The sequence below is a fragment of the Salmo salar genome, chromosome 19, assembly GCF_965601325.2.
Source record: "Salmo salar chromosome 19, fSalSal1, whole genome shotgun sequence".
Lineage (NCBI taxonomy): Eukaryota > Metazoa > Chordata > Actinopteri > Salmoniformes > Salmonidae > Salmo > Salmo salar.
In genome coordinates, this window is record NC_138309.1 from 3700537 (window position 1) to 3772625 (window position 72089).

General features: G+C 44.0%; 1 protein-coding gene across 2 annotated transcripts; it reads left to right on the top strand.

The window, feature by feature from the left end:
• The first annotated feature begins 903 nt into the window (after nt 1-903).
• On the top strand, nt 904-49438 carry LOC106578304 (leucine zipper putative tumor suppressor 2 homolog). 2 transcript variants are annotated; one of them, XM_014156986.3, is made up of 6 exons: nt 904-1263; nt 32920-33040; nt 42001-42552; nt 42728-43315; nt 43540-43809; nt 47080-49438. In XM_014156986.3, exons 3-6 carry the CDS (start codon nt 42034-42036, stop codon nt 47818-47820), a joined length of 2118 nt encoding a protein of 705 aa, XP_014012461.2. In that variant the 5' UTR covers nt 904-1263; nt 32920-33040; nt 42001-42033; the 3' UTR covers nt 47821-49438. The 2 variants fall into 2 exon arrangements, with proteins under 2 accessions (XP_014012461.2, XP_014012462.2); XM_014156987.3 differs by lacking the exons at nt 904-1263; nt 32920-33040 and adding an exon at nt 36041-37742.
• The last annotated feature ends 22651 nt before the right edge of the window (nt 49439-72089 follow it).

The window sequence follows — 72089 nt, forward strand, 5'->3', positions numbered from 1 at the left end:
ACAGCTAGGCAAGCTGTCTTGCAATGATAAACATCTTGAGCATGCACCCCTGGCTAAAGGAAAGTGAGAGCAGTGGAAAGACAAAAAGTCCCATTGCTCATACTGCGAGAGAGAGAGAACATTCAGTGGTTTGCAGAGCCTCGTTGTTAATACACTTGCATCCAATTTACACAATTATCAGTGACTGTAACAAAAAGGCTCCTCAAATTGTCCTGTGGTCAAATAAGTAGGCCTATGGTTGAATTTCCCCTCATTCCTTGTATGACTGATTTATTTAGAATTATCTGTATTGCTGCCTGGAACTCTACCCCAGGGCACAAAACAGCCTATTGGTAAATCCAATTACTGTGAGAATGGTTTTCAACTCTGTTAAAATAAAAGCAAGCTTGAAAAATCTGGCATGCTCATAAAGTGTGTGCACAGTTGTGTGTGTGCAGGGAGCTTTGTCACTAGGCAGTGTCTTAGGATAATGTCATTTGGACCCGGTAATGGGTCATGCTGAGTTCAACAATAAAAACATTAGTATGTGGAAGAAAAATAACATTCTACTACCATATATATGTGGGCTTGTTTCATTTCAGTGAGTAAAAGCTGGTCTATGACGATAGAGGCGAGTCAGGTACGACCTGGTTTTACATATTCAGAATAGAGGGGAAGCTGTTGCACTAGAACAGGTAGGGAAACTGTGTTGCTTATCTTCAGGACAAACAATTTTATAACAAAGTCACCTGTTCATTTACTTGTGACTTAAAGTAGTCTATGACAGTCAGAGTGACATGCTATATGTGTAAAATCTTACATTGAAGGTCACTATTGGTGGTTGTGAGGAGCTGTTATCGTCAGGAAATCATAATTTCCACTTCCATTTGCACATTCAGCATCACAAAAACAGCGGTCATAGACAAGGCAAGAGACCCATTCTTCAACTCATTGGTCATCACATTACTTGAGCCAGTGGTGGTGCAGCTATTGGGGGCTGGGCTCAGTAAGACAGACTCAACGGGCATTTTTCTGCAAGCGTTCAGCACAAATTCAGCAGTCGGAACAGTGAGCTCGAGCGCTCACATCAACAACACGCGACATCGCGTTCGTTACAAAGAGGAAGAGACGGAAATGTTAGGCACGAAAAAACTTTTCCAGCTACAAACGATAAATTAAAAGAACAGTACAAGAGGACAGAACACCCACGTCAAACAGTTATTTTATAAAGAATTTACCAAACGATCAATCTCATACTGAACTTATGCAGCGAGGCTTTTCATGGTAAGTTTTTTTTAATGCTGCAATATGTAACGTTTTGGGCGACCTGACAAAATTCACATGAACGTGATATATAGATCTGTCATTCTCATTGATAGCAAGTCTAAGAAGCGGTAGATGTGTTCGATGTGCGTTATTTCTATGCTTCATGTGTTTAAGATTCGTTTTTGCTTTCTTTCGTTTTTGTACACCAGCTCCAAACAGCTGAAAATACAATATTTTTGGTTATGGAAAATATATTTCACAGTGGTTTAGATGGTACAGTGATTCTCTGCACTATAATTGCTTGTTTGGTCACATAAACTGAAATTAGGCGAACTATTAACATTTTTGTAATCAGGAAATTGTGCAATGATTTCTGAAAAGGGCATCTTTAACTTATACAACGTTGCAGCCTGTGTTATTATAATATGTTGTGTAAATGTACTTTTATAATAGTTTTGTTCACAAGATACTGAGCGTCCCATATAGGAATAGTAGAAATGTTGAAAGAAGGCAGGGTAGCCTTTTGACACAGGTGTAGGCTGTCATACTTTCTGTGAAAACTGTCAATTTCTACATGACTTCTTTAAAAACATAACTAAACTTCTCTGATAAACATATCTTTATAGTGTCAGGCATGTAACATGCATGTCATGGCATGTTTAACTGACCTTTGTCTTTATCCTGATAGGTCAATAATGCAGAGTAAGTTGTCAATAACTGGCTCAGGATGGGAATGCATAATGGCAATATTAAGTCGTTTTCATCTTACCATCCAAACGCATTGTATGCAGCCGGCAATACATTTGTGTCCCTCGTGAACCGTTAGCTAAACATTCTCTATTCAGCCTGCATAGGCTTTGATTTCCTCCATAACTTTATTTAAAGGCAAGAAAGTTGAAAAAGACTGGGAAAAGACTGAAACACAATTTTCCACCACCATGCTAGAATGGCTAAACGCTAATCCCAAATTGTGTGTATCGCGTTCAGCCAATCAGGTTGAAACTATCAGACCAGGGGTTCCGTATTATTTTATGCCTGCTGTGCAGCGGTAGGTTAGGGGTGAAAAAGCAGACTGCTGCAACACACCATTCGGGATTAGCATTTAGCGACTCTAGTATGGTGGTGGAAAATTGTGTTTCATAAGGAAAGTATGCATATTTTCCCATTTTTCTCTTACAGAAGACGTTGAATATAGCGATTCTCCTTTATGCCCGGGAAGAAGCCATTCAACTTTTCAACCTTAATAATGTCAAAATACTGTACAGTGCATTCGGAAAGTATTCAGACCCCTTGGCTTTTTCCACATTTTGCTACATTTTGCCCCCCCCCCCCATCAATCTACACACAACCACAATTTGGAATTGATGACCAAAATATTGTTGGTTAGAGCAACAGGTGGATAGGGGTTTTTGGGCCTGTGTTCGGCTGAGTCCATGTTTGTTGAGTGCTTGCTTGTGTAATTTGTTAAAAAGGCATATCCTCTTGTCTGTTTGTATGTGTGACTGCTGCCTGTCCTCTGAAATGAATCCTCTGTAAACAAAGACAGAGCACTTTGCTAGCTAGGGAAATGGTGCCTTCGGAAAGTATTCACACCCCTTGACTTTTGCCACATTTTGTTATTAACAGCCTGAATTTAGATTACATTTAGATTTTGTCACTGATCTACACACAATATCCCATAATGTCAAAGTGGAATTCTATTTTTAGATTCTATTTTTAGTCAGTAAGTATTTAACCCCTTTATAGCAAGCCAAAATAACTTCAGGAGTAAACATTTGCTGAACAAGTCAGATAATAAGTGGCATGGACTAACTTTGTGTGCAATAAGGGTGTTTAACATGATTTTTTTTAATGACTACCCCATATCTGTACACCGCACATACAATTATCTGTAAGGTCCCTCAGTTGAGCAGTGAATTTCAAGCACAGATTCAACGACAAAGACTAGGGAGGTTTTTCCAATGCCTCGTAAAGAAGGGCACCAATTGGTAGATGGAAAAAAATGTAAAATAAAAGCTGACATTGAATATTTTTGAGCATATTGAAGTTATTAATTAGACTTTAGATGGTGTATCAATACACGCAGTCACTACAAAGATACAGGCGTCCTTCATAACTCAGTTGACAGAGAGGAAGGAAACCGCTCAGGGATTTCACTATGAAGCCAATGGTGATTTTTAAACCAGTTAGAGTTAAATGGCTGTGATAGCAGAACTGAGGATGGATCAACAACATTGTAGTTACTCCACAATGCTAACCTAAATGACAGAGGGTAAAGAAGGAAGGCTGTACAGAATACAAATATTCTAAAACATTCATCCTGTTTGCTATAAGGCACTAAAGTAATACTGCAAAGAAATGAACATTTTGTCCTCAATACAAAGCATTATGTTTGGGGAAAATCCAACAAATCACTGAGTACCACTCTTAATATTTTCAAGCATGGTGGTGGCTGCATCATGTTATGAGTATTTGTCATCGGCAAGAACTTGGAGTTTTTTTAGGATGAAAAGGAATACAACTAAGCACAGGCACTGTATTAGAGGAAAACCTGGTTCAGTCTGCTTTCCAATAGACTTTCCAACAGACAATAACCTAAACCTCAAGGCCAAATATGCTCAAAAGTTACTTACAAGACAACATTGAATGTTCCTGAGTGGCCTAGTTACAGTTTTGACTAAAATTGGCTTGAAAATCTAGGCAAGACTTGAAAATGGCTGTCTAGCAATGATCAACAACCAACTTGGCAGAGCTTGAAGAATTTAAAAAAGAATAATGGGCAAATATTGCACAATACGAATATTGCCAGCTGCATACTATGCGTTTGGATGGTAAGATGAAGGTTTGCAAATCTCTTAAACTTACCCAGAAAGACCTACAGCTGTAATTGTTGCCAAAGGTGATTCTAACATGTATTGACTCAGGGGGTTTAATACTTATCTCATCAAAATATATTAGTGTTTTATTTTCCATTAATACAATAACAAATAATACAAATCTTCCACTTTGCATTAGAGTATTTTATGTAGATCGTTGACAAAAAATGACAAATCCATTTTAATCCCACTTTGTAACACAACAAAATGTGGAAAAAGTCAAGGGGTCTGAATACTTTCTGATGGCACTGTATGTTGTTAACATTTGAATTCAAGTCAAGTGCTTACTTTAGCAAACAGACTGGGGGAGAATGGGGACGCAAACAGTTGCAGAGCCACGGGTTATTTGCATAGCAGACTTCTTTAGAGACATTGTAGGCAGATACAGTGCCTCCTCCAGGTCTTTACCAAGACTGCAACCTCAGCCTTGGGACACTTCAGGTGTTGGTAAATTTCTACATACAACCTTTGGGATATGCAATGATTCATCTGAAATTGTTCCCTTTGCTACAGTGAGAGACACTGGCCTTGTTTAAAATATTTGACCAAGGAAGTTGACTGAGAACATGTTCTCATTTACAGCAACAACCTGGGGAATAGTTACAGGGGATGAATGAGCCAATTGGAAGCTGGGGATGATCAGATGGTATGAGAACCAGATTTGGAATTTAGCCAGGACACCGGGGTTAACACCCCTACAATAAGTACCATGGGATCTTTAGTGAACACAGAGAGTCAGGACACCCGTTTTACTTCCCATCCAATAGACGGCACCCTACATAGGGCAATGTCCCCAGATCACTGCCCTGGGATCTTATTTATTTATTTATTTTTTAGACCAGAGGAAAGAGTGCCTCCTACTGGCCCTCCAACACCACTTTCAGCAGAATCTGGTCTTCCATCCAGGGACCAACCCGGACCAACCCTGCTTAGCTTCAGAGGCAAGCCAGCAGGGGGATGCAGGGTGGTATGCTGCTGATAGTGGCCTCCCAGCACCTCCCTTCCCACTCCCCCTCTTGCATTTTATTGCTCAGCACAACAATGTACTGCTGTTGGTGCATTTTCATGGATGTGCAGTATCAGTATTTGTTATACATAAGGCAGCAGAGAGCAGGCTTTAGATGTGCTTCACTGAGGCAATCATCACGCAAAAGAGGCTGCATCTCTTTAATGAAGCGAAAAATATAATACCTAATCTGGGCTCGAGGACCAAAGGGAATTTAAGACCGGATCTGAAAGAAATAATGTCATTTTTCTTCTGTTCAATGATCAAGTTCATTTTTGAAACCTGTTATACTGCACTGTATGTTTGGAATAGGGACCAGCACTTCAAGTAGTGAAAAAGGGTGTGGTAGAGGGCATTGTCAATAATTCAAAGTAGTGTTTGTTTGTGAGCATTTCGCTGTGTCATGGAGGAATTCCCCTTGTGGGACAGAAGATGCTTGGGGAATATGAGGAAGAGGGTTTGTGTTGTTTATTTTAACCAGGGCCTTATCCCCTTCCCTGTTCAGTGGATGAACTGCTGTGTAAGGGATACATTGTTTTTGCCCTTGAAAGATATTTGAAACTGAAGGTGAAGTCCCTCTAGATAAGAATACATTTTACATTTTACATTTTAGTCATTTAGCAGACGCTCTTATCCAGAGCGACTTACAAATTGGTGCATTCACCTATAATATCCAGTGGAACAACCACTTTACAATAGTGCATCTAAATCTTTTAAGGGGGGGGTTAGAAGGATTACTTTATCCTATCCCAGGTATTCCTTGAAGAGGTGGGGTTTCAGGTGTCTCCGGAAGGTGGTGATTGACTCCGCTGTCCTGGCGTCGTGAGGGAGCTTGTTCCACCATTGGGGTGCCAGAGCAGCGAACAGTTTTGACTGGGCTGAGCGGGAACTGTGCTTCCTCAGAGGTAGGGAGGCGAGCAGGCCAGAGGTGGATGAACGGAGTGCCCTTGTTTGGGTGTAGGGCCTGATCAGAGCCTGAAGGTACGGAGGTGCCGTTCCCCTCACAGCTCCGTAGGCAAGCAGCATGGTCTTGTAGCGGATGCGAGCTTCGACTGGAAGCCAGTGGAGAGAGCGGAGGAGCGGGGTGACGTGAGAGAACTTGGGAAGGTTGAACACCAGACGGGCTGCGGCGTTCTGGATGAGTTGTAGGGGTTTAATGGCACAGGCAGGGAGCCCAGCCAACAGCGAGTTGCAGTAATCCAGACGGGAGATGACAAGTGCCTGGATTAGGACCTGCGCCGCTTCCTGTGTGAGGCAGGGTCGTACTCTGCGAATGTTGTAGAGCATGAACCTACAGGATCGGGTCACCGCCTTGATGTTGGTGGAGAACGACAGGGTGTTGTCCAGGGTCACGCCAAGGCTCTTAGCACTCTGGGAGGAGGACACAAGGGAGTTGTCAACCGTGATGGCGAGATCATGGAACGGGCAGTCCTTCCCCGGGAGGAAGAGCAGCTCCGTCTTGCCGAGGTTCAGCTTGAGGTGGTGATCCGTCATCCACACTGATATGTCTGCCAGACATGCAGAGATGCGATTCGCCACCTGGTTGTCAGAAGGGGGAAAGGAGAAGATTAATTGTGTGTCATCTGCATAGCAATGATATGAGAGACCATGTGAGGATATGACAGAGCCAAGTGACTTGGTGTATAGCGAGAATAGGAGTGGGCCAAGAACAGAGCCCTGGGGGACACCAGTGGTGAGAGCACGTGGTGCGGAGACAGATTCTCGCCACGCCACCTGGTAGGAGCGACCTGTCAGGTAGGACGCAATCCAAGCGTGCGCGGTGCCGGAGATGCCCAGCTCGGAGAGGGTGGAGAGGAGGATCTGATGGTTCACGGTATCAAAGGCAGCAGATAGGTCTAGAAGGATGAGAGCAGAGGAGAGAGAGTTAGCTTTAGCAGTGCGGAGAGCCTCCGTGACACAGAGAAGAGCAGTCTCAGTTGAATGCCCAGTCTTGAAACCTGACTGATTAGGATCAAGAAGGTCATTCTGAGAGAGATAGCAAGAGAGCTGGCCAAGCACGGCGCGTTCAAGAGTTTTGGAGAGAAAGGAAAGAAGGGATACTGGCCTGTAGTTGTTGACATCGGAGGGATCGAGTGTAGGTTTTTTCAGAAGGGGTGCAACTCTCGCTCTCTTGAAGACGGAAGGGACGTAGCCAGCGGTCAAGGATGCGTTGATGAGCGAGGTGAGGTAGGGGAGAAGGTCTCCGGAAATGGTCTGGAGAAGAGAGGAGGGGATAGGGTCAAGTGGGCAGGTTGTTGGGCGGCCGGCCGTCACAAGACGCGAGATTTCATCTGGAGAGAGAGGGGAGAAAGAGGTCAAAGCACAGGGTAGGGCAGTGTGAGCAGGACCAGCAGTGTCGTTTGACTTAGCAAACGAGGATCGGATGTCGTCAACCTTCTTTTCAAAATGGTTGACGAAGTCATCCGCAGAGAGGGAGGAGGGGGGGGGGGGGAGGGGGAGGAGGATTCAGGAGGGAGGAGAAGGTAGCAAAGAGCTTCCTAGGGTTAGAGGCAGATGCTTGGAGTTTAGAGTGGTAGAAAGTGGCTTTAGCAGCAGAGACAGAAGAGGAAAATGTAGAGAGGAGGGAGTGAAAGGATGCCAGGTCCGCAGGGAGGCGAGTTTTCCTCCATTTCCGCTCGGCTGCCCGGAGCCCTGTTCTGTGAGCTCGCAGTGAGTCGTCGAGCCACGGAGCAGGAGGGGAGGACCGAGCCGGCCTGGAGGATAGGGGACAGAGGAAATCAAAGGATGCAGAGAGGGAGGAGAGGAGGGTTGAGGAGGCAGAATCAGGAGATAGGTTGGAGAAGGTTTGAGCAGAGGGAAGAGATGATAGGATGGAAGAGGAGAGAGTAGCGGGAGAGAGAGAGCGAAGGTTGGGACGGCGCAATACCATCCGAGTAGGGGGAGAGTGAGAAGTGTTGGATGAGAGCGAGAGGGAAAAGGATACAAGGTAGTGGTCGGAGACTTGGAGGGGAGTTGCAATGAGATTAGTGGAAGAACAGCATCTAGTAAAGATGAGGTCAAGCGTATTGCCTGCCTTGTGAGTAGGGGGGGAAGGTGAGAGGGTGAGGTCGAAAGAGGAGAGGAGTGGAAAGAAGGAGGCAGAGAGGAATGAGTCGAAGGTAGACGTGGGGAGGTTAAAGTCACCCAGAACTGTGAGAGGTGAGCCATCCTCAGGAAAGGAACTTATCAAGGCGTCAAGCTCATTGATGAACTCTCCAAGGGAACCTGGAGGGCGATAAATGATAAGGATGTTAAGCTTGAAAGGGCTGGTAACTGTGACAGCATGGAATTCAAATGAGGAGATAGACAGATGGGTCAGGGAAGAAAGAGAGAATGTCCACTTGGGAGAGATGAGGATTCCAGTGCCACCACCCCGCTGGCTCGATGCTCTAGGGGTATGCGAGAACACGTAGTCAGACGAGGAGAGAGCAGTAGGAGTAGCAGTGTTATCTTTGGTGATCCATGTTTCCGTCAGCGCCAGGAAGTCTAGGGACTGGAGGGTAGCATAGGCTGAGATGAACTCAGCCTTGTTGGCCGCAGACCGGCAGTTCCAGAGGCTGCCGGAGACCTGGAACTCCACGTGGGTCGTGCGCGCTGGGACCACCAGGTTAGAGTGGCAGCGGCCACGCGGTGTGGAGCGTTTGTATGGCCTGTGCAGAGGAGAGAGAACAGGGATAGGCAGACACATAGTAGACAAGCTACAGAAGAGGCTACGCTAATGCAAATGAGATTGGAGTGACAAGTGGACTACACGTCTCGAATGTTCAGGAAGTTAAGCTTACGTTGCAAAAATGTTATTGACTAAAATGATACAGTACTGCTGGCTGGTGGAGTAGGCTAGCTAGCAGTGGCTGCGTTGTTGACTTTGAACGTGTAGCTGGCTAGGTAACCTCGGTAGTTTCAGTACTACACCTTGTCATGATACAAAGCAACTTTGTAGCTAGCTAGCTAACATAACACTAATCAAGACGTTCCTTGTAGTGTATTTAGTTTCAACAATGCTGCTCGTCGGTAATAGTTGGCTAGGTTAGGAAAAATGGCGTCGCGGGGGACGGAAATAGCTGGATAGCTAACCTCGATTGCTGGCTAGCTAACAATTATCAATTAACAATTATCAAGCTATGACAAAGACAACTAGGTAGCTAGCTAGGTAACACTGCACTAGTCAAATCGTTCCGTTGTGAAGTATTAGTAACTACAGCGCTGCTAGTCGGTAACGGATGGCTAGCTGGCAGTGGGTTAATGATGACTAGGTGTGTTGAGTAAGTCTGGCGCCGCGTCGCGGCTGGCTAGCACACCTCAATAATACTCAAACTCAAACTACACAATTATCTTAGATACAGAGACAGCACAGACAACTATGTAGCTGGCTAACTAACACTAACACCACACTAATCAAGTCGTTGCGTTGTAATGTAATAGTTTCTGCGGTGCTGCTAGTCGGTAGAAGTTGGCTAGCTAACAGTGATGACTAGCTAGCTAGCAGCTAGCAGTGTTGACTACGTTAGGAGGACGAAGATAGCTAGCCTCGATAATTACTCAGTTACTCTAAACTACACAATTATCTTTGATACAAAGACGGCTATGTAGCTAGCTAAGAAGAATTGATCAGATCAAACAAATCAAGCCGTTGTAATGTAGCGAAGTGGAATATTACCTGTGGTGCGACTGCTCGCTCCAAACCGGAAGTTGGCACAATACCAGTAGTATAGGGGATGTTTGTTTGTATAACAGGGAAGGTAAGGTGCCATTGTATTTCTATGTTTACTGTAGATCATTTCAAATGGCGCATCTTGTAATGTGCTTAGACAGGTACTTTTTCCCCATGTCTTCAGGATCTGTGGGTTGTCTTATGTTTCTCTCCCGTTGCCGAATCCACCTCCTGTTTCTCATTGTAATTACTGATGTTGCATAGTCTCCTTCCCACTCACTTCACCACAGTATGTTAAACAGTTTAAAACAACAACGCCATGGGTGGAAAAGTCTTGTTCTTTGTATATTTGGGTTGGGAGAAGTCTGAAATGACTCAATGGTTTACGAGTAGAGGGAGGGCTGAGCTGAGCACTGAGGACTTTATCAGATTGACAAGATCAGCACTTCAGGGAGGCTCGGCCCCTAACCTGAAGGCTAATAAAAGGTTCTGCTAGTGGCTCGCTTCTGTCTCAACATACTGTGTAGGTAGGCTGAGCCCACAGAACAGAGGTTAATGAGATCTTCAGGTGTATTGTGTGTGTGTGTGTGTGTGTGTGCGAGTGTGTGCCTACCACTTATCTACTTCTATCAGTCTGTGTTTGTAAAAGATCTGTCAACAGTACCACCTACCTTTTAAAATGGATCCTTTCCAATGCTCGATGATAGACCACAGATCAGGGCCACTGTCTTAGCCCCAGGCTTTAGTGATGTTCTCAGCACTAAGCTCAGTGAACAGCTGGGCCACACAGGTGTCGGAACGGCATAGACGGACAGGGGACAGTCAAAGGGACAGGGGCAACCCACCAGTTCTCAGTCCCTGGGAAAGGTTGATGAAGGTCTTCTGAGCCAAAATGTTGGTATAAGATCCAGATAAACTGGAGATTATTTTAATTGAAGGCTCAATACTGTACGTCATGTCTCATCTTCAGAGGCAGGATTTTTTTCCTGGTCAGGTCACGATGTGGTTAGTTTATCCTAAGGGCCTTGCAAAAGAAAATGTCTGGGTTGTATAGTGTATCCCAATGAACTAGTCCTTCGAGCCGGATCATAAACAGGGTCTCTCTGCCTCATGTTGTAAGCAGCTCTCTCAACCTTTGGTTCTCAGTCATCTCCTTGAGTGTTGTAGACAGACAGCCGGAGTACAAACCCTGATATGTCCCGACCGTATTCAGTCAGTACTCCACCACTGTAACTACATTAACCTCTTTATCTTGCTCCAAAGCTCTCTTTCTTTTACACATCACAATATTATTTTGGATGATATTATATGGATACTTTGACTCCAAGTATCCACTTTCTTTTGCTATGTAGCGTTAGCTAGAGCTTGTCGGCTGTACCTGTGCCAAAACTCTTGTATTTTTCATTTTATAGCATGTTGTCCATCTTATTTCTAAATAGTGAGCCAACATGTGTTCAGCACTTATTTCCATGACTGATCAAAGCAAATGTTTTTCATGCTCTTTCTTGTCTCTTTGCAGCAGACATACACTGAGTGTACAAAACATTAAGGACACCTGCTCTTTCCTTGACAAAGACTGACCAGGTGAATCCAGGTGAAAGCTTTGTTCCCTTATTGATGTCACTTGTTAAATCCACTTCAATCAGTGTAGATGAAAGGGAGGAGACAGATTAAAAGAAGGATTTTTAAGCCTTGAGACAATTGAGACATGGACTATGTATGTGTGCCATTCAGAAGATGAATGGACAAGACAAAATATTTAAGTGCCTTTGAACGGGTATGGTAGTAGGTGCCAGGCGCACCAGTTTGTGTCAAGAACTGCAACGCTGCTGTGTTTTTCACGCTCAACAGATTCCCGTGTGTATCAATAATGGTCCACCACCCAAAGGACATCCAGCCAACTTGACCGTATTGTGGTAAGCATTGGAGTCAAGATGGGCCAGCATCCCTGTGGAATGCTTTTGACACCTTGTAGAGTCCATGCCCCAAGGAATTGAGGCTCTGAGGGCAAAAGAGGGAGCAACTCAGTATTAAGTTCTTAATGTTTTGTATACTCAGTGTATAGTGAGCAATATGTATGGTGCATCAAATGTCAATAAAATCACAGTATCAAATTGCAATAGCCTACGTATAGAATCGTGAGAATCGCAATACATATCGTATTGGCACCTAAGTATTGTGATATTTTATCGTGAGGTCCCTGGAAATTCCCAGCCCTAATTTTTACATGGACTATCAGTCACAAGTCTCATGATCTTTGGTGATTGAATGTCAGTAATATACAATTTTTGTGATGGTTCATGGCAGTACTGTTTTGCAGATAGGGCTGTGTTATTACAGAAGGAACTACAGAATTACATTGACTAGGGGGCTAGATAGAGCTGGGCGATATGGACAAAAATCCATATTGTGATGAATTGATGTGATAACGATAAATAGAACAATCTGTTTTTTTATTATCCTTTAAACTATCCTTTTCCATCAAATACTAGTTTGATGGTTATAGCCATCAATTGTCCCATTAACAATTACCCATATTAGCAAACTTATTTCATTTCAAACTTAACATTTCTATAGTACAGGCTACTTGTATAGGCTACTCTGCAAAATGCCTGCGATAAGTGGTCGTTGTCGATATTTTTCAGTTTATCGTCCCGGCTCTAGGCTAGGACCCAGGGCTGTTTGTTGGGGACAGTTAGACAGACTAGCACCCTGTCTTTGGGTCTGGGCCTTTCTTCTTATATTTTCAAAATCAAAGTAAGGAGGTCTACAGATTTCAATCAAGGAATGTTTATAGGTTAGCCTTGTGTCAGTTCTGGTTACTGTCAATTCAGATTAATAAAATACTCTGGACACAAATTGTAGAGGTTGAAAAATGACATGGTTAAAATGCAATGTCCTTCCTGAGTGCTTTGTGATTGGCCGCGGTAGTTTGTGTGATGATTACATTCACAGCTGGTGTGGGATGGCCCTCATGGAGTATAGTCTAATACTCTGGCTGCTTTTCACTTTCCCCTTCCTAAAGTTTCCTGCAGTGCCGTCAAGGTATTAGCCAGGGTTATGGAACTGGGACGACCCTTCCCCGAGGTTGTTTGTTTGGTTATTTTTAAATCCACTTTCTCATTGCTCTTGCCTGATTAGCCTCCCACTAAGATAGAAAGACAGATGTGTATATACACACACAATGAAAAGCAAACACTGGTCAGGTGTAGGTGACCCTTTGATAAGCAGAACAGTTTCCCTGTAGGAAGAAGCTGTTTGAGTGATTGGGTGCGATAGGCGAATTGAAGCAGGACGTGTTGTAGGTGGGAGGCAGAGGGTGATGTACGGGGGTCCTGTTGGAGCAGAGTGGAGGACTACGTGGGGGGCAGACGTGTCATACCGTTGCATAACGGCTTAAGCTGAGGGGAACTGGGTCTGAAGTAATTCGTCTGGAGAGGTGGTCTGCCTCTACTGCTGCCACACACACACACACACACACACACACACACACACACACACACACACACACACACACACACACACACACACACACACACACACACAGCTTCCGTAGCCCACTGTATTGGGGTGGGGTGGCGACCTACAGTGGGCTTTAGTTACTGACTACCTCCCTCTAATCTCTGTTCTTTTCATTCACCAAGGAGGGGAGTCGTACACTTGACTCCACATGACCCTTGATTCATAATGTGCAGTGGTCTCATATTCCATTAAAGGGTAATGTAGTGGACATCCTAGTTATAGCATATGGTCATTTTAGTATATTTGAATGTCTATGGAAGTACCTATGCATGTCTGACGATATTCCCTCCAGCCACTACATTAGAACTTGGAATGGTATTTTCCTCTTCGTCTGTGTGTTTTCAGGACAGCGGAAATGACTGAGATTTTGGTTGCAATGAGGAGTAATCTCATAGAAAAAAAGATTTGGGCATCTTGGTGCAAAATATGTTTCTTCTTATATAGACTTTGCTCTTTTCGCTCATGGATTAGCATGCTAGTGTTCACCTGGGCAGATGCCTGTATAATTTCTGTGCCATTCCTTCCATAAACTAATGCTATCTCTTGGACAGAATGACACATTTACACATTCTTACAGTTCAGCCTTGCTCACACAACCTTGACAGTGGCACCTAGTTTGAACTGGTGGTATTGGAGCTGGTAGAAATTGCCCCTAACTGCCGGTCCATGGTCAGATTTTTAAAAATCCTCCTAAAATTTAAGGGTAGAATTTTGGACGAGGTGACCTGATCCTAGATCGGTGGTTAGCAAGAACTTCTACCTTAAATGTTTACATTACAATCATGGACCAACTGCTGTTTCATCACTTCCTTATTCCACCTCTGTGGCCATTTCCTTAATTCCACCTAGGGTGTGGTCCCATCACTGCTTGTCTGAAGCCTTTAGCCTGATCCCAGATCTGTTTGTGCTGTATAGCCAACGCACTCCTTGGCACGCGGCTGTGCAATAACAAACCTGTGCAAAATCAAACTTTGAATCAGACTTAATTGAAAGAAAATGTCATTTAAACACCGGAGGATGCAGAACAGTAAAATAGACACAATTAGACATTAGAACATAAACTATTTCATTCAACTGAACATTCATAGCCCACTTTGTCTCTCTAGACGTTTAAGGGTGTTTTAAATGATGACCTTGATCTTAAAAGGGTTTGTAGCCTATGTCTTAATGTTTAGCCTAATGTGGAACACAGAACACGGGGTACTGAGATGCAAAGTATGATCTGACTCTGAAAGCTCAGTCCTGGGGTGATTTTTGGTCAAATTTGGATGATAGATTGCTGGTTGTCCTGCCTGCAGATTATAGGGCTTAATCTGTCCTTACTTTTTTTCTCTCTCCCGCCGTTCCTCACAATCCCAAACTGTCAATCAACAAAGTCTGTTTTTGAAGGGCACTTTATCTTGTCACGCATATCCTCACACAAAAGTATGTTCATCCAATCTTTTATTAACTGAGCAGCGTAAACCCTTGACCTAGAACAGAATGATTGCATATTTAGTTGTGTCCTTTCCCTGCCCCCCGCCATCCAAATGCACCCTGAGCCCCAGCACTGAACAGCAGGCTTTTGGGCAGGGTGCTCTTGGCCAGGCTTTTATCATGGAAGTGTGTAGTAGCTTCAATCAGGGTTCAACTCCCCCCCAATGACCAGCATCCAACAGCTCGCCATGGGGTCTGACCTGACCTGACCTGGGCCCGGCAGGATGGAACACTATGGCTGCGTCCCACATCCTGACATTTTAGTCACTCAAATCGGATAGGTCTAGATTTCGCATGAAAACGTTCTACTCTCACGTAGACAAAAATTATATTAAATAGGTTGTAGTAATGTATGAGAATCAGGACATTATGGACCTGATGTTTGTGGCAAGAACAGCTGAACCCCCTGCCTGATAAGAATTAGAAATTGTAAAGTTGTACACTTGTCTTTTTTTCTTTCGCTGTACATCACATCCTCAATATCTTATCAGTTACTGGTTGTAAATACTATAACCAGGTGATATGTACATTTATGGCTCAGCCAAGGTTTTGTCCTACTCCCTGTTCTCTCTCCTCTGGGATTTCCTTCCCTAGTGGGTGACTCAAATCGTCTTTTCATTTCTGTCTGAAACTGAAGCTGCAAGTTATGTTTTATGCATGCTTTGTACCAAGGCAGCCGACAGGGGGTGGGAAAAGAGCGATAGTGAGAGAGAAAGGGGGAGAAAGAGAACAGAGATTATTTGTGGAAACAGACACTTATTCACACTAAAGGCACAATTGAGTGCCATATGCACAGCCAATGACTTTGCAAAGCAGAGAATTAACCTAATACTTCCCCTTTTAGGGTAGGTTTATAAGTCCGTGCAAACACCCTTAGTATGTGACTAAATCAATCAATATACAGGTTAGATATCCAAGCATACCCTCGGATATGAACCTGTCAACCTCTCCCCTCAATAAGAGATTATAACAGATAAGAGATATAGAGATCTCCAGCTATTTGATATCACTTCACTATCCTACACTACTGTTAGATCTGGGATTCGAAGTGGTTCACTAGCCCGCCTCTTCAAGCCCAAGGTAGCCGGCTATAAAGGCCTGTCGATAGTAATGGGTCAGAGGTTAGTTATCGATTGCTGTCTATGAAGGGTCTTGTTCGGCAGATGAATAATGAAATGGTAATCTGAGAATTATCTCGCTTTCTCTCTCTCCATGGCGTTTAATCCCATTCTCTTTGGCAGCTGGTGGGGCAATAACGTGGATTACTGCTGCCAATCGATCCTGAGTAGGAGGTAAGAGAGGGCTGTCACAGCTAAGCAGCTAGTGGGCTGTGTGTGGGACAACAATCAACCTCCAGGAGTTACTATGATGTTGTCATATCATCTGATATGTCTTGGAAGCACCTCTCTCGCAAACACTGCATACCAAGGGTGTTATCCAACACTGGCATTATATTGCCACAGTGATGTTTATGAAGCCAGTTTAAAGCCTGGATTGGATTGAGCTGCATTATGTGTGGGAAGCCACAGTCCTCTTAGCACTTCCATCTGTTACCAACATATTTCCTCTGCCTTGCAGAAGGAAAATATTTAAATAGGCCTCAAAGCATATTCCGATATTCCTCTGCTTGTAATTGAAGAATCGAGAGCTTAGCGAACATCTCTGATCCTGCATATATCCAGGATATATATTAAAGGCCCAATGCAGTCAAAATTCCGTTTTTCATGTGTTTTTATAACATATTGTACAACAGATGAAACTAGCTAACACTGTAAAAGTGTGAATACATTTGATCAGTGTTATTTCCTGATAGTTGCTAGTTGAAAATACAATCTACACAGTACCTTCTAATCAGCAGGTTCTGCATGGGTGGAGCTTTGTCTTTGCCTGGTGACATCACCAGGCGGTATTTAAGCAATTAAGGCACAAGGGGGTGTGGTATATGTCCTGGATACAGCCCCAGAAGTGCCTTATTGCTATTATAAACTGGTTACCAACATAATTAGAGCAGTAACAAGAAATGTTTTGTCTTACCCGTGGTATATGGTCTGATATACCACGGCTGTCAGCCAATCAGCATTCAGGGCTTGAACCACCCAGTTTATAAAAGTTCATATAGACCAATAACAAAGCGAGTTCCAAACCTCTCTGCCAATGACAGATTTTTTTTCAGATAACATATCCTTCCCCACCCATACCATTCCCAGATAGTACTAGCACAATTCTTGCTTTGGCTAAAAAGCTATTTTTCTTTTTACCATTTTACAGACAAACAGACAAACACAAAAGCTGGGACTCCACAGATCATGAGGATATTTTATTTGTCTGCCTGTGACTTATCGTTATTGATCACCAGCCCCGAGAGTCAAAATGTTTATATTACACAATGTTTTCAGCAAACATCTTACAAGGTAAGCTTCGATTTGGTCTGTGTTTGAGCTATAGCTACATGGGGGGGGGTATCAAATTAATCCTTAGGTTGGTAGGAACAAATCTAGCTTATTGCCAATGTTATCTGATGATGCATGACTTAATGGCAACATCGAATGTCCACCGAGTTTATCTTTGCGCATCAAAAATATGATGTTGCCTGCTTACGCGGTGTAGGTATCCATATCCCTTGTATATCCCACGACACCACCACAATGTTTGAGAGAGGTTGTTGTTGTAGAAATGTAGTTTTTATAGTGAACCATAACTTTTCGGCACATCCAGTGTGCAAAAACAGTGCAATTACCACATTCGGACACTTTGAAGAGGTTGAAAGGACACGAATGTACCCTGGGTACCCCATAACACCACAATGTTTGAGTGAGGTTGATATGGTAGAACATTTTATTTTTATATTGAACAAATAGCATTTAGGGAATGCAAATATATAATAGTACTGGAATTATCTAATTTACAGACATATACCACTTTGGAGAGATTTAGGGAGACTTGGAAACTCCCCGTGACCACACCTGACACCACTTACTAATACATCTGCCCATTTCTAGTTGTTAGGTCTATCGATCCCCTTTTACCCCTGATATTGTTCACATGTTGTGGAAGCCATCTGATGTGTTTCCAGCTCTGGGCATCAATAATTCACGTATAGCTTTTCAATGAAAGATGACTTTCAAAATAAAAAAATTAAAACTGTTATTTTGTGTGTGCTTGATCTTCTGTATTATGAACTATGTAACTCATATCTTCTGATCATTTTCTCATAATCTCCCATATGTCTTATTTCCAAATATACCAAGTTATATTCATGTCAGAATCATGTAATTACACATGAATAGCAGTTACTTTTGGGTAGGTCTATTTTAAGCAGAAATCTACATTTTGCAATTCTTGCTTGAGAAATAGTTTTTGGCTAAAAAGCAATTTTTCTTTTTGCCATTTTCATGGAAAACTAGTACTTCATTGTTACTCAGAAATAGTTTGATATTGAGATCAAAATGGCTGCAGTGCATTGGGGCTTTAACCAGTTACCTACTTATGTTATTTCAACTTCCGATCCACTACAATTTTTCAATGTTCCCCTGAAATGAAGTACAACGATCATTTGAGGAACTACCATTGTTATCGAGCCTTTTTAGGCACTAACTGACCCCATGGGATTAACGATGTCTATGGTGTTTGTGTAAATATGAGCCATTTGTTCAGTGGAAATATGACACCGGAGTGCACTGGACAGAGGTGGGTAGTAGCGTGTACTTAAGTACATTTTTGGAGGAACTGGTACTTTTCTAGTTGCTCTCTGTGGGCTGTACTTGTACTCAAGTATTTTGACTCCCGTTACATTTTGCCAAATCACTTCAGTTACATAGATTTAAATGATAATATCGTCGCTGTCAGATGAAAACCTTGTCACTCTAAATGTTGTGATTTCTTTTTTTACATAAATCGATACTATAGGTTCCACTTTACGTCTGTAAGAACATTTCACAACCTCTTGACCTGTTACACCCTGATCTGTTTCACCTGTCTTTGTGCAATGTCTCCTCCCCGCTTCAGGTGTCGCCCATCTTCCCCATTATCCCCTGTGTATTATACCTGTGTTCTCTGTTTGTCTGTTGCCAGTTTGTTTTGTTTGTCAAGCCTACCAGTGTTTTTCCCCTTGCGACTGTCTGTTTCTATTTCCTGTTTTTACCATTCTGCCTGCCCTGAGCCTGCCTGCCATTTTGTACCTAGTCACACCACACTGGATTATTGACCTCTGCCTCCCTTGACCTGTTGTTTTGCCTGCCCCCTGTTCTAGTAATAAACTTTTGTTGCTTCAACACTGTCTTCATCTGGGTCTTTCCTAAAACGTGATAGTACGAACTGGCCATGACTGACCCAACAGACTCAGACCAGCTCCACAATGCTGTCTCCCTGCAAGGAGCCACCATTGAAAGACACGAGGAGTTAATTCAATGTCTTATGGAGGGACTCCATACCCTGGCAGAACGCAATGACCAGGCATTCGATACATTGCTGGAGCAATTCCGAGGATTCCCCACTGGGCAGCGGGTCACACCCGTAATCTCCCAGCCTACCCCAGTGTCCCGAGAACCCCGCTTACCTCCTCCGGAGCGCTACGCTGGAGATTCCGGAACCTGCCAGGCTCTTCTCTCCCAGTGCTCCCTCATTTCTGAGCTGCAGCCTTCTTTGTTCCCCTCAGACCCCTCGAGGATAGCGTACATCATAACGCTGATGTCCGGGAGGGCACTCGCCTGGGCAACGGCAGTGTGGGAGCAACAGTCCATCGTCTGCCTCAGTCTGGAGGAGTTTGTGGAATAAGTTTGATTCTCCGTTGTCTGAGAGAGAGGCTGCTGCAGCTACGTCAAGACTCCCGTAATGTGGCAGACTACGCAATTGATTTTCGCATGTTGTCGGCTGAGAGTGCCTGGAACCCGGAAGCATTGTTCAACATGTTCCTGCACGGAGTATCGGAGGAAGTGAAGGACGAGCTTGCAGCCCGGGAACTACCGACGGGTCTTGACTCGCTCTTTGCCTTGACCATTCGGATCGATGGGCGACTACGGGAGTGAAGGAAGGAGAGGTTCAATTTCACTCACCTGCCCAAGGCTTTCACCTCGCCTCCGAGACATCCCGGAAGTCCCCGACGGCTCCGTTGCCAAGAGAACCCGAGGCTACCCAAGTTCTCCCGAGAGTCTTAAAAGTTTGCCAATTCATCTCTTCCTTAACCGATGCAACTAGGCAGAGCTAGGCTCTCCCCAGCCGAATGGCTATACAGGCTTCACATGAAGAGTTGCCTGTATTGCGGGACTGCTGGTCATTTCATTGCCACCTGTCCACTAAAAGACCAGGCTCACCAGTAGGAGCGAGTACTCTGGTGCTCCATACAGAGAACTTTTCCTCTCCCCTTACTCACACCCCTTTTCATGCCATCTTGCTGTGGGGGAACCAGTCAGTCTCTCCGGGTACTCATCGATTCTGGGGCCAATGAGAGCTTTATGGAAGCTACCCTGGCATCCGAGCTGGGCATTCCTACTCAGCCCCCTCTCCATTCCCATGGACGTTAGAGCGCTGGGCGGGCGCTCTATAGACTGCGTCACCCACAATACCACCCCAACAACCTACGTGTGTCAGGGAACCACAGCGAGATGATCCAATTCCTTATTAAGTCTACTCAGGTTTCCGTGGTATTGAGATTCTCTTGGCTCCAGCGACACAATTCCCTTATTTACTGGTCTGTTGGTGCCATCATGGGCTGGAGCCCGTTCAGCCATGCTCATTGCCTGAAGTCAGCGCAGCCTGCCCCAGGACGTCTTCCTGGGGGCTCCTAAGTTGCCCCGGACCAGGACCTCCGGGAGATGTTCAGTAAGGCCCGGACCACTTCGATTCCGCCGCACCGACCCTATGACTGCAGCATCAATCTTCTCCCAGGCACCACTTCGCCCCGGGGACGACTGTACTCTCTGTCGGGTCCAGAGACCAAGGCTATGGACACCTACATTGAGGACTCCCTAGCTGCAGGGTTCATCCATCCTTCTGCTTCCCCTGCCGGCGCAGGGTTCTTCTTTGTGGAGAAGGACAAAACCCTGTGCCTGTGCATCGACTACTGGGGCCTCAGTGACATCACGGTGAAGAACCGCTACCACTCATCTCCTCGGCCTTCGTGCTGCTCCAGGGGGCCACCGTGTTCTCCAAGCTGGACCTATGGGACGCTTACCACCTGGTGCGGATACGGGAAGGGGACGAGTGGAAGACTGCTTTCAACATGGCCAGCGGTCACAATGAGTATCTGCTTATGCCATTTCGCCTTACCAACGCCCCTGCTGTGTTCCAGGCTTTGGTGAATGATGTTCTCCACGACATGTTGAACCGATTCGTCTACCTCTGACATCCTCGTTTTCTCCCACTCCGCCTAAGAACACGTGCTCCAAGTCTGACAGGTTCTTCAACACCTCCTAGAGAACCAGTTTTTTGTGAAAGCAGAGAAGTGCGAATTCCATCGCTCCACCATCCCCTTCCTGGGTTACATCATCGCTGCAGGGATTGTACAGATGGATCCCGGGAAGTTGAGAGCGGTGATGGATTGGCCCCAGCCTACGTCCAGAGTACAACTGTAATGTTTCCTGGGATTCGCCAACTTCTATCGCCGCTTTATCCGGGGTTACGGCCCCCTGGCATACCCCGTCTGCACTCACCTCTCCCAAGGTTCCGTTCATATGGTCCCCGTGGTGGAGGCCCGATGCTTCAGATGTCGGAGTGGGGGCTGTTCTGTCCCAGAGTTCTGCCTAGGACCTCAAGTTATATCCATGTGCCGCCTTCTCCCATCGCCTCAACGCCATGGAGAGAAACTACGATGTGGGGAATCGTGAGCTTGTCACGGTGAAGATGTCGTTGGATGGGTGGAGGCACTGGCTGGAGGGGGGCGGAACATCCGTTCATTGTGTGGACCGACCACAAGAACCTGGAATATCTTGGGGGGGCAGATAACCGGATGTTTGTTCCTGACATGGTCCGCTCCTTGGTCCTGGAGTGGGCCCTCTCCTCCAGGCTTGCCTGCCACCCGGGCTCCCGTTGGACTCTGGCCTTTGTGCGACAACACTTTTGGTGACCTACCATGGTTACTGACGTCTCTGCGTTCATCGCATGCACAATCTGTGCGCAGAACAAGACTCCTCTGCAAGCTCCGGCTGGTCTCCTTCAACCTCTGCCTCTCCCTCACCGTCCCTGGTCTCGCATATCCCTAGAATTTGTCACGGGTCTCCCCCCGTCTAATGGCAACACCGCCATCCTGACAGTAGTGGACCGGTTTTCTAAAGCCACCCACTTAATTCCTCTCCCCAAGCTACCCTCTGCCAAAGAGATGGCTCAGCTCATGGTGCAGCACATCTTCCGGATCCATGGACTCCAAGTGGACATGGTCTCCAACCGGGGCCCTCAGTTCTCGTTCTGTTTCCAGAAGGCGTTCTGCACACTCATTGGGTCGTTGGCCAGCTTGTCTTCTGGGTTTAGGGAAGACCCAGATGCAGACAGTGTCGAAGTAACAAAAGTTTATAACAGGGGGCAGGCAAAACGACAGGTCCAGGGCAGGCAGAGGTCAGTAATCCAGATCAGAGTCCAAAAGGTACAGAACGGCAGGCAGTCTCAGGGTCAGGGCAGGCAGAATGGTCAAAACTGGGAAAACAGGAACAAGAAACAGACAGGCGCAAGGGGGGAAAAAGCTGGTAGGCTTGACGAACAAAACAAACTGGCAACAGACAAACACAGAACACAGGCATAATACACTGGGGAAGGTGGGCGACACCTGGAGCGGGGCGGAGATTAGCACAAAGACTGGTGAAACAGATCAGGGTGTGACATAAACCATGGAAAGTATTCAAAATAGCTTTGCATCAAAACTCTTGTCCATTGGCTCTTCAAACCCTGTATTTCCACCACAGCTCTTGCAGTGAAGCACACGTCTTCACTGCTAAGGAGATTTTTGTTTGTGGGTTCTTAGCCAAACGAGATCAGAAGTAAGTTGCACTTTAATTACCTTCTGCTTTTGTAATATTATATATTTCTGGAGTAAGATAAGTATTTCTTGGATATAATTCTGCTGTTCAAATTGTGTTTTGAGGGTGAGTGCAAATGAAATGGCTAGGTAGCTAATTAGCTAGCTAGTTTGCTTCGGTTAACTCAGAATCTGACAATAGTTTATCTCCTGTTTTTAACTCCCACAATGATCTCCGCTTGTTGGCTAAGTTAACTAGCCACCTTGTCATTGGCAGAAAGAGTGAACAGATTATTCAGATGTGTATGGAAATACAGTGCATTCGGAAAGTATTCAGACCCCATTTTTTTTGTTACGTTACAGCCTTATTCTAAAATAGATCAAATGAATTGTTTTCCTTATCAATCTACACACAATACCCCATAATGACAAATTGAAAACAGGCTTTTAGACATTTTTGCAAATGTATTAAAAATGTAAAATAGAAATGCCTTTTAAGTATTCTGACCCTTTGGTTGAGCTCAGGTGCATCCTGTTTCCATTGATCATCCTTGATGTTTCTACAACTTGATTGGAGTCCACCGCTGGTAAATTCCATTGATTGGACATGATTTGGAAAGGCACACACCTGTCTATAGAAGGTCCGACAATTGGCAGTGCATGTCAGAGCAAAAACCAAGCCATGACGTCGAAGGAATTGTCCGTAGAGCTCCAAGACAGGATTGTGTCGAGACACAGATCTGGGGAAGGGTACCAAAAATGTTCTGCAGCATTGAAGGTCCCCAAGAACACAGTGGCCATCATTCTTAAATGGAAAAAGTTTGGAACCACCAAGACTCTTCCTTGAGCTGGCCATGGTGGCATGCTGTGGGAATGTTTTTCAAGGGCAGGGACTGGGAGACTATTCAGGATCGAGGGAAAGATGAACGGAGCAAAGTACAGAGATCCTTGATGAAGACCTGTTCCAGAGCGCTCAGGACCTCAGACTGGGGCGACGGTTCACCTTCCAACAGGGCAAAGAGCAAAGGTCAACGCAGGAGTGGCTTTGGGACAAATCTCTGAATGTCCTTGAATGGACCAGCCAGAGCCCGGACTTGAACCCAATCGAACATCTCTGGAGAGACCTGAAAATAGCTGTGCGGCGACGCTCCCCATCCAACCTGACAGAGCTTGAGAGGATCTGCAGAGAAGAATGGGAAAAGTCCACAAATACAGGTGTGCCAAGCTTGTAGCGTTATACCAAAGAAGAATGGAGGCTGTAATCGCTGCCAAAGGTGCTTCAACAAAGTACCGAGTAAAGTATAGGAATACTTATGTAAATGTACTGTTTCAAAAAATGTCTTCATCATTATGGGGTATTGTGTTTTAATAACGTAACAAAATGTGGAAAAAGTCAAGAGGTCTGAATACATTCCGAATGCACTGTAAATAGCTAGTTAGTGATAACATAAGATAGCCAGCTTATCTAGTGGCAAAGCTAGTGCCAAACATGTAGCTAGCTAACATTAGCTAGTGTAACAACTACTTCAGGTCTCAGTGAGTGACGTCACCCGATTGAAACGCTATTAGCGCGCACCACCGCTAACTAGCTAGCCATTTCACATCGGTTACACTAGCTAACTAATGTTAGCTAGATCAACCAGTCAGCCCAGCGTAGAATCCTTCCTATTCATTGTTCTCTGTCACTGTGTATTTAGTGTATGTCTAAATGTCATTCTGTTTTAATGACGAGGCCTATAGGCGCATCTGTCATACAGTGAAACATCTCAATAAGCTTTTTGTAACATATAGCTACTATAGCTTTTTTATTGGTGTGTTTTTATTTTTATTTACAACTTCTAGCAACACAACTGAGGGGAAGAAGAATGGGCTAGCCAAGAAAATAAAATAACTTTCAAATTGGAAGAGAAGGAGGATGAAGGGTAAATCCTAGCTTGGCAGGAAAGATATGATTGAGTTGACTATTGAAATTTATCTGCACTGTTTCGATTATTTATTACATACATGATTCTTACCTGAATACCTACCTTGATATTTAATTCCATGTTGAAATCTGTCTGATTTGCATACTAATAACATGATTCATAGTGAAATTTTGATATTGATTGTTTGACATCACACTTGGTGTAAATCTTTCTAGTACGCATTCACCATCACATGTACTTGAAATTATATTGTAAAATACATTTTTATTAATGCTATTGAAATTGAGAAATTATGCCAATGTCTCGAGCACCGTTTACTTGGCATGGGCGGTATCCAGAATACCATACAATATCTTCATAGCAACTTTGTGCCATATCGGGATATTCGGTAATACCGGCACTGAACACAGGGGGCGGTATTTTCTAACCACACAGCCTCCGTAATCCGAAGGTTAGCAATGCTAACAAGTACATGTAAAATCTCGTAGAGAATGCTAACAAGCGCATTGCGAATATTTTATACAGTCACTGACGTAAACTATTTTCAGGACAGACACCCCTGCGCATAAAGTTAAACAAGTAACCAACATTTTTTTGCTGCAAGCACAAAACAAATATTAGACAGCAAGACTCTTGATCCAAGAGGGGATTCTCTTCTGTTACCAAACAAAGCTGATTTTAGATAGATAAGTAGCTACTAAATTATAAAACAAAATGCACAACTGCAGAGCATTTAACACATTTTAGACAGTCAACTTAATAGTTATAAGATATCTAGCTGGAAAACATTTAGTTGTGAATTCCATACTGTAACTAGATCACCTGGCGCGTGCTGCACAGCGGTGAGTGACTCACAAGGCTCTGGTCTCTCGTCGTGGTGTGCTTGTAAACAAACACCACATGACTGGGGACTACCGATAAGCTTCAAAATGAAAAATTGTGACAGGTGAAATGAAGAACGCAATCTTCTTTATCTCCTAACGCATTACACATATTGACTGCAGGTATTTAGTATGAAACATGTATGCACTCACTAATGTAAGTCACTGGATAAAAATGAAACGTTTTTTTTTTATACAAAAGTAGCTACAAATATTCAAGTTTATTTAAAAACTTCAAAGAAATTGTTTTTTACAGTACTGAAAAACTATCCAGTGACTATTTCCAAATACCCCGGTAGGCTTAGGCAGTATACCGTTTACCTTTTTTTTATGAAAGTGAGCACATTGATATATATTAAGTCGACTTTGAATAAAACTGTACAGCCTACCTGTCCTGGGGGACACCTGCAAGATGATGATGGCAGGCTTAAATAATAAATGCACTAAGTTGTTCTTTTTGTTTGCAGTCACAATTTATCATAAGGTGTATATTTTTTTACTAAACTACATCTGTAACGAATACTTAAGTAGTTTTCTGACCGGATACTTTTTACTCTTACTTAAGTAGTTTCTTAAGAGGGCTACATTTGTAATTTACTCAAGTAAAAGTAATCTAAGTAACAGTACTTTACGGAAGATCTGTACTTAAGTAACTCTACCCACTTCTGGCACTGGAGGCAATGAATTCCAATGGTTCAGTCCTACAAATGTGTGTGTGATTTTATTAGCATACAGTGGGGGGAAAAAGTATTTGATCCCCTGCTGATTTTGTACGTTTGCCCACTGACAAATAAAGGATCAGTCTATCATTTTAATGGTAGGTTTATTTGAACAGTGAGAGACATAATAACAACAAAAATATCCAGAAAAACACATGTCAAAAATGTTATAAATTGATTTGCATTTTAATGAGGGAAATAAGTATTTGACCCCCTCTCAATCAGGAAGATTTCTGGATCCCAGGTGTCTTTCATACAGGTAACGAGCTGAGATTAGGAGCACACTCTTAAAGGGAGTGCTCCTAACCGCAGCTTGTTACCGGTATAAAAGTCACCTGTCCACAGAAGCAATCAATCAATCAATCAGATTCCAAACTCTCCACCATGGCCAAGACCAAAGAGCTCTCCAAGGATGTCAGGGACAAGATTGTAGACCTACACAAGGCTGGAATGGGCTACAAGACCATCGCCAAGCAGCTTGGTGAGACGGTGACAACATTTGGTGCGATTATTCGCAAATGGAAGAAACACAAAATGACTGTCAATCTCCCTCGGCCTGGGGCTCCATGCAAGATCTCACCTCGTGGAGTTGCAATGATCATGAGAACGGTGAGGAATCAGCCCAGAACTACACAGGAGGATCTTGTCAATGATCTCAAGGCAGCTGGGACCATAGTCACCAAGAAAACAATTGGTAACACACTACGCCGTGAAGGACTGAAATCCTGCAGCGCCCACAAGGTCCCCCTGCTCAAGAATACCCACATGCCCATCTGAAGTTTGCCAATGAACATCTGAATGACTCAGAGGACAACTCGGTGAAAGTGTTGTGGTCAGATGAGACCAAAATGGAGCTCTTTGACATCAACTCAACTTGCCGTGTTTGGAGGAGGAGGAATGCTGCCTATGACCCCAAGAACACCATCTCCACCGTCAAACATGGAGGTGGAAACATTATGCTTTGGGGGTGTTTTTCTGCTAAGGGGACAGGACAACTTCACCGCATCAAAGGGACGATGGACGGGGCCATGTACCGTCAAATCTTGGGTGAGAACCTCCTTCGCTCAGCCAGGGCATTGAAAATGGGTCGTGGATGGGTATTCCAGCATGACAATGACCCAAAACACACGGTCAAGGCAACAAAGGAGTGGCTCAAGAAGAAGCACATTAAGGTCCTGGAGTGGCCTAGCCAGTCTCTAGACCTTAATCCCATAGAAAATCTGTGGAGGGAGCTGAAGGTTCGAGTTGCCAAACGTCAGCCTCGAAACCTTAATGACTTGGAGAAGATATGCAAAGAGGAGTGGGACAAAATCCCTCCTGAGATGAGTGCAAACCTGGTGGCCAACTACAAGAAACGTCTGACCTCTGTGATTGCCAACAAGGGTTTTGCCACCAATTACTAAGTGATGTTTTACAGAGGGGTCAAATACTTATTTCCCTCATTAAAATGCAAATCATTTTATAAAATTTTTGACATGCGTTTTTCCGGATTTTTTTGTTGTTATTCTGTCTCTCACTGTTCAAATAAACCTACTATTAACCTCTAGGGTAGGTGGGACGAAATCGTCCCGCACTATTCAACAGCCAGTGACACATCAGAGCGCCAAATTTAAAACCACAAAATGTCATAATTCAAAGTTATCAAACATAGGACTTTTTTACACCATTTGAAAGATAAGACTCTCGTTAATCTAACCACATTGTCCGATTTCAAAAAGGCTTTACAGCGAAAGCAAAACATTAGATTATGTTAGGAGAGTTCATAGCCAGAAATAACCACACAGCCATTTTTCAAGCAAGCATATATGTCACAAAAACTAAAAACACAGCTAAATGCAGCACTAACCTTTGATGATCTTCATCAGATGACACTCCTAGGACATTATGTTATACAATACATGCATGTTTTGTTCAATCAAGTTCATATTTATATCAAAAACCAGCTTTTTACATTAGCATGTGATATTCAGAACTAGCAACTAGCATACACACTGCAAACTTCCGGTGAATTTACTTAATTACTCACGATTAACGTTCACAAAATACATAACAATTATTTTAAGAATTATAGATGCAGAACTCCTTTATGCAATCACGGTGTCAGATTTTAAAATAGCTTTTCGGCGAAAGCACATTTTGCAATATTCTGAGTAGATAGCCCGGCCATCACGGCTAGCTAATTTGACACCCACCAAGTTTGGCCCTCACCAAACTCAGATTTACTATAAGAAAAATTGGATTACCTTTGCTGTTCTTTGTCAGAATGCACTCCTAGGACTTCTACTTCAACAACAAATGTTGTTTTGGTTCGAAATAATCCATAGTTATATTGAAATAGCTCCATTTTGTTTGTGCGTTCAGGTCACAATTCGAAGGGTGACGCGCGAATGCATTTCGTGACCAAAAAATTCTAAATATTCCATTACCGTACTTCGAAACATGTCAAACGCTGTTTAAAATCATTTTTTATGCGATTTTTCTCGTAAAATAGCGATAATATTCCAACCGGGCAACGTTGTATTCATTCAAAGACTGAAAGAACAAAATGGAGAATTCACATGAACGCTCATCTCCAGTGTCACTGTCCCCAGGCAGGCCAGTAACAAACTCTGCTGCTGTTCTTTGCTCAGAGACTGCAGACATCTCATTACACTTTCTGGCGCCTTCTGAGAGCCAATGGAAGCCTTAGAAAATGTCACATTACAGCACAGATGCTGTATTTTCGATAGAGAGGCTACAGAAGGACAATAAATTGTCAGACAGGGCACTTCCTGTATGGAATCTTCTCAGGTTTTGGCCTGCCATATGAGTTCTGTTATACTCACAGACACCATTCAAACAGTTTTAGAAACTTTGGAGTGTTTTCTATCCAAATGTACTAATTATATGCATATTCTAGTTTCTGGGCAGGAGTAGTAACCAGATTAAATCGGGTACGTTTTTTATCCGGCCGTGCAAATACTGCCCCCTAGCCCCAACAGGTTAAAATTATAGACTGATCATTTCTTTGTAAGTGGGCAAACGTACAAAATCAGCAGGGGATCAAATACTTTTTTCCCCCACTGTATATAAATTGTAAACAGAAAAATAAGGGAGGGAGTGACTCAGTGTGCAGAATGGGGTCAGGGCAATTGATCCTGGCCTGGGTCACGTTGAGGAGAGTGCAAGGTATTGAATGTCACAGATAGAAATTCCATGAATGGTGCTGACATGCCAGAGAGGCATGTTGATATCTGAACATTCCTCAACATTATGCCCAGCCCAGGTTAGCACAGACAGTCAACCAGAGTCTTGTGGTTGCCATGGCTACTTTCATATATGAATGCTTTTCCAGCATAAGTTTGCACTGCAAGTTTGTCCTGTGTTGCCCCTTAAAGAAATGGAGGAAGGAAGGATGTATTATCAAAGTATTTGAACAGCGGCCCAGTTCAAGAGCCTGCTAGGATGAATTCCTGTGATCTGCTGGTAGTCTGATCCGCTTCACAACCAGGCTGCCATGGCTACCAGAGGGCTTTATTTCCCCTTGGAAGCTCTGTATGCCGGACTTGAGTCTTGAGTTTCACTCTCAGAGGAAGACAAAAGAGAAGGGGACAGAGAGGACTAATGAACATAGTGGAGAGGTGAAGTATTCACTCAGCATTGTCGTAAATGAGGGAAATTCACAGTTCGTTAGGTGTTCTTATGTTTGCATGGAATTCCACTCTGCGTTCCACCTTAAAGTATTGACATGATGACTCAGATTTTCCTTGGAAAGGTTACTTCCTCCTTACAATACTAGGGTAGTATTTCTACACACTCATTACTACACTCATGACCCTTCAGGTTTTCCAGCTCAGTGTTGGTACTGTAGTAGTTGTAGCTAAGGTCCTGTGTTCGTGGGTTGTGCTTAAGGCTGTTACTGTGACAATATTACCGCCACACCGGCAGTCACGAGTCATTATGGCAGTCAAATTCCACCTGATCATTTAGTCACAGTAATTAGGCTTCTCCAAGCTCTGATGCTGCTGATGGTCATTAGTAGCCTACCAAACTAGCTAACTGCCTGGTACTCAGCACTCTATTGTCCCTCTAATCAGTCTGACATCAATGCAAATGTTATCAAAAATCAAATCAAACTCTTCATAAGAACCCATGAGCTCATGTTGCAGAACATTTCTATAGGCAAGGCCTACTATATTTATTTCTCAACTTTCCTAATATTAACCCCTGTGCGGCCATCCAGCGAAAAATCATATCGCCATTAGCTTAACAAAATGTAATCTTTTTTTTAAAAAATGTTTTTCAAATTATATCGTTTTATAGATACACCTCTCCTGAATCGAACCACGTTGTCCGATTTCAAAAAGGCTTTACAGCAAAAGCAAAACATTAGATTATGTTAGAGGAGTATATCGTAAAAGTAGCCACATAGCCATTTTCCGACCAACCACATGCATCACAAATAACCAAAAAACAGCTAAATGCAGCACTAACCTTTGACAATCTTCATCAGATGACACACCTAGGACATCATGTTACACAATACATGCATTCTTTTGTTCGATAAAGTTCATATTTATATATAAAAACAGCATTTTACATCGGTGCGTAACGTTGACTATTTTCCCTCAAATGCATCCAATGAAACAGCGCTACAATTTACAAAATTACTATTAGAAAACATTTTTAAAATGTAATATTGTCATTCTAAGATTTATAGATGAATATCTCTTGAAAGCACCTGTAATGCCAGATTTAAAAATAACTTTACTGGGTAATCATACTTTGCGATGAAAGGGGATGCGATACTCTGAAAAATAGGCTAACGTTACAGGTCAGCGCCATCTTGGAACAATCGCATATCACATCTAGTCTTGTATACTATTGTCAATAATCCCTTACCTTTGGTTGTCTTCATCAGAAAGCACTTCCAGGAATCCCAGGTCCACAACAAATGTATTTTCCTTCCAAAAAATTACTCCTTTATGTTCCAAGAGCTTGTTCTTGTTAGCGCGTCTGAAGGCTCATCCAAATGCTCCGTCGGCCGCGGGACAGCTATTTCGAGAAAATGCATTTTTTTCCCATTTAGGTTCGTTCAAACATGTCAAACGTTGTATAACATAAATCTTCAGGGCCTTTTTCAACAAGAGAGCCAATAAGATTCAAGGAGGATGATTGCATTGTCTTTCAAAACGTTTCGAAAGGGGAGGGAAGCCAGGGCCGCCGGCGTCATAATGGTGATGGCCCTCCTCGTGACCAATTTCAACAGCGTCTCATTCATTCAGTTTTAACAGTAGGAGACTCAAACCACTTTGTAAAGACTGGGGACATCTAGTGGAAGCAATAGGAAGTGCTCAATGAACCATAGCTCACGGTGTGATTAATAGGCAACGTGATGAAGTTGAGTTCGCAATTCAGAATTCCACTTCCTGTTTCGATCTGTCTCGGGGTTTTGACTGCCATATGAGTTCTGTTATACTCACAGACACCATTCAAACAGTTTTAGAAACTTTAGGGTGTTTTCTATCCACAAGTATTAATTATATGCATATCCTAGCTTCTGAGTTTGAGTAGTAGGCCGTTTAAAATGGGCACGAATTTTTTTCAAAATGCGCTGTGGCGCCCCCTATCCTAGGCGACCGTCAAGAGGTTAAGCACATTGCTTCTCTTTATAACAGGTTGGTATGAAAATGAACCACGGGAATAGCGTCCTCCATTCACTAATTAAGTGCATAGATGACACTTATTTTTTTCACTGCCCCTGTTTCGAGACATTCTCATGATAATGGTCCATTCTAACTTAAAACAAATGTCACACATATATTATTTAGTATATGCAAAGACAAGATTAAATCAAGTATAGTCTGATGGGTGACAATATTAGCCTCTCACTTGTGAATTATGTATTTTCCACTAGGAAATTCGAGGCATTATCAAGTGCTTGCCAAATTGTGAATGAGAGACTGATGTAGTGTGTACAGCCTGAACAAAAAAAACAAAGCAGAGCCCATGCCTTTTCATGCAACTTTTTTCGAATCATCAGTCTCATCATGCATTCTTAGAGTATATTAAAAATGAAAACATATAGCCCAACATTTGTATGACAACTAAAGTTACATAAATAACTCAACATTAAGCATATAGTCGTAGGCTACCTGTTTCTTGGTTAACCGCTCAACACAGAATAGCTGCATGTGCGCACTCCCTCAAAACCTTCAAATCCATTTTATTTTATTCCGATATGTTCAACTGTATTCTTCATACTATATAATAATATAAAATCATGCCAAGGAATTCTAAGCAAATCTTTTCTGCTAAATTAACTAGTTTAGCCCATGGCCTAACATCAGGACAACTCAGAGTATGCTATTCTGTTCTTCTGAAACAGACTACATTTTCTTCATATTATCTTTCTTTAGACTTGTCTAAAATAAATAATGTATTTATTGTGATGGATTTATTACTTTTTTTAAATGTAGATGTTCACAAAGGTCTGCATCAGTGGCTTGTAGGTAATGCTTGGAAGCCAGGAGATGCTAAATGTGTTTGTTAGTTAACGGTCAATTACCGTGAGCCGTGAGACCGGCAGTTACTTGCTTGGCAGTTATTTGCTTGGCAATCACCGGTTGACAAAATTTCATGACTACCACAGCCCTAGTTCGGCTAATTTCATTTTTCTTTCTGTTTATTTCTGTAGTCCATGAGCAGAGAGGGAGTAGAGCCCCAGCAGCGGCAGTGATTCCGTGGGATGCACGGCCGACCTGTTCCACCTACTTCTCTGAGGCCTCCAGAAGCTGAATACAGGGTGCCATTGAGAGGTGAGCGAGCTGGAGAACCCAATGTGCTTCTGATTTATATGTGCTTCGCTCAGTTGGTTCTCCTAGAAAGAGATGGCTTTCTGTCTTTCACATACCTTTTATTTTGTCCTTTACCTTGAAGTTACACTCTGTGGAAACATTCTCAAATTACTACCGAGATATATTCTCTGTCACAATGTTACTTTAGAGCTCACAGCCGCTTTGTCTTTATGCTCTGTTTCTAAGGGTGCTCTCAGATAGAAGTCTTCTAGAAGTCACTGCAGCGTTTGGGCTATTGCGGCTCTACGTGAACCACACTAAGACATATAAGGGTGTTGTGTTCTTATGATACTATATGTTGTAGTATGCATTATGCCTGGTGGGCTTTCAGTAAAGTGTTATCAAGTCAGTGTGTAGTCAAGCAGTTTCATCCTATACGTGTGGTTGTTGTTGTCCTAATTCCAGCCGTGCGTGTGAAGTAACCATTAAATCACTTAACCACACTAGCCTACTTTTCTAGCTACCCCACCTTAGTCTACACTGTCAGAGCATAAAACTGATTAAAACAAAACGTTTTTCATTGATTGAGGTCAGATGGAGGATTTGCAGGTCATGGCTGAGGCTGAATGGTGTCCCCACTTAACCACACTAACTGCTGTACCTCTTAAAATGGAGGCGTAACCCCTAATCTCTTTGGCCCACCATACTGTAACCCAGAGTGCGAGTAAGTAAGGTGTCTTCCAAGTGAATACTCTACAGATTAGTGTTGCACTGTATACCAAAACTTCTGTACTTTTTCGAAACTAGTACAAGAAACTGTTCGGTACTAGAATTTCTGTTACTTTTGGTACTTCTGTCAAATGTGTCTCATTTGTGAGCATTATAGTATATAGTATGATTACAACCCAAAAGTAATTAATCTGTGGCAGCAATATATTTAAACTACTTCACGTTTGTCTGGGCTTGCTAGCAGTCACCACTAGCCAGCCAGCAGCCCTGGGTCATGGCTAGAAGGGATCCAGCTTTTATCGAAATTAACGTCAAAAGTAGAATTTCTTTCTATTTTAGTTACAATTCCTAACCTTAACCTAATTCTCATAGCCTGCTATGTTAATTTTCCTAACCTGCTGCGTTAGTTCTCCTTACCTGCTACGAATAGTCAAATCTGACTTTAATTTGACAAAAGCTGCCATGGCCGCAGCCCTGGGTGGCGCATTGCACCCTGGGAGTTGAAATGTACTCTGGGAAAAGTAATATGCTGTGTAAAATTCATTGTATTTCTATGTTGTGTAGACCTTTGCAATATAGAAGCTTAGGAAATTTACTTTAAAGTGTTTTTTTTAATGTTGTTTTGGAACTAAACGATTAATTTAATATATTACATTATTTAGCTGTAATGAATCATAGAATCATTACCCAAGAACGCCAAGGTAACCTGCCTAAATGACTACCACCCCGTAGCACTCACGTCTGTAGCCATGAAGTGCTTTGAAAGGCTGGTCATGGCTCACATCAACACCATCATCCCAGAAACCCTAGACCCACTACAATTCGCATACCGCCCCAATAGATCCACAGATGACTCAAACTCCATTGCACTTCACACTGCCCTTTCCCACCTGGACAAAAGGAACAGCTACGTGAGAATGCTGTTCATTGACTACAACAAAGCTTTCAACACCATAGTGCCCTCAAAGATCATCACTAAGCTAAGGACACTGGGACTAAACACCTCCCTCTGCAACTGGATCCTGGACTTCCTGATGGGACGCCCCCAGGTGGTAAGGGTAGGCAATAACACATCTGCCACGCTGATCCTCAACACGGGCCCCTCAGGGGTGCATGCTTAGTCCCCTCCTGTACTCCTTGTTTACCCACAACTGCGTGGCCACGCACGACTCAAACACCAACACTAACATGTACCACCGCTCATTGACTTGGTACCAGTACCCCCTGTATATATTGTTATTGTGTTTCCTTTTTTTCTTACTTTATTTAATTTTTAAATTTTCTTACTTTAAAAAAAAATCTGCATAATTGGTGCCATAGAGAGGGATTTTTGGGAGAGTGTAAGGCAGTTTTAGCTCCAGCTCCCGCAGGGAGTGATGTCCCCGTGAAGCGAAAGCAGACCATACACTGATGGATGTCCTAGCTTTCTGTTCGCCACAGACATGAGCCCTTTTTATGAAAATATAATAGGGGAACAGCCATACGGGTCTCTCATTGATGGATGAGCACTACCAGCATCAACTTTAAATATAGATCAGCAAGGGATTTGGGGATGACTAAATGTTTTGGTTTGTCCTAGGTAATACCCTAATGTCCCAAGTACAGACTGGGGGATTTGAACTGTGAAGGAAGTCATGCTGGAAGTGTTTGTTTAACCGGTTGGATCTCTCCATGCCTCCTTAGCTAGGCTATATCCTGGGGTGTATCTCAATAGCGTAAAGTGGCATCCTCTCCCCGATTTACTTTCCTTCATCCAAAGGGGGGAAAAATGAACTGGTGAAAAGAATTACCTGGTGGCCATCCACCATATTGCTTTCACCTCTGTAAAACCTCTGTAAATCAGCAGTGACCCTTCAAAGGGCTGAGTCATGTTAGGTTGTCCGCCCCTCCCTCCTCCCCTCTGGCCCATGAAGAGGCTGCTGTGTTAATGGTGGCAGCGGTGGAATCAGGGATGATTTGCTGCTATAGGCACTTTCTCTGTCTGCTGGTGGCCTTGGATGGGTGGGCGACTGGGCCCATGATTGATTGTTTGTCACCCAGTCTGGACACTTGGGGGGGTTCTCGTTGTCCACTCTCCTGCAGACAACTTTAGAGCTCTTTTATAGTACCGGATTGGACCAATCACCGGGGTCATGTTCAGTGGCTCCCCCCAGCAAGATCCGAGCCATGAGGCTAAGAGAAAATGTTGCTGTTTTTCCTGCTAGAGATAACTTCCTACTATTCTATACAGTTTGTCATGAGGTTAAGAGAAACATTTTAAAGCAAATTTTCTGCAATAATAAAAAAATGACATTCATGGCTTTATACTGTGCCTTCAGAAAGTATTCACACTCCTTGACTTTTTCCACATTTTGTTGTGTTACAGCCTGAATTTACAATGGATTAAATTGAGATTTTGTAACTGACCTACACACAATACCCCATAATGTCAAAGTGGAATTATGTTTTTAGAATTTCTTACAAATTCATTCAAAATGAAAAGCTGAAATGTCTTGAGTCAATAATAAGTAGTCAACCCCTTTGTTATGGCAAGCCTAAATAAGTTCAAATTTAAAAGCAGACATTTGAATATCCCTTTGATCATGGTGAAGTTATTAATTACACATTGGATGGTGTATCAATACAACCAGTCACTACAAAGATACAGGGGTCCTTCCTAACTCAGTTTCTGGAGAGGAAGGAAACCGCCCAGGGATTTCACCATGAGGCCAATGGTGACTTTAAAACAGTTAGAGTTGAATGGTTGTGATATGAGAACTGAGGATGGATCAACAACATTATAGTTACTCCACAATGCTAACCTAAATGGCAGAGTAAAAAGAAGGAAGCCTGTACAGAATACAAATATTCAAAAACATGCATCCTGTTTGCAATAAGGTACTAAATAAAGTAAAACTGTAAAAATGGGGTGCTACGCCAGTGGTCACCTTGCTGCACACCCCTATCTCACTCTCACTTTGGTGTCCCTCAAGGTGAGTGGAGAGCTCTACCTTTTCAACCCCTTTCTGTATGAAGGACACAAGCAGAACACTAGGCAGTGTGACCCACTTGTAGACCCTTAGAAAGTGTGTGTGCTGTAGCCTACTTCTCTAGTAACTACCCTACTTTAGTCTACTCTGTCACACAGCTTAAAAGTGATTGAAACACATTTTTTTTCATTGATTGTGGCCAGATGGAGGATTTGCAGGTCAGTGCTGAGGCTGGGTGGTATGTCTGTTTGGAGTATAGTATAACTCCTCTGGAAACGGGCAGGCTGGAAACCGGGACTGTCTGTCTGGGTGTCAGAGGGTGTTTGGACTCTTATCTAGAATTTCACTGTCTGTCGAGGTTTCATTAGTCGACTGTAATACACTCAGCGACTGATTTGAAGTGGGACCCTGCTATGAACTGTACAGGGTTCTGTTGCTTGGTTGTGGCATGTTCCCCTCCCCCTTAGCACTAGACACATATTTATCTTTTGAGGTGAACAGACCGTATATCTTTTACACATGCATGCATGGGCACACACAGATACTGCCAGTTATCTGATTAGTTAGGAAAGTATGTCTGCAGCAACATCAAGGGAGCCATAAAAATGATCCTATATCAGCATGCTGGCCCAGTTTCTTTCTTTCCCTCTTTAGACAGACTGGAGGATGGCAGAATTCCCATACGACTGGCCACTCTCTCTTCTTATTTTTACTGCCTGACAAAGGCAGAGAGGCACACTATGCTGTGTGGAGCCTATTTGGTCAAAGCCGCACAGGAAGAGAGAGAGAGAGAGAGAGAGAGAGAGAGAGAGAAAATTCACATTGGTGGCATTTGGCCTGAGCAATGAGCCGCGTTTGGACTCGGAGAGAAGTTTCCCTCAGGAGAAGAGAGTACAGAGACCGACACAGAGCTACGGGAGGATTGGAACAAATTGAGTGGATATAACTCTTCTGGGAGCTGAACGACTTTGAAGTGGACGAGAGGAGGCCCAGTACAGAGGCAGCTATGCGGGGGTCAGCTTGGGGTACGTGAGTAGTAACTCTGTGCTGGGGAACTTTTGGTGCTTTGAATAGGGCACAGGGGAAAAGGAAGTTTGATGGAAAATAGAAACAGGCGAGATGGTTTCCACCAGAAACTGTAGACGTAGAACATTTGTAGACACTGTGAGCCATGAGGGTTAGCTGTTACCCTTGATGCCAGGTGGTGTAATTAACCTCTCCTAGAGTTGAATGCTTTTTATCTATTCGATTTTTGTTTAGTCACACCTACATTTAGGGGCGGCAGGTAGCCTAGTGGTTAGAGCGTTGGGCTAGTGACCGTAAATGTTGCAAGTTCGAATCCCTGAGCTGACAAGGTACAAATCTGTCGTTCTGCCCCTGAACAAGGTAGTTAACCAACTGTTCCTAGGCCGTCATTGAAAATAAGAATTTGTTCTTAACTGACTTGCCTAGTTAAATAAAGGTAAAACATGTTTTATTTTTTGGTTTAATGCACTTATTTTGAGTCAGTTGGGATAAGCGAGTCTGCTAAATTATAAAAAATAATGGGATGGAAGTGATCAATCCAATGACCAGAGTCATCTAAAATGGGATAGTAGCCAAGGCAATGTCCTATATATACTATAGATCAGTGGTTCTCTATCCTGGTCCTGGGGACCCAAAGGGGTGCATTTCTGTTTTTGCCCTAGCACTACACACCTGATTCAAATCATTAAAGCCTTTTGATGAGTTGATCATTTGAATCAGCTGTGTAGTGCTAGGGCAAAAACAAAAATGTGCACCCCTTTGGGTCCCCAGGACCAGGATTGAGAACCAGTGCTATAGATGACTATAGCGTGGGAGAGCGCTCTCTCTGCTCACTGAAAACAAAAACAAAGACCGTGACATGCAGAGAAAAGTTCTCCAGGAATGTGTGTGGTGTGTGTGTGTGCGTGCGCGCGCGCATACATGGGAGAAGAGGCCTCTCTTCCTCACTGGTCTCATCCTTGGCCATGCTCCCTTAATTTGTTAGGCCACAAATGGAGAGAATGGCATTCAGTATGAGTGTAGGACAGACCTCATTATCCATAGAAGCATTATGACAGTCACCATCATGATGACAACCTAACAATGTGGGATTTAGCACACTGACCCGGGCTGAGAAAAACGGGTCAATTGTCTTGGAAAGGTAGGTTGTCTGTTGGACCAAAGTAGCAATGTCACATTTTTTCCTCCGTGGTCTACTTTCAATTTTGGACACTGAATCGAGAGGGAACGGGGAGGGAGATGAAGAAGAGGAGGGAAAGAGCGAGGGAGAGTGGATTAGATTAGGAGGGAGATGGAAAGTGGAGGAGGGGATTTCCAGACTGTTTGTTCCCAGCTGCTCATGCATAAGCTCTTCATTATCTCACTTTTTCTCTTTCTCTCCCTCTCATCTCTTGTTCTAAATCAGAGGTGCTGGCTGCTCTTTGTACCTGAATCCAAACCAGCCAGTAAAACAGAGCAGACTTCTTACTGCCCCTGACACATCCCCTCTTGTGCACTGTATTTTTACACCGAAACTCCTCTGGCTGTGTGTGTGTGTCCAACTGACTCACAAAGAGGGATTTACTGCGTCCTCTTGGTTTGTATCAAAGCATGTTTGTGTGACGTTGCATACTAACCAAGCAGGGTCTGCTGCACCTACATGTTTGTGTCCATGCATTTCTGTGTGTAACACCCATAAATGCAAAGCTTTCATGTTTGGTCTGCCCCTGTGCTTAGTGTGGACCATGCCTATACAGCAGATTTGTCATTCAAACACTTGATTTACGTGAAGTGAATAAGCTAAATGAATGTGCTGCTCTGCTGGGTTGCGGCCTGCATCTATCAGTCCAGTAGTCTATAACCCCCTGCATCTTGACAAGATAAAGGTAGTGTTTTTTTTGTTTGTTTTTTACCAAATCTGCCAAAGACATGTCCATTTTGATTAGTTAAAATTGTCTAAAAATACCTGATGGGTAAGCTGCCATTGCTTCATTGCCCTTTACGGAGCACCCCCTATAGCCGTGTCATGTGAGCGAGGACACGCAGTGGTTGTTAAATCAAGGTGGACTGGTCTGGAGCCCTTCCACCTACCAGTGTTATTGAACTGAGAAACAAGTCGTTATTGCTGACGTGGCTGCAAATTCCTATTGCTGAGGGAGTGTCTGTCTGCCTGAACAAATACCTCCTAGGCTTTTCCCAGACAGACAAAAACAATCTGCTCAGAGAACGTCTTCGACGCTGCAGTCAGCTGAGTTGAATGAGAAACATAGCTCTATTTTGGTGCCAATGTCCTCCATGACGAAGCAGCCCTGACTTGATGTTATTGGTTAAACTAGGCCTATGTGAGTCAGTGTGATCTGTATATCTGGTCTCTTTCAGAGTCTGAGATGCTAAGGAAAGGGTCCTGCCAAATACGAGTCCGCCCCGACTGTGTGAAACAAAAACAGGACATGCGGTATGGGGGCTATCAAAGCTGTATAGGAGACTAGTTGATTCTTTGAATCTGGTGTGTTTCCTAGGAATGCGCTGATAAACACTAATCCACTACTCTCTAGTCTGGACAGTCTCACCCATAGTTCAGGGATTACAGCTTCAGAAGGAGACAACTGGGCCCCAAACTACTATGGGTGGAATGCATGGGCATAAGGGCATAAGCAGTCAACCTGCAAACCTATCCTCCCAAAATAGTGTGTTAAAGGTTTAGTGTACTTCTGCGAGCACAAATTTGTAAGAGAGTGAATGTGTGTTTTTATGACACTGCGCGTACAGATTTTCATCCATCTACAGAATACGTTGTACTTTACTCTGTATGTAGGCCTACAGTATGTCTGTTTGTCATACAACTGGGCCAACCTTCTTAGTCAATCCATTATGATCCAATAAATTAAGTAGAGATCACATTTACAACCTCTCCACTCTGTGCTAATTAGAAAGTAGTAATCACAGTTAACCTCAGTTGTAGGCTTTTTTGTCTTGGCAGGGTGGCACAGTGCGTGGGCAGAGCCAGCAGTGGCCGTCTGGTGCCAAACTGGCTGGCTGTTTTTAAATAAGGAGCTGGCTGGTTGATAGACACGCCACAGTCCTATTAATCATTGTCCTGATCTTAACGTGTGTGTGTGTGTGTGTGTGGTGTGTGTGTGTGTGTGTGTGTGTGTGTGCGGATGCATGTCTATTACGGGTGTAATGGTACACGTATTTGTACCGAACCACATAGCCGCAGGAAGTAGGGGTGCTGAGGGGTGCCGCAGCAGTCACTCCCTGATTAATCGAAATGAAAACCCCTCAAACATGTTGACACATTTGCACTGAAATCACCCCAGTATTCCTACCACCGTATCGGAGTTCACATCCTGACTTCGTAGAGCTCTGACACTCAACTTTCTCCCACAGGACACACCTGTCCCTGGGACATCCGCTCTGGATGACTCATACAGTAGTGATGATGTATTTAACATGCACAGCTGGGTGCCAGCAAACACAGAGCGTGACCTCATCGTCACGTGCCTCGGTCCTGTCTACTATTGTATTCCTTTCACTGGCAAACGCTGTGCCTTGGGACTGATGATGTCACAGTGTGTGTACTGTGTAGTATCACTGTTTGGATGAGGAGATCATCTGATTTAGATGAGATCACTGGTTGGTAGGAGTTGGTTGCCACCTCACTGGAGTTGGCTAATTGGGATCCTAATAAATCAAATCACTAATAGTTGTTTACTAACCTGTTCATGAACAGTAGCTTTTGACTTTTTAATGAGAGATGTCATTACCAATTGAGTGCCCTACGATTTTAATTCTCTCTCCCTAGTTTGCATGCCATTGTTTTGAAAGGAGGTTGAAGGGATGTAGGGAGACAGACAGTTGCTTCCCGTCATGAGCATCATGTCGGAGAACATTTCCGATATGAGGCCTGAAGCCAATGTTTGTGCTGCTCTCTGTCCGTCTATTTTTAATCTACTGTATGTCTAACATATGTTCATTTAACTGTAGTTTTACCAGGGTCACAGAAGGTTCACAAACATTATTTTCTGTAATGTTGAATATTTTACATCACAACAAAGCATGTCTGTGAACATTATTTAGGGAATCATGGAGTCATGTATCTGTAGAACAATGTTCAGAATGCTGAGCTCTCCTTAACACGACCCTGGATGGTTCGATAGTCCAAACATGCTCCCTCTGATATATATTCCTGCTGTAAAGATTTGTTATTGCTTTGCTACTTTGAAAGTTCCCATTCATTTGACTGAATGTGTACCCGTTTCTCCCTCTGTCCCCCAGATCGTGTGGGTGTCCCACTGAGCAGCAGCCATCATGGCCCTGGTTCAGGCTCTGTCCATCCCTACTGAGCGCCTCCCCTCTGCCCCCCACACACCCCCCAACCTCCCCTCCAACTCCCAGGAGGCTATGGGCTCCGTCAGCAGCCTTATCGCCCAGCGCCCCGGCCCGGCCCACCTGGTGCATCACTACCGGCCCGTTGATGTTGTCCCCGAGCCGGGCACCACCAGGCTCCACAGAACCACGTTGGGCGCCACTTCCTGCCTGGCCTCCTTAGACACATCTCAGGATCCACTGCTCAGTAGCCTCACTCCGCCTGGCAACAGGAAGCCTTTGATGGTGATTGGCTCCAGTAAGGACAGCGGGACCAATGGGAATTACTCGTATCTGAACCAGGACTATGTTGGAGACTGGAATGACAACACTGTGGTTCATGGAAGCCCTGGGACCGGGATTGACACAGGGGAGGCCAAGGATCGGCAGCTTGGGAGCCTCAACGGGAACGTGGAAGAACCCCCTCCCAAACTGGTCCCCGTGTCAGGGAAGCTGGAGAAGGTGAGTGTGGCCCTGTCCAGGCTATATGGAACAGTCATTCAGTCTCTTTGAAGTAGATTAATCCACTCTCACAATAACACGATTTTAGAAGAAATTAATCAAACATTCACTGAATATACATTATTTACAACCTCTTACCCAACAAACCATTTGGTCTTTCCCTCTCACCTCTCAGAACATGGAGAAAACAGTGATTCGGCCCACTGCCTTCAAACCCGTTGTCCCCAAGAGTCACAACTCCATGCAGTTCCTTTCCCCTCGCCACGACAGGGCTAGTCTATCAGACTGCCAGAACAACCTCAACCTGTTGTCACCTGGTAGCCAGATGGACACCTTGCTGCCCTGCTCGGAGAATCGCAACTCCTACAGTGGCGGGCGCCGCACGGGCGGGGGCAGCCAGACCTGCTCCATGTCTGACTCGGAACGGAACTCCCTGACGAGCCTGCCCCCCTATGGCAGCATCCCCTACAGCCTGGCGCCCGCAGACTACCCGCCTGGCAGTGCCCACCTGGAGCCCACGAAGACCGCACACGGGCACTCCAACTCGGACAGTGGGCGCTCCTCGTCCAGTAAGAGCACAGGGTCGGTGAGCGGACGTGGCCAGCCCCTGTCGGACAGCGGGTCGAGCGAACGCTCGCCAGCCCCTGTGGAGGGGGGGTACGAGGGGGTGGTGAGGGACCTGGAGGATAAGCTGAGGGAGAGAGATGTGGAGCTGCAGCAGCTCCGAGACAACCTGGACGAGAACGAAGTGGCTATATGCCAGGTACGTGGTGGGGTAGATGGACCAAAGAGCATTGGACACATTATCTTGTCATATATTCTAAAACGCATGAAGACACCAAGCTCCCCTCTCTCTCTCACACCATGTACCATCACACACACAATGACAAATGTCATGACTTATTGGGACACTAAAACCATTACAATCACCACACACACACACAATGCCACCCTCACCTACCCAACCCGTCTTCCCTCTTTTTCCAGGTTTATGAGGAGAAGCAGAAGTGCTGTGAGCTGGAGCTGGAGGAGTTGCTTCAGAGCTGCGCCACGCGGATGCAGACCCAGTCCCAGAAGGCCCAGCGTGACCAGCAGGTGCTCCAGCTGCAGGTCTTCCAGCTGCAACAGGAGAAGAAGAAGCTCCAGGAGGACTTTGGCCAGCTGCTGCAGGAGAGGGAGAAGCTGGAGGAGCGCTGTACCTCTTACGAGCACGAGAAGATTCAGTTAGGGCCCAGGCTGGAGGAGACCAAGTGGGAGGTGAGATGGACCCTCACTGTCTGTGGCCCCATTTCAAATCCACCCCTAGTCTAGTCCCTACCTCCTAGGTCTTAGGCACTTCTGTAGATCTTGTTGATGAAGTGGCTGAGGGTCTGCCCCAATGCTAGCAGTATGTGTCTACTCAGGTACTCTGGTATAGACAATAAAGACACAGTGAATTTTACACAATCCATAAATGCCACTGTAACTCCTTTTGAGTAATTGTTGTCACAGTCGGACAGGCAATTTAAATGAAATGATTCTGTACAATGGGGTACTGATAGTGTAGTATAAATGGTACCCTCAGTAATATGCTTCCCCAGGCATGTTTGGCAGGCTAGAGCCTGGCACGGTGTCCCACCGTCATCAATCATATAGTAACAAATACACCAAGCTCCCCGCTCTCTCTCTAATATTCCCTCATACACTGAGTGTACAAAACATTAGGAACACTTTCCTATTATTGAGCTGTACCCCCTTTTGCCCTCAGAACAGCCTCAATATGTAGGAGCATGGACTCTACAAGCTGGCGAAAGTGTTCCACAGGGATGCTGGCCCATGTAGACGCCAATGCTTCCCACAGTTGTGTCAAGTTGGCTGGATGTCTTTTGGGTGGTGAACCTTGATGCACACGGGAAACTGTTGTGTGTGAAAAACACAGCAGCGTTGCAGCGTTGACACACTCAAATTGGTGCGCCTGGCACCTTCTACCATACCCTGTTCCAAAGCACTTAAATCTTCATCCTCTCAATGGCACACATACGCAATCCAAGGCTTAAAGATCCTTCTTTTAACCTGTCTCCTTCCCTTCATCTACACTGATTTGAAGTGGATTTAACAAGTTACATCAATAAGGGATCATAGCTCTCTTCTGGTCAGTCTAAGTCATGGAAAGACTTACACTGAGTGTACAAAACATTAGAATGAGGGAATATATTCAAATCTTTATACAGTATATAGTGCATTTGGAAAGTATTCAGACCCCTTGACTTTTTCCACATTTTGTTACGTTACAGCCTTATTCTAAAAAGTTTTTTAAATCATTTTTTTCCTTCATCACAATACCCCAAAATGACAAAGCAAAAACAGGTTTTTAGAATTGTTTACAAATGTATTAAAAATAAGAAAATATATCACATTTACATACGTATTCAGACCATTTACTTATTCAGTATTCAGATCTTAGTACTTTGTTGAAACACCTTTGGTAGTGATTACAGCCTTGAGTCTTCTTGGGTATGTCGCGACAAGCTTGGCACACCTGTATTTGGGGAGTTTCTCCCATTCTTCTCTGGAGATCCTCTCAAGCTCTGTCAGGTTGGATGGGGAGCGTCACTGCACAGCTATTTTCAGGTCTCTCCAGAGATGTTCCATCGGATTCAAGTCAGGGCTCTGGCTGGGCCACTAAAGGACATTGAGACTTGTCGTTGTCCTGTTGGAAGGTGAACCTTCGCCCCAGTTTGAGGTCCTGAGCGCTCTGGAGCAGACTTTCGTCAAGGATCTCTGTACTTTACTCCGTTCATCTTTCCCTTGATCCTGACTAGTCTCCCAGTCCCTGCCGCCGAAAAAACATCCCCACAACATGATGCTGCCAACACCATGCTTCACCGTAGGGATGGTGCCAGGTTTCCTCTAGACGTGACGCTTGGCATTCAGGCTAAAGAGTGTAATCTTGCTTTCATCAGACCAGAGAATCTTGTTTGTCATGGTATGAGAGTCTTTTAGGTGCCTTTTGGCAAACTCCAAGCGGGCTGTCATGTGCCTTTTACTGAGGAGTGGTTCTGTCTGGCCACTCTACCATAAAGGCCTGATTGGTGGAGTACTGCAGAGATGGCTGTCCTTCTGCAAGGTTCTCCTATCTCCACAGAGGAACTCTGAAACTCTGTCAGAGTGACCATCGGGTTCTTGGTCACCTCCCTGACCAAGGCCCTTCTCCCCCGATTGCTCAGTTTGGACAGTTTGCCAGCTCAAGGAAGAGTCTTGGAGGTTCCAAACTTCTTCAATTTAAGAATGATGGAGGCCACTGTGCTCTTGGGGACCTTCTATGCTGCAGAAATGTTTTGGTACCCTTCCCCAGATCTGTGCCTTGACACTATCCTGTCTCGGAGCTCTACGGACAATTCCTTCGACCTCATGGCTTGGTTTTTGCTCTGACATGCACTTTCAACTGTGGGATTTTATATAGACAGGTATGTGCCTTTCCAAATTATGTCCAATCAATTGAATTTACCACAGGTGGACTCCAATCAAGTTGTAGAAACATCAAGGATGATCAATGGAAACAGGATGCACCTGAGCTCAATTACAAGTCTCATAGCAAAGGGTCAATCAATCAATCAAATCAATCAAATTTATTTTTATATAGCCCTTCGTACATCAGCTGATATCTCAAAGTGCTGTACAGAAACCCAGCCTAAAACCCCAAACAGCAAGCAAAGCATGTGAAAGAAGCACGGTGGCTAGGAAAAACTCCCTAGGAAAAACTCCCTAGAAAGGCCAAAAACCTAGGAAGAAACCTAGAGAGGAACCAGGCTATGAGGGGTGGCCAGTCCTCTTCTGGCTGTGCAGGGTGGATATTATAACAGAACATGGTCAAGATGTTAAAATGTTAAAATGTTCATAAATGACCAGCATGGTCAAATGATAATAATCATAGTAGTTTCGAGGGTGCAACAAGCACGTCTGGTGAACAGGTCAGGGTTCCATAGCCGCAGGCAGAACAGTTGAAACTGGAGCAGCACGGCCAGGTGGACTGGGGACAGCAAGGAGTCATCATACCAGGTAGTCCTGAGGCATGGTCCTAGGGCTCAGGTCCTCCGAGAGAAAGACAGAAAGAGAGAAAGAGAGAATTAGAGAGAGCATATTTAAATTCACACAGGACACCGGATAAGACAAGAGAAATACTCCAGATGTAACAGACTGACCCTAGCCCCCCGACACATAAACTACTGCAGCATAAATACTGGAGGCTGAGACAGGAGGGATCAGAAGACACTGTGGCCCCATCCGATGATACCCCCGGACAGGGCCAAACAGGCAGGAGGTCCTAATACTTAAGTCAATAATTCTAAAAACCTGTTTTCACTTTGTCATTATGGGGTATTGTGTGTATATTGATGAGGAATTTGTTTTATTTAATACATTTTAGAATAAGGCTGTAACGTAACAAAAGTCAAGGGGTCTGAATACTTGTCATATTGTATGTTGTCATATTCCCACACATTTGTGGTGTGATTCCTCTATATATGACACTAGTTGTGTTTCATCCAGGTGTGTCAGAAGTCTGGGGAGATCTCCCTGCTGAAGCAGCAGATGAAAGATGTCCAGGGGGAGCTGGCTCAGCGCATGGAGGAGATCGTCTCTCTGCGTGGACAGCTTCGGGACTCCCGTGGCGAGCTCACCACCAGCCAGGGCCTGCTGCAAGAGGCCACCACTGCCGGCCACATGCGCATCATGGAACTGGAGGTGTGCCAGAACGAGCTGCAGCGCCGCAAGAGTGAGGCCCAGCTCCTCCGCCAGAAGGTGGGCCGACTGGAGGAGGAGGCGGCCCGCCTCCGTGATGCCGCCACCAATCAGACAAGCCTCCAGAGCCCCGCCCACAATGGTGATGGAGGCAGGCAGTGCCAGGCCTTCCCAGAGGGGGAGGAGCCACGCTTGTTGACCTATGCGAGCAACGAGGCCAGGGCCTATGAGAGCGAGGCCCTCCAGAGCCTCCGGCTGCAGATGGGCGGTCTGAGGGCGGAGTTAGTCACAGAACGCCAGCGGGGAGAGGAGCAGGCGTGTAGCTTTGAGGAGGAGCACAGGGTCTGGCAGGAGGAAAAGGACAAGGTGATCCAGTATCAGAAGCAGCTGCAGCAGAACTACGTGGGGATGTACCGGAGGAACCGGGCGCTGGAGCACATGCTGCGCAAGCTCAGTCTAGAACTGGAGACCCGGGACGAGCTGGAGGAGCAGGATGAAGGCAGCGGCAACGAGATCAACTTTGACGATATCACCGCTACTGAGATCTGACACCACCACTTTTTCTCTGTCCCCTCCTCCGTCTCTCTATCAGCCATATACATCTGATCCCCTAGTAGTGTCTATAGGAATCCAGATAGCCTCTATAATGACTTAGTAGGTCAGGATCCTTCCTTATGGTTCCTTCAGGGTCTCTGCAGTATGTAGTAGTCTGTCTATAGTTGGTCTACTCTCCGTATGTTCCTGCTTTTCCACGCCGTCTCACTGTCTCATTAGTATGGTTGACTCCCACTGGCTAATGTCGATATACACACACATACACGAAAGAATGCAAACACACACACACACACACACATACACGAAAGAATACACACACACACACACACACACACACACACACACACACACACGGTGATCTGATGTGGCTGAATGAGAGTTCACTAACCAGGAGAGTGATTTTGAAGTCGGTTGAGTCTCGTACAGCGTGGAGGGAATACATCCATTTTTTTAAAAGCTATTCCTAGAATTACTCACTGAACATCATGTAAACACACAAGGAGGCCCGGCTCTCTTCCTAGGAATTTGTACTTCCTCGTTATTCACTGTGGGTGGCCTTGTGTTCTTGGTAGGCAGAGCTTGATAACACTAGTGTTCTTCAGCATGTTCTCAGATACTACAGGTTCAACGAGGATACTACAGGGTCAATGGCAAAATAAAAGGGAAACGCTTCAATGTTACCATTACAAAAAGTCTCTTCATTCCATGTGACACATTTAAGTATCTAAATATGGACCTTAGTGGTCTTGTATTTCTGTATCTATACAGTATCTCTAGCTAGAAAACCAGACACCGTGGAAATTCAAGGTAAAAGTCACTAAAGCACACTCGGATATGCTTTCTATTATTGTGAAGAGAATCTACTTTGATCTCCCTTCACCGAAGTACAAAAGCATGGATGGATGAATCTCTATGGATCTTTGTGTTTCTCTGTCAGTATTTGTATGCTGCACTGGCTGTTTGTGAAGGTGCTTTTTGTACAGGCTGTGAGAGAAGACATGCACTAAGTGAGCGATGTTTCGGGCTCTATTCAATCCATATTGCGGAAGTTCCGCGTTAGAGAAATTTAAAGGCAATGTTCCCGCGTTAGCAGAGACGGCATTCACAGTAACCGCTGTATATGTCGGATCAATCGAAAATGACCTTTACATTTCGATCGCTCATCTCGACCGTTTCAGTGACACAGATTTAATAGAGCCCATCGTCTTCTATCAAGTTAAATTAGACTGACCATGATAGGACTTATCTTTTCATCAACTTCTGTATAAAAAAAACACACCCATTCACAAGAGGATGACACTTAAATGTCCCTTATCGCTGTTAACCCATCATTGTAGATATCCTTAATACTGACATCGTATATGGTGAAATATAATAGATTTCTTAGAGATATGATCTATTTCAAAATAAACATAGCCACTGTGAATAGACCAAAGCAATGTCACATGTCCTGTTGGTTCCTTACAGTACCATGTCTGCATATTGGTGTATGTGTGAATGCTACTTATGGTTCTACAGTACAATTTTTTTGTTACATTAAATGTATATTTTCATGCTGTAAATATCTTGTACCAACTGACTATGTTTTTAATAAAACGAACGATAAAACGAATAGCTGCTTTTCAAATGGATTACTGATGGTTGGCTCTAAACTTCATTTTATGACAAACTGTTACATAATTTAATCAAACAGCTGTAATTATCATAAAGCATGTATTGAATGGTTGATTCTATTAGGTCAGATAAGGAACATCAAGCCACAGAAGTAAAGAATTATCAGATGCTCTTTTATTTTATGTTAAGCCCTGTTTATACACGTACATTGTTGTAACATGTCACTCTCCTCCTGTATCTAGATTGTGTAGCCTGTGTAGACACTTCTCTTGATGCCAAGAATTTGAGAAACTTAGGGCATGTTTACAACTGATATCAACATGTTCATGACTGACCGGTGGATGTGATCTAAGCCTGCCATCTTCTGGTCACTAGCAGCACTCCCAACCACCTCTCCACACTGGCTCAGACAAACAACCATTAGATCCCTTCACATGGGACCTGGAAGACACTCAAATTACATTTTGCATAAATTAGCTGGTGTGTTAATGATTTAAGTATAATTCTAAGAAATGTCTATATATAGATGTGTATATTTATTTTGCATAATTTACGAAAGAGTCTGTGATAAATAACTATTGTAAAAGGAAGAATTGTGTAAACTGGTCTACTATTGGCTCAGTGGCTTGATGCTTTAGGACAGCACACAAGTCACTGGCTGCTGGTTCCCATGGCAGCAGGTCTCTTCCTCCCCTCATTTGATTGGTCAGGTCCTCTTGGGTCACCATAGAGGGAACAGAAGTTTCCTATTAACCCACATAATTCCTTCAGACCTTTACTTTTCACTATAGCCTGTGGAGCTTCTGTTTGTGTTGCTCCTAGGCTTTAGGTCTTGGAACTCCAGACCAAACCCCATTTTTCTGTGAAGTGAGTCAGTCTTTAGTCAAGGACTACAACATTAGGGGGTAGATCCGATTTAATATTGCGGCTTCCATCAATGTAATTGTCTGCATCATTTCCAATCCCCTATATTTTTGGGGTAAATATATAAAGTACCAGTCCAAAGTTTGGGGACACCTACTCATTCCAGGGTTTTTCTTTATTTCTACTATTTTTTACATTGTAGAATAATAGTGAAGACATAAACTATGAAATAACACATAAGGAATCATGTAGTAACCAAAACAGTGTTAAACAAACAAACAGATTCTTCAAAGTAGCCACCCTTTGCCTTGATGACAGCTTTGCACACTCTTGGCACTCTCTTGGCATTCTCTCAACCAGCTTCATGAGGTAGTCACTTTGAATGCATTTCAATTAACAGGTGTACCTTGTTAAACGTGAATTTGTGGAATTTCTTTCCTTCTTAATGCGTTTGAGCCAATCAGTTGTGTTGTGACAAGGTATGGGGGTATACAGAAAATAACCCTATTTGGTATAAGACCAAGTTCATATTATGGCAAGAACAGCTCAAATAAGCAAAGCAAGACTACAGTGCATAATTACTTTAAGACATGAAGGTCAGTCAATCTGGAAAATTTCAAGAACTTTCAAAGTTTCTTCAAGTGCAATCACAAAAACCATCAAGTGCTATGATGAAACTGGCTCTCATGAGGACCGCCACAGGAAAGGAAGACCCAGAGTTACCTCTGCTGCAGAGGATAAGTTCATTAGAGTTAACTGCACCTCAGATTGCAGCCCAAATAAATGCTTCAGAGTTGAAGTACCAGAAACATCTCAACATCAACTGTTCAGAGGAGACTGCGTGAATCAGTTCTTCATGGTTAAATTGCTGCAAAGAAACCACTACTAAAGGACACCAATAAAAAGAAGAGACTTGCTTGGGCCAAGAAACACCGGTTGAAATCTGTCCTTTGGTCTGATGAGTCCAAATTTTAGATTTTGGTTCCAACCGCCGTGTCTTTGAGACGCAGAGGAGGTGAATGGATGATCTCTGCATCTGTGGCTCCCACTGTGAAGCATGGGGGAGGAGGTGTGATGGTGTGGGGTTGCTTTGCTGGTGACACTGTCTGTGATTTATTTAGAATTCATGGCACACTTAACCAGCATGGCTACCACAGCTTTCTGCAGCATTACACCATCCCATCTGGTTTGCGCTTAGTGGGACATTTGTTTTTCAACATGACAATGACCCAACACACCCCCAGGCTGTGTAAGGGCTATTTGCCCTGGCCTCCCCAATCACCCAACCTCAACCCAATTGAGATGCTTTGGGATGAGTTGGACTGCAGAGTGAAGGAAAAACAGCCAACAAGGGCTTAGCATATATGGGAACTCCTTCAAGACTGTTGGAAAAGCATTCCAGATGAAGCTGGTTGAGAGAATGCGAAGAGTGTGCAAAGCTGTCATCAAGGCAAAGGGTGGCTACTTTGAAGAATCAATATATAAAATAGATTTTGATTTAACACTTTCAAATCAAATCAAATGTATGTCACATACACATGGTTAGCAGGTGTTAATGCAAGTGTAGCGAAATGCTTGTGCTTCTAGTTCCGACCATGCAGTAATATCTAACAAGTAATCTACCAATTCCACAACAACTACCTTGTACACACAAGTGTAAAGGAATGAATACGAATATGTACATACAAATATATAAATGAGTGATGGCCGAACGGCGTAGGCAAGATGTAATAGATGGTATGGAGTACAGTATATACATATGAGATGAGAATTGTAGGGTATGAAAACATATAAAGCGGCATTGTTTGAAGTGGCTAGTGATACATCTAATACATCAAGATGGCAAGATGCAGTAGATGGTATAGTGTACAGTATATACATATGAGATGAATAATGTAGGTTATGTAAACATTATCTAATATAAATAATATAAAGTGGCAAGTGATAAATTGATTACATCAATTTTCCCATTATTAAAGTGGCTTGAGTTGAGTCAGTATGTTGGCAGCAGCCACTCAGTGTTAGTGATGGCTGTTTAACAGTCTGATGGCCTTGAGATAGAAGCTGTTTTTCAGTCTCTCTGTCCCAGCTTTGATGCACCTGTACTGACCTCGCCTTCTGGATGTTAGCGGGGTGAACAGACCGTGGCTCGGGTGGTTGCTGTCCTCTTTTAGGTTACTACATGATTCCATATGTGTTATTTCATAGTTTTGATGTCTTCACTATTATTCTACAATGTATAAAATAGTAAATCAACTTGACAGAGCTTGAAGAACCCTGTCTTAGAGGTTGTAACAGGTCATAACACAGGTTACAATAGGTATACCTTCAGGACTTCACACGTGGAGGTGGTTCCTCCTGGGAAGATCGTCTCTATCTTCCCCACCGGCTGCACGTTGGACTCCAGTCCCCCAAAGATACTGATCCCTGGACCAGTAAAACACAGGCATTATTACACAAACAATCAAAAATCTATTGAATTGTTTGAGTGAGACTCGCATTTGTATTGGCTCTGTTGTAAGAGCTACTTTTCTGACCCCTTCTGGCCAAGTATGATACCGGTACCACATTTAGAGCTTGCCAGTTTATAGTCCTAAAAAACAGAAATGAGTTAGCCATGTCTCGCTGCTCAAGGCCTATGGAGAAATTAATGTTGTTTTTTTTTGTAGGGTTTTTAGATAAACTCCGAAAATAAGGTCTGAGGTTAACACTGGCTTAGGAGATCTTCTAAGTTTTGTTCTATGAAATTATAAACTCAGCAAAAAAAGAACGTAGAGACATCACTAACACTGACTGACAGCTGATCTTCCTTGCAGTGGCAGACCACATGTAACAACACCTGCACAGGATCGGTACATCCGAACATCACACCAGCGGGACAGGTACAGGATGGCAACAACAACTGCCCGAGTTACACCAGGAATGCACAATCCCTCCATCAGTGCTCAGACTGTCCGCAAAAGGCTGAGAGAGGCTGGACTGAGGGCTTGTAGGCCTGTTGTAAGGCAGGTCCTCACTAGACATGACTGGCAACAACGTCACCTATGGGCACAAACCCACTGTCGCTGGATCAGCCAGGACTGGCAAAAAGTGCTCTTCACTGACAAGTCGCGGTTTTGTCTCACCAGAGGTGAGGAAGGAAGGAATGAACGTTACACCGAGGCCTGTACTCTGGTGTGGGATCGATTTGGAGGTGGAGGGTCCATCATGGTCTGTGGCGGTGTGTCACAGCATCATCGGACTGAGCTTGTTGTCATTGCAGGCAATCTCAACGCTGTGCGTTACAGGGAAGACATCCTCCTCCCTCATGTGGTACCCTTCCTGCAGGCTCATCCTGACATGACCCTCCAGCATGACAATGCCATTTTTACCCCCCTTTGTTCAGGGACACATTATTCCATTTCCGTTAGTTACATGTCTGTGGAACTTGTTCAGTTTATGTCTCAGTTGTTGAATCTTATGTTCATACAAATATTTACACATGTTAAGTTTGCTGAAAATAAACACAGTTGACAGTGAGAGGACGTTTCTTTTTTGCTGGGTTTATATATAAAAATCGGCCGATTAATCGGTATCAGCTTTTTTTGGTCCTCCAATCATCGGTATAGGCGTTGAAAAATCATAATCGTCATCATAATGTCAAGTGCATGCAGTAGGTCAGATATCATGCAGGTCAGATATCTCATCCAATTGAATAATCAAAGGTTAGTTATATGCGAACTCATAGGGATAAATGTCGCTCAAATATTTCCAAACATGCTACAATTTCTGCAATCATATAGACTGAATGTTGGGCAATGATGAACAGCTGAGTTCTTGTTGATAATGGTTTCTTTGATAATGGTTTCTTGACCTTACTTTCCTCAACCTGCCTGACCATATTAGAGTCAGGATGTCACATGCTTCGATGCCATGTATACCTTGGACTAACCCAGAGAGATAGCGGCAAAGCGAGAGGGTCCTCTCCCGTCAAAATCGCTTCCACGCGCGAATACAGCGATAATCAGACCAACCACCTTTGGGACAATGACTCCCATTGTTTGGGCGGAGACAAGACCAACTCGTCATTATATACAGTGTGTCTGACTAATGGCATGTTCACGTACTACTTGGAACTAGAAAACTGGGAAATGTCAGACTTGCTAACTGGTTGCAGTTAAACAAGTGCGCGTTCAACCAGTTATCAAGTCGGACATTTCTGACTTTCCTAGTTCTGATTAGCCCATGAACTCGGCATAAATTGAACCCTATATGTAATAAGCGTGTGCCCGACCGGTGTCATCATGGAGGAGGATTTCCCCCACGCGCCTACGGCTTGTCAGGTCATTGGACAGCGACGTTAAACCAACTTTGCCTGTTAGTAAAGTGTAACCGATGTGAAATGGCTAGTTAGTTAGCGGTGGTGCGCGCTAATAGCGTTTCAATCAGTAACGTCACTCGCTCTGAGACTTGAAGTAGGGTTTCCCCTTGCGTTGCAAGGGCTGCGGCTTTTGTGGTGCGATGGGTAACGATGCTTCGTGGGGTGTCAGTTGTTGATGTGTGCAAGGGTCCCTGGTTCGAGCCCGGGTTGGGGCGAAGAGAGGGACGGAACCTACACTGTTACAAAAGCATCCAAACTACTGTAGTGTACAGTAAAGTAGGCCGGCCTATAAAGCACACTTTCCTACTGTCTACTTTACATTTATTAGAAGTAACGCGTAGGTTGCCTGTGCAGTTTGTCAACACTATTAGCAACAGGTGTGCTATAGCCTACCGTGCTCCGCCAAATGAATGGGAACATATGGCTGATAAATACATTTATAGACTAAATTAAAGAGTTGACAAGGTGGGGATAACAAGGTGGGGATATTCACCAGCACCATTGCACCAACGAGTATGAAGACAACAATGACTACTGAGTTACTGAAAGGTGATAAATTCCTGAAAGGTGATAAATTCATTCTCAAAGAAAACTCGACAGCATACAGATATTCTGAGAAAGACTCAAGCCATTATTTTAACCGCCAGAGGAAGTTTTAACATTACCTTTGTCCATGTTATGTTCAGTGTTGCCAACTCGTCAGTAAGGATAGTAGCTATTGGCTGTCCTAAAAGTCGCTAAATGACGTCATCACCTAATTTGCATAATTGGCCATGTGCATGTAATTGTGATGGACACTGTAGGAGAGATGAATAACATCGTGGCAGAGACAAAAAGTGAGTAAAAAACACCCTAAATATGTTTAGAACGACAAATGAACTTTCTTCTGTTGATTCTTGGGTTTTTTTATGTCACAATTCCAACCCTCCTCCTTTACCCGGGCTCGGGACCGGCAAAAGTTACCCAAAAGAGACACTCTGGCAGAGTTACTTAGTTTTTAATTTAATTTAATTTTTTTAATGTTTTTGTTTTTTTTAGTTTAGTTTTCTTAATTTGGTTTGGTTTTTAACCTTATGGTCCACTTAGGAGCCTACAACAAGTCACAGTAAAACATTTTTAACCATAACATTTTGTACATTTTTTTGTATACAATCTACATTAACAATCTAAATGGACCAAAAAGAGACAATAGAAAAAACTGTCAATGGCAATGTGAGAAAATTATGGTAACTAGTCTGGCCCTAATTCAGGTAAAAAAAAATGTTTTTATGTAAGCCAGGGCGGTATCAGCCAGCGGCGGCTTCCCACATGCGTGATTTATTTGCAGTCTGGACGCAGAGGGGTGAACATCTCCTGCTCTGACTGCAGCTGGGAGGGACTGCTGCGCGAGGAATGGGCCGCCTGTGAGTGCTTTCACGGCCCCACGACAGGATTGTGTCGAGGCACAGATCTGGGGAAGAGTACCAAAATATGCAGCATTGAAGGTCCCCCAATAACACAGTAGCCTCCATCATTCTTAAATGGAACAAGTTTGGAACCACCAAGACTCTTCCTAGAGATGGCCGCCTGGTCAAACTGAGCAATTGGAGGAGAAGGGCCTTGGTCAGGGAGGTGACCAAGAATCCGATGGTCACTCTGACATAGCTCCTCTGTGGCGATAGGAGAACCTTCCAGAAGGACAACCATCTCTGCAGCACTCCTCCAATCAGGCCTTTATGGTAGAGTGGCCAGACGGAAGCCACTCCTCAGTAAAAGACACATGACAGCCCACTTGGAGATTCCCAAAAGCAACCTAAAAGACTTTCCGAACATGAGAAACAAGATTCTCTGGTCTGATGGAACCAAGATTGAACTATTTGGCCTAAATGCCAGGTGTCATGTCTGGAATAAACCAGGCACCATCCCTATGGTGAAGCATGGTGATGGCAGCATCATGGTGTGGCAGGGACTGGGAGACTAGTCAGGATTGAGGGCAAGAGCCCAGGCATGAACCCGATCGAACATCTCTGGAGAGAGCTGAAAATAGCTGTGCAGTGACTCTCCCCATCCAACCTGATAAGAGCTTGGAAGGATCTGCAGAGAAGAATGGGAGAAACTCCCCACATAAAGGTGTGCCAATCTTGTAGCATCATACCCAAGAACACTTGAGGCTGTAATCACTGCCAAAGGTGCTTCAACAAAGTACTGACTAAAGGATCTGAATACTTATGTAAATGTTGTATTTCATTTATTTAGTTTTTTTATACACTTGCAAACATTTCTAAAAACCTGTTTTTGCTTTGTCATTATGGGGTATTGTGTGTAGATTTGAGGGAAAAACACTATTTAATCAATTTTAGGGGTCTGAATACTTTCCGAATGCACTGTATATAATAATCGGACCTTCTCATCCACAAAGATCTCGCCATTGAAGTAGGGTCTGAAGTTCTGGATCTCTATGCCGATATCCTCTTTCACTACGGAGTACAGAGGGACCCCGAGCTCTTCCAGCTGGGGCTTCAGAGAGGACAGCTCAGAGGCCTCCTGGAGTATATGTGCACAATTCAGGAGTATGCCCAAATACATAATATTATGTAGCATGTATTCACACTCATACAAATATACTGTACCTCTCTCCACAAGGATCATCCAGGGCGTCTCGCAGTCATGAGTATTGCACCAGTCTTATCCCACAAAATCCTGGCTTTAACAGTCTTATCTGCAGAGACACAACTAACAATATTGCATACAATGGTAAGAAGCTTTCAGGTGTATAGACGTTACATTACTTAATTGACACTGGCACTAAAACATAGACCTCTTCAGTGCTGGGTAATGGTTCTAGAAGTACATTTCCATTGGAAGCTAAATCAGCTAATGAAAGTGAAATCGGTAAAAAAAATGTGGGGTCTCACTGTCTGCTGTTGTTGTTTTGAGCTCCGTGTTCTCAAAGTGCTCCAGAGTGGATGGGGCTGACCTGGTCAGGGACAGTGTTGGCCAAGATCCTGCCAGCCAGCCAGACAACCAGCACCCCCAGACCACACACTGAAGGACAGGATCTCCCCCTCCAGGCGGGAAGGTCAGCACTGCAAGGAGAGACCAAACTGATGATTAACACCCCAAAGCCCCATTCAGTTTCTCTACCTTGTCAGTAGTATAAACTTTGTCAATCCTCATGGATTTAAAAGGAATGGGCTGCAGGGAGACAGTTTCCGTCATATTCCTTACACCAGTCTATTCATTTGAAACCCAAGAGTGGGAGTGTACTAGTTCCTTCTTCAGGAAGGAGTGGCAACAATGTCTCAAGACAGACCACCAACACCACGGGCATCTTCAGTAGATAGACTGAACAAAAAATGTATAGAAAAAGAGGAAGACAAATGTGGAAAAGAACAGCAGTTTCAAGTTAAAGGTAATGTTATTATACTTATCAAGCGAATGCAAGCCGTATTAGCTCCAACAGATTTGCTGATGACCCCTACCCCTTTATTCTACTACAGTATATTTTTTTCCTAACTGATATGGTGCCACAGTGTAGCCTCTGATTCAAGAGCACATTGTGTGTCCCACCAGTTACAGAGCAATGAATCAGCTGTTCTGATAAGAAAAGCTCCAATTGTATTCTCTCAGAACAGACAGCACATTCAAGCAGGTCACTGATGCTGTGGAAATGTCTGATAAGGACTGTATCACAACTCCCCTTGATATTGGAGGAAACTCACTGCTACATTTTGTAAGCTGTAGAACACCTCTTCTTATGACTATGAAGTGTTTGACATTTCAAATTTCATACCTCTAAAGAACACATCCTGCTTCAGGACAGGGAAATTACTAAATATGTATTTATATCAAACCAGATGAGTCAAGTATGAAGCCAGTTAACACATTTCTGCTTATCATAGGTCTTCACACCCATACTAGTAGCCTATCTGTGTAAACCACAAGCCACATTGTGCTTTCACAATGTACATTTCCTTTATCCTCTCTTACCCAAAGTGCACGTCTCTGTATCCAAGAGTGAATCAAAGTTTAACAAATACAACAATGACTTACATTTGTACAGCACTAGTAGTAGACCCTAGTCACTAAGCCCAGAATTAAGACAGTTAAATGTGGTATCTCTGACGTGCTGGTAGCAGACATTTAACGTCTCTCAACAATGTTGAAGAGCAATGATTGATTCCACCTTCAATCATCATACATTTTTACAATGTATGAAATCCCTCTATAGACTGAGATGGAGTCATCACTAACCACCTTCCCATCCACATATTTTATGCAAGTGCTTCAACCTGGTCTCAGAGCATTTTGTATTATTCTATACATAAACCCAAGACACTCCATTTAGTATGAGATATTACATTTCGTATGGTATGTATTCATTTGTGGCTGTCCATCATCCATTTCATATGCTAGGTTACAGATTCCAATTCTTATGTTACGCATTTACAAAATGTAACGAATTTGCGAAACGTATGATATGTTACAAATTCTAATTTGTTGTGGCTGGCTAACGTTAGCTATTTTCAAAGTAGCTAAAAAGTAGTAATTAGTTGAAAAGTTGCTAATTAGCTAAAATGCTAAAGTTACCTAAAATGCTTTGGGTTGCTAGACGTTTGCATTATACGCCCACCAATCCACCCCGACCAACCACTCTCCTTTCATTTTTGGTTGCTAAAATTCTAATAGTTAATTTAAGTTTGTGACAAAACACACTAGTGTAGAGAATCATTGTACCATAAAAAAAGCTGCTAAATATATTTTCCATAAGCAAAAATATTGTATTAGCAGGTGTTTGAAGCTGGTGTGCAAAAACAAAAGACGTATAAACGAAACTTAGTGGGAACCATAAATAGTGCACATAGAAAAGACATACTGCTACTTAAGGCTGGTTTATACTTTGTCTATCGACATGTCTGTAGACAATTAGAAGGCAGAAAAAGATTTTCCCCACTCCACAGTCGGCTATATTGGTCCGCTAATACACTACTTTTGTGAGAAAAATACACTTTTTTTATTCCGATTTTTCAGGGGGGTGCTGCAACATGCTCAGCACCCCTACTTCCCACGGCTATGCATGCAGCCTGTCGTTTTGGGGTTTATACTTTTTAATTACAAAGACATCTTGTCAGAGGACATTAGGACAATAGAATGTTCACAAGGTCAATGGGACAATTTCTGCAGACATGTCGATAGACCAAGTCTAAAGGCAGATTTACAGTTGATTTCAATGGGAATGACAGATCTCTAACTCACATTTCTATGTGCATTTGGTCTGGTCACCTGTAAAGTTACATATTGCAGCTTTAAGTAACATTGTCTTATGTAACCATACTAATTGTAACACGCGATGTTATGGTATGGTCATCACTGCTACTCGGGAAACCATGCCGTGTATTACATTACATTACATTACATTACATTACATTACATTACATTTAAGTCATTTAGCAGACGCTCTTATCCAGAGCGACTTACAAATTGGTGCATTCACCTTATGATATCCAGTGGAACAACCACTTTACAATAGTGCATCTAAATCTTTTAAGGGGGGGGGGGGGGGGGTTAGAAGGATTACTTTATCCTATCCTAGGTATTCTTTAAAGAGGTGGGGTTTCAGGTGTCTCCGGAAGGTGGTGATTGACTCCGCTGTCCTGGCGTCGTGAGGGAGCTTGTTCCACCATTGGGGTGCCAGAGCAGCGAACAGTTTTGACTGGGCTAAGCGGGAACTGTGCTTCCTCAGAGGTAGGGGGGCCAGCAGGCCAGAGGTGGATGAACGCAGTGCCCTTGTTTGGGTGTAGGGCCTGATCAGAGCCTGAAGGTATGGAGGTGCCGTTCCCTTCACAGCTCCGTAGGCAATCACCATGGTCTTGTAGCGGATGCGAGCTTCAACTGGAAGCCAGTGGAGAGAGCGGAGGAGCGGGGTGACGTGAGAGAACTTGGGAAGGTTGAACACCAGACGGGCTGCGGCGTTCTGGATGAGTTGTAGGGGTTTAATGGCACAGGCAGGGAGCCCAGCCAACAGCGAGTTGCAGTAAACTAGACGGGAGATGACAAGTGCCTGGATTAGGACCTGCGCCGCTTCCTGTGTGAGGCAGGGTCGTACTCTGCGAATATTGTAGAGCATGAACCTACAGGATCGGGTCACCGCCTTGATGTTAGTGGAGAACGACAGGGTGTTGTCCAGGATCACGCCAAGGTTCTTAGCACTCTGGGAGGAGGACACAAGGGAGTTGTCAACCGTGATGGCGAGATCATGGAACGGGCAGTCCTTCCCCGGGAGGAAGAGCAGCTCCGTCTTGCCGAGGTTCAGCTTGAGGTGGTGATCCGTCATCCACACTGATATGTCTGACAGACATGCAGAGATGCGATTCGCCGCCTGGTTATCAGAAGGGGGAAAGGAGAAGATTAATTGTGTGTCGTCTGCATAGCAATGATAGGAGAGACCATGTGAGGATATGACAGAGCCAAGTGACTTGGTGTATAGCGAGAATAGGAGAGGGCCTAGAACAGAGCCCTGGGGGACACCAGTGGTGAGAGCGCATGGTGCGGAGACAGATTCTCGCCACGCCACCTGGTAGGAGCGACCTGTCAGGTAGGACGCAATCCAAGCGTGGGCCGCGCCGGAGATGACCAACTCGGAGAGGGTGGAGAGGAGGATCTGATGGTTCACAGTATCAAAGGCAGCAGATAGGTCTAGAAGGATGAGAGCAGAGGAGAGAGAGTTAGCTTTAGCAGTGCGGAGAGCCTCCGTGACACAGAGAAGAGCAGTCTCAGTTGAATGCCCAGTCTTGAAACCTGACTGATTAGGATCAAGAAGGTCATTCTGAGAGAGATAGCAGGAGAGCTGGCCAAGGACGGCACGTTCAAGAGTTTTGGAGAGAAAAGAAAGAAGGGATACTGGTCTGTAGTTGTTGACATCAGAGGGATCGAGTGTAGGTTTTTTCAGAAGGGGTGCAACTCTCGCTCTCTTGAAGACGGAAGGGACGTAGCCAGCGGTCAAGGATGAGTTGATGAGCGAGGTGAGGAAGGAAATGGTCTGGAGAAGAGAGGAGGGGATAGGGTCAAGTGGGCAGGTTGTTGGGCGGCCGGCCGTCACAAGACGCGAGATTTCATCTGGAGAGAGAGGGGAGAAAGAGGTCAAAGCACAGGGTAGGGCAGTGTGAGCAGGACCAGCGGTGTCGTTTGACTTAGCAAACGAGGATCGGATATCGTCAACCTTCTTTTCAAAATGGTTGACGAAGTCATCCGCAGAGAGGGAGGAGGGGGGGGGGGGGAGGGGGAGGAGGATTCAGGAGGGAGGAGAAGGTAGCAAAGAGCTTCCTAGTGTTAGCGGCAGATGCTTGGAATTTAGTGTGGTAGAAAGTGGCTTTAGCAGCAGAGACAGAAGAGGAGAATGTAGAGAGGAGGGAGTGAAAGGATGCCAGGTCCGCAGGGAGGCGAGTTTTCCTCCATTTCCGCTCAGCTGCCCGGAGCCCTGTTCTGTGAGCTCGTAGTGAGTCGTCGAGCCACGGAGCAGGAGGGGAGGACCGAGCCGGCCTGGAGGATAGGGGACAGAGAAAATCAAAGGATGCAGAAAGGGAGGAGAGGAGGGTTGAGGAGGCAGAATCAGGAGATAGGTTGGAGAAGGTTTGAGCAGAGGGAAGAGATGATAGGATGGAAGAGGAGAGAGTAGCTGGAGAGAGAGAGCGAAGGTTGGGACGGCGCAATACCATCCGAGTAGGGGCAGAGTGAGAAGTGTTGGATGAGAGCAAGAGGGAAAAGGATACAAGGTAGTGGTCGGAGATTTGGAGGGGAGTTGCAATGAGATTAGTGGAAGAACAGCATCTAGTAAAGATGAGTTCAAGCGTATTGCCTGCCTTGTGAGTAGGGGGGGAAGGTGAGAGGGTGAGGTCAAAAGAGGAGAGGAGTGGAGTGGAAAGACGGAGGCAGAGAGGAATGAGTCAAAGGTAGACGTGGGGAGGTTAAAGTCACCCAGAACTGTGAGAGGTGAGCCATCTTCAGGAAAGGAACTTATCAAGGCGTCAAGCTCATTGATGAACTCTCCAAGGGAACCTGGAGGGCGATAAATGATAAGGATGTTAAGCTTGAAAGGGCTGGTAACTGTGACAGCATGGAATTCAAATGAGGAGATAGACAGATGGGTCAGGGGAGAAAGAGAGAATGTCCACTTGGGAGAGATGATGATTCCAGTGCCACCACCCCGCTGGCTCGATGCTCTAGGGGTATGCGAGAACACGTGGGCAGACGAAGAGAGAGCAGTAGGAGTAGCAGTGTTATCTGTGGTAATCCATGTTTCCGTCAGCGCCAGGAAGTCTAGGGACTGGAGGGTAGCATAAGCTGAGATGAACTCAGCCTTGTTGGCTGCAGACCGGCAGTTCCAGAGGCTGCCGGAGACCTGGAACTCCACGTGGGTCGTGCGCGCTGGGACCACCAGGTTAGAGTGGCAGCGGCCATATATATGAATAGTGTGTAAATAGTATTTTTGTTGTGTCTTGGTGTCTTTCCTATATATAACTTGTATTTTATAAAACAAAAATATTTTGAATTTAATGTAATATCTTATGTTGTTCTTGTCTATTACTGTTCTGTACTTTGTCATGTATTTGCAAATTTTATGTGGACCCCAGGAATAGTAGCTGCTGCATGTGCAGTAGCTAATGGGGATCCTAATAAACAAAATAAACTGAATCAGATGTAGAATGTTATAACATATAGATCTTTATGCTATCATTGCATTTGAACAAACTTATTTGTCCAGATAATGTCATGTAGGAAAATCAAAATTCCACATCTTACTGGTCCTCCTCTTCCTCCTGAAAAACAGAATAGGGTTTAGATGGAAATTACACACTTCACTGGAAAGTATAGGCTACTGACATGGCCGTGGGAAGTAGGTGTGCTGAGGGTGCTGCAGCACCCCCTGAAAAATCAGATTTTAAAAAATATACTGCTCAAACAAATAAAGGGAACACTTATACAACACATCCTAGATCTGAATGAAAGAAATAATCTTATTAAATACTTTTTTCTTTACATAGTTGAATGTGCTGACAACAAAATCACACAAAAATAATCAATGGAAATCCAATTTATCAACCCATGGAGGTCTGGATTTGGAGTCACACTCAAAATTAAAGTGGAAAAACCACACTACAGGCTGATCCAACTTTGATGTAATGTCCTTAAAACAAGTCAAAATGAGGCTCAGTAGTGTGTGTGGCCTCCATGTGCCTGTATGACCTCCCTACAACGCCTGGGCATGCTCCTGATGAGGTGGCGGATGGTCCCCTGAGGGATCTCCTCCCAGACCTGGACTAAAGCATCCGCCAACTCCTGGACAGTCTGTGGTGCAACGTGGCGTTGGTGGATGGAGCGAGACATGATGTCCCAGATGTGCTCAATTGGATTCAGGTCTGGGGAACGGGCGGGCCAGTCCATAGCATCAATGCCTTCCTCTGGCAGGAACTGCTGACACACTCCAGCCACATGAGGTCTAGCATTGTCTTGCATTAGGAGGAACCCAGGGCCAACCGCACCAGCATATGGTCTCACAAGGGGTCTGAGGATCTCATCTCGGTACCTAATGGGCAGTCAGGCTACCTCTGGCGAGCACATGGACGGCTGTGCGGCCCCCCAAAGAATTGCCACCCCACACCATGACTGACCCACCGCCAAACCGGTCATGCTGGAGGATGTTGCAGGCAGCAGAACGTTCTCCACGGCGTCTCCAGACTCTGTCACGTCTGTCACATGCTCAGTGTGAACCTGCTTTCATCTGTGAAGAGCACAGGGCGCCAGTGGCGAATTTGCCAATCTTGGTGTTCTCTGGCAAATGCCAAACGTCCTGCACGGTGTTGGGCTGTAAGCACAACCCCCACCTGTGGACGTCGGGCCCTCATACCACCCTCATGGAGTCTGTTTCTGACCGTTTGAGCAGACACATGCACATTTGTGGCCTGCTGGAGGTCATTTTGCAGGGCTCTGGCAGTGCTTCTCCTGCTCCTCCTTGCACAAAGGCGGAGGTAGCGGTCCTGCTGCTGGGTTGTTGCCCTCCTACGGCCTCCTCCACGTCTCCTGATGTACTGGCCTGTCTCCTGGTAGCGCCTCCATGCTCTGGACACTACGCTGACAGACACAGCAAACCTTCTTGCCACAGCTCGCATTGATGTGCCATCCTGGATGAGCTGCACTACCTGAGCCACTTGTGTGGGTTGTAGACTCCGTCTCTTGCTACCACTAGAGTGAAAGCACCGCCAGCAGTCAAAAGTGACCAAAACATCAGCCAGGAAGCATAGGAACTGAGAAGTGGTCTGTGGTCCCCACCTGCAGAACCACTCCTTTATTGGGGGTGTCTTGCTAATTGCCTATAATTTCCACCTGTTGTCTATTCCATTTGCACAACAGCATGTGAAATGTATTGTCAATCAGTGTTGCTTCCTAAGTGGACAGTTTGATTTCACAGAAGTGTGATTGACTTGGAGTTACATTGTGTTGTTTAAGTGTTCCCTTTATTTTTTTGAGCAGTGTATATATTTTTATTAATAATAATAATAATGCCAAAAAATTTGAATTTTTGTGTACTGGGCCTTTACTAGTCCTGTATTAGCAGACCGATATAGCCACCTGTAGCGCAGGTCCCAAAATATTCGTCACCCCCACCAACAAACATCTTCCCGCGGCTAAGGCTACAGATTTGTAAATTACTAAACCTGTTTATACATGTATTCCTTAGTCATTCACTCTACACTTGATTATAATGTCTATCTTATCTTATGCATGATATCATTGTAGTTGTACAGTGTAAATATGTCTCGAAACAGAAGCCCTCTGTGTTTCACCTTCTCCATGGTGTGTTCAAGTGCCCCCCACGACATCTCTGCTCCCTCCTCAGATTGCGTCACATCGGGTTTGACGTCATCATTCTCTGAGGCTGTGACTTCTTGTGTGGGATCAATAGTGTCACTTGTGATAGTGTCACACATCGGTCTCCTATGTTGAGTTTGTCAGAGGGAAACTGGTTGAGTAAGAAACCATGTTTTAAGCCTGTCTCTCATTTTGTGGGTAACCTTTCTCTGATATCACATGCCCTATCTCCTTCTCCTCTGAGATTATGATCCCTGTCTGTTAACTCTTGGCTGGCTGAACACCTCACAACACATTCCTCCTTCAGACTTGATTCTTCCCTCTGTATTTTCTAGACATCTTCTTCTTTGGCACTCATTTCTCTATGATCTTTCCTCTTTCTTTTCCTAGTTTGTCATCCATTTATTTTGTATTTTCTTCCCTGAATGAAATGTCAATTGCTAAGTCTTTGGGTAAAAACAGAAGATGGAAATACTCAGCATATCTCTAAAATACATTCTAAATCATAATCAATAATTGAAATCTGTCTTGGGTATGTGTCACATGAAGCCTTCTCTTGGTCCTGATGGTCAGATGAAGGAGGTTTGTCTATCTCTTGTGGGTCCTCAGTCAGTGATTCTCGTCTGGTTTGACATCATCATTATCTGGTCCTGAGGTTGGCTCTACTTGTGTAGAATTAGCAGGTTCACTAGTTTCAGGTGTATCAGGTTCATCAATCACCTGGTGAAAATGTTTGTTGGAAAAAAATGTCTTGTTTCAGTTCACTGAATGCCCTTATCCTCCCTCATTCGCTGGTGTTTCTTTTCTGACAGCAGTCCTCTAAACGTTTGATACAAGTGTTTTCTGACTGGCCAAAAATCTAAAAAGAAGATATATTTTTCTGATTGATTATTCTTCTCTTTCCTGCTTCTTTTATTCTTGCTTCTACTCTCTTTTCTATCATTCAGTCCTGAAAACAACATTGACTGTCTCCCACTGGCTATAATTTTTTCAGTAATCTGTTAACTTTCTCTGTCTGTCCAATGTATCCCTTCTGTCTCGTCTAGATATCCCTCCCTCTCTCGTCTGGCACACATTCCTCCATGTTCTTTCCTATCTCATTTTCTAGTTTGTTATTTCTAATTTCCCTCATTTTAATCTTTGTTGGGTATAAGCCATCACCTTTTCTTGGCCCTGATGGTCAGGAGAAAGAGGTTTGTGTTTATCTTGTGGATTCTCAGTTTGTCCCCTCTCAGAGTGAGTCTCGTCTGGTTTGACATCATCATTCTCTGGTACTGAAATTGACTCGGCTATTAATTGTGTAGAATCAGCAGGTTCACTGGTTTCAGGTGTATAATTCACCTGGTGACCAGTTTGTGATACAGAACAACATTAGAATCATTGCAGAAATTCATCCATTATCTGTAGATTTGTAGTCTCCGCTCTCAGCTCTAGCCTGCACGTCTAGCCATTCCGAACCTTATTTCTTAACCTCAGGGAGAGGGCAAGCCTTTAAAAGAATGTGCAGAAGCAGTCACCATCAGCAAAAGGATAGAACCGGAAAAGCCCTTAAATTATACAGAGAGGTGCAAACGATAGGATAATATAGCAACCACCAAAGGGTACCTCTGATTTCAACGGTTCATTCTCCATGACACCTGGTGATATGACCCAAGTGGTCTGACCAGACCCTTTAGGCTCCTCTTGAAATATCTGCTGATATGTTGACGAGATTAATAACCCCCTAGAGTCAACTGACCGACCGGTGCTTCAATCTAAGTAACGTAATAACAAAAATCTCCATCAAAATCTGTCAGTTTAAGCTAGAGATATCCGTTTTTTTTGCATTGGATGCGTCTCAATCCACCAGATCCGCCTATGTCGCACTTCGCACTTCCGACTAGCTTGGAAAGACAGTACCGTGCAGTATCGAAGAGCCCTTACTGCTGCTCGATCATCCTATTTTTCCAACTTAATTGAGGAAAATAAGAACAATCCGAAATTTCTTTTTGATACTGTCGCAAAGCTAACTAAAAAGCAGCCTTCGCAAATGGAGGATGGCTTTCACTTCAGCAGTAATAAATTTATGAACTTCTTTGAGGAAAAGATCATGATCATTAGAAAGCAAATTACAGACTCCTCTTTAAATCTGGGTATTCCTCCAAAGCTCCATTGTCCTGAGTCTGCACAACTCTGCCAGGACCTAGGATCAAGGGAGATACTAAAGTGTTTTAGTACTATATCCCTTGACGCAATGATGAAAATAATCATGGCCTCCAAACCCTCAAGCTGCATACTGGACCCTATTCCAACTAAACTACTGAAAGAGCTGCTTCCTGTGCTTGGCCCTCCTATGTTGAACATAATAAACGGCTCTCTATCCACCGGATGTGTACCAAGCTCACTAAAAGTGGCAGTAATAAAGCCTCTCTTGAAAAAGCCGAATCTTGATCCAGAAATGATAAAAAACTATCGGCCTATATCGAATCTTCCATTCCTCTCAAAAATTTTAGAAAAAGCTGTTGCACAGCAACTCACTGCCTTCCTGAAGACAAACAATGTATACGAAACACTTCAGTCTGGTTTTAGACCCCATCATAGCACTGAGACTGCACTTGTGAAGGTGGTAAATGACCTTTTAATGACGTCAGACCGAGGCTCTGCATCTGTCCTCGTGCTCCTAGATCTTAGTGCCGCTTTTGATACCATCGATCACCACATTCTTTTGGAGAGATTGGAAACCCAAATTGGTCTACATGGACAAGTTCTGGCCTGGTTTAGATCTTATCTGTTGGAAAGATATCAGTTTGTCTCTGTGAATGGTTTGTCCTCTGACAAATCAATTGTAAATTTCGGTGTTCCTCAAGGTTCCGTTTTAGGACCACTATTGTTTTCACTATATATTTTACCTCTTGGGGATGTCATTCGAAAACATAATGTTAAATTTCACTGCTATGCGGACGACACACAGCTGTACATTTCAATGAAACATGGTGAAGCCCCAAAATTGCCCTCGCTAGAAGCCTGTGTTTCAGACATAAAGAAGTGGATGGCTGCAAACTTTCTACTTTTAAACTCGGACAAAACAGAGATGCTTGTTCTAGGTCCCAAGAAACAAAGAGATCTTCTGTTGAATCTGACAATTAATCTGGATGGTTGTACAGTCGTCTCAAATAAAACTGTGAAGGACCTCGGCGTTACTCTGGACCCTGATCTCTCTTTTGAAGAACATATCAAGACTGTTTCAAGGACAGCTTTTTTCCATCTACGTAACATTGCAAAAATCAGAAATTTTCTGTCCAAAAATGACGCAGAAAAATTAATCCATGATTTTGTTACTTCTAGGCTGGACTACTGCAATGCTCTACTTTCCGGCTACCCGGATAAAGCACAAAATAAACTTCAGTTAGTGCTAAATACGGCTGCTAGAATCCTGACTAGAACCAAAAAATTTGATCATATTACTCCAGTGCTAGCCTCCCTACACTGGCTTCCTGTTAAGGCAAGGGCTGATTTCAAGGTTTTACTGCTAACCTACAAAGCATTACATGGGCTTGCTCCTACCTATCTTTCCGATTTGGTCCTGCCGTACATACCTACACGTACGCTACGGTCACAAGACGCAGGCCTCCTAATTGTCCCTAGAATTTCTAAGCAAACGGCTGGACGTAGGGCTTTCTCCTATAGAGCTCCATTTTTATGGAATGGTCTGCCTACCAATGTGAGAGACGCAGACTCAGTCTCAACCTTTAAGTCTTTACTGAAGACTTATCTCTTCAGTAGGTCCTATGATTAAGTATAGTCTGGCCCAGGAGTGTGAAGAGGAACGGAAAGGCTGGAGCAACGAACCGCCCTTGCTGTCTCTGCCTTGCCGGTTCCCCTCTTTCCACTGGGATTCTCTGCCTCTAACCCTTTTACAGGGGCTGAGTCACTGGCCTACTGGTGTTCTTCCATGCCGTCCATGGGAGGGGTGCGTCACTTGAGTGGGTTGAGTCACTGACGTGGTCTTCCTGTCTGGGTTGGCGCCCCCCCCCTTGGATTGTGCCATGGCGGAGATCGTTGTGGGCTATACTCGGCCTTGTCTTAGGACGGTAAGTTGGTGGTTGGAGACATCCCTCTAGTGGTGTGGGGGCTGTGCTTTGGCAAAGTGGGTGGGGTTATATCCTGCCTGTTTGGCCCTGTCCGGGGGTATCATCGGATGGGGCCACAGTGTCTTCTGATCCCTCCTGTCTCAGCCTCCAGTATTTATGCTGCAGTAGTTTATGTGTCGGGGGGCTAGGGTCAGTCTGTTACATCTGGAGTATTTCTCTTGTCTTATCCGGTGTCCTGTGTGTATTTAAATATGCTCTCTCTAATTCTCTCTTTCTCTCTTTCTGTCTTTCTCTCGGAGGACCTGAGCCCTAGGACCATGCCTCAGGACTACCTGGTATGATGACTCCTTGCTGTCCCCAGTCCACCTGGCCGTGCTGCTGCTCCGGTTTCAACTGTTCTGCCTGCGGCTATGGAACCCTGACCTGTTCACCGGACGTGCTTGTTGCACCCTCGACAACTACTATGATTATTATTATTTGACCATGCTGGTCATTTATGAACACTTTAACATTTTGACCATGTTCTGTTATAATATCCACCCTGCACAGCCAGAAGAGGACTGGCCACCCCTCATAGCCTGGTTCCTCTCTAGGTTTCTTCCTAGGTTTTTGGCCTTTCTAGGGAGTTTTTCCTAGGGAGTTTTTCCTAGCCACCGTGCTTCTTTCACATGCTTTGCTTGCTGTTTGGGGTTTTAGGCTGGGTTTCTGTACAGCACTTTGAGAATATCAGCTGATGTACGAAGGGCTATATAAAAATAAATTTGATTGAAATTTTGATTTGATTCCGCATCTGCAGTGAAAGGTGGTAGAGCTACAGCGGTGTTTGCCAGACCATGAGACATCCCGAAAATCTATCTTCTCAGAAAACATCGGTAGCGCTCCGAACGGTTTGACATACAAAACTATTATGACTCTACGGAAAGGGGAGACTCTCACGATGGTGTTCTCCTTTTTACTCTACGACCACAAGTGTCAGGGGACTCGTCTAAAGGTAACCGGTACCGGTTGGAAAAAAATGAATGGAAGCATGAAGGTGGTTTTGTGCTGACCCAAAAAAGGGGTTAAATATGTGTTACATTTTTTTATTAATTAGTTTAAATTAGTATATATATATACAGTACCAGTCAAAAGTCATCAAAACTATGAAATAACACATATGGAATCATGTAGTAACCAAAAAAAGTGCTAAACAAATCAAAATATATTTTATATTTGAGATTATTCAAATAGCCACCCTTTCTTTGCTTTGATGACAGCTTTGCACATTTCATATTCTTAAAATAAAGTGGTGATCCTGACTGACCTAAGACAGAGAATTTTTACTAAGATTAAATGTCAGTAATTGTGAAAAACTGAGTTTAAATGTATTTGGCTAAGGTGTATGTAAACTTCCGACTTCAACTGTATATATTATATATATATATATATATAAATATATATATATATATATATATATATATATATATTTCCTGAGCTTTCCTAGACCTTCTAAACTTCAAAACTTTAAAATTATAAAATGAATAGCTAAATGATCCATAGTATGAGCATCTTAAAACAATTCATATGTCAGCAATTCCATATGTCAACTTTGTTTTTATCCCAAACATTAAAATATTATATCTGGGGAACTGAGGAAGTCTTAAAATTCTACAAAAACCATACCCCATCATTGCCCTCATCCACTGCAGCAGGTTTTGGAAAGTTGAATTTGGTGGGCTTTTCTGAAACAACTGGAGCTGGTGGAGGGGTTGCAGGTGGTTCCTGAACTTTCCGTAAAGATACAAAACAAGTTTAACCCTCAAGGGCTTTAAATCGTACGCACACACACACTACATACATACATTTGGTACAATGGGTTCTTCTTCTGGGACCTCCCTTGTGATCTTATATTTTTCCTCCTTCATCTGCCTCTGGTGCACAGCCTCATCCATGGCTTTCTGATGCTCCTGCTCAAGTTGCTGCTGCCTTTTTCTGAATTGATCAGAGATATACAGTTGAAGTCGGAAGTTTACATACACTTAGGTTGGAGTCATTAAAACTCATTTTTCAACCACTCCACAAATTTCTTGTTAACAAACTATAGTTTTAGCAATTTGGTTAGGACATCCACTTTGTGCATGACACAAGGTTTTTTTTTTCCAACAAATGTTTACAGACAGATTATTTCACTTATAATTCACTGTATCACAATTCCGGTGGGTCGGAAGTTACATACACTAAGTTGACTGTGCCTTTAAACAGCTTGGAAAATTCCAGAAAATGATGTCATAGCTTTAGAAGCTTCTGATAGGCTAATTGTCATCATTTGAGTCAATTGGAGGTGTACCTGTGAATGTATTTCAAGGCCTACCTTCAAACTCAGTGCCTCTGCTTGACATCATGGGAAACTCAAAAGAAATCAGCCAAGACCTCAGAATTTTTTTTTTAGAACTCCACAAGTCTGGTTCATCCTTGGGAGCAATTTCCAAATGCCTGAAGGTACCACGTTCATCTGTACAAACAATAGTACG

Bases quoted from the DNA above. Each gene is read 5' to 3' on its own strand.
- LOC106578304 (XM_014156986.3), top strand. From the start codon at position 42,034: ATGGCCCTGGTTCAGGCTCTGTCCATCCCTACTGAGCGCCTCCCCTCT. The intron at 43,316-43,539 runs GTACGTGGTGGG...CTCTTTTTCCAG, and splicing joins ACGAAGTGGCTATATGCCAG to GTTTATGAGGAGAAGCAGAA. The intron at 43,810-47,079 runs GTGAGATGGACC...TGTTTCATCCAG, and splicing joins TGGAGGAGACCAAGTGGGAG to GTGTGTCAGAAGTCTGGGGA.